Raw genomic sequence first — 60834 nt, forward strand, 5'->3', positions numbered from 1 at the left:
ATTCGGCCCCCCCGACTCCATCAAATTGATAACAGGCAGTCTTGGAAGCCTATCCTGCCTAGTCAAACCGCATGTCAAAACCTCGGCATGATATTTGACTCTGCATTAAAATTTGATAAGCAAGTCAACGCTGTGGTAAAAGCCAGCTTCTTCCAACTTCGAACCATAGCTAAAATCAAACCTTTCCTCAAATTCGACGACACAGAAAAAATCATTCACGCTTTCATTTCCTCCCGCCTAGACTACTGCAACTCCCTATACACTGGGATCAGCCAATCTTCCCTGTCCCGCCTGCAACTGGTCCAAAACGCCGCAGCGAGACTCCTGACGGGTACCCGTAAAAGGGACCACATCACCCCGATTCTGGCCTCTCTCCACTGGCTCCCTGTACGGTACAGAATCAACTTCAAGCTCCTCCTATTCACGTATAAAGCCCTAAATGGACACTCCCCCCCCTACATCAAAAATCTTCTAACCCCCCTCTCTAACTCCAGGTCCCTCAGATCGGCCGACTTGGGGCTATTCACTATCCCACGGTCTAGGCTTAAACTCAGGGGTGACCGCGCTTTTGCGGTTGCAGCTCCTAGACTGTGGAACAGCATCCCTCTCCCGATCAGAACTGCCCCCTCCATCGACACCTTTAAGTCCAGGCTCAAAACATATTTCTACTCCCTAGCGTTTGAGGCTCATTGAGGAGGCGCTGTGAACTGTTTGCGTACTACTGTATGTTTTCATTTTTTTTCTATTGGAACCTAATCAAATGTACAGCACTTTGGTCAACGTGGGTTGTTTTTAAATGTGCTATACAAATAAAATTGACTTGACTTGACTTGACTTGTACGTTCTCCCCGTGACTTGCGTCGGGTTTTTCCGGGATCCCCGGTTCCGTCCCGCACTCCAAAGACGTGCAGGTTTGTAGATTATTGACGTGATGTAATTTTCCCTCGTGTTCGTAGGATCGGGTACGTGTGCAGGGATCGCTGGCTCGGTGGGCCGAGGAGCCTGTTGCTGCTTTGTATCTCGTAACTAATGTAATCAAAACTACACTAAAACCCCAAGGTTTAATCAATTTATCTATCTATCTATCTACCTACCTACCTACCGACCGACAGACCGACCGACTGACCGACCGACCGACCGACCGACCGACCCACCCATCCGTCCATCCGTCCATCCGTCCATCCGTCCATCCGCCCATCCGTCTATCTATCTATCTATCTATCTATCTATCTATCTATCTATCTATCTATCTATCTATCTATCTATCTATCTATCTATCTATCTATCTATCTATCTATCTATCTATCTATCTATCTATCTATCTATCTATCTATCTATCTATCTATCTATCTATCTATCTATCTATCTATCTATCTATCTATCTATCTATCTATCTATCTATCTATCTATCTATCTATCTATCTATCTATCTATCTATCTATCTATCTATCTATCTATCTATCTATCTATCTATCTATCTATCTATCTATCTATCTATCTATCTATCTATCTATCTATCTATCTATCTATCTATCTATCTATCTATCTATCTATCTATCTATCTATCTATCTATCTATCTATCTATCTATCTATCTATCTATCTATCTATCTATCTATCTATCTATCTATCTATCTATCTATCTATCTATCTATCTATCGATCTATCTATCTATCGATCTATCGATCTATCGATCTATCGATCTATCGATCTATCGATCTATCGATCTATCGATCTATCGATCTATCTATCTATCTATCTATCTATCTATCTATCTATCTATCTATCTATCTATCTATCTATCTATCTATCTATCTATCTATCTATCTATCTATCTATCTATCTATCTATCTATCTATCTATCTATCTATCTATCTATCTATCTATCTATCTATCTATCTATCTATCTATCTATCTATCTATCTATCTATCTATCTATCTATCTATCTATCTATCTATCTATCTATCTATCTATCTATCTATCTACCAACCTGCCCGCCAACCTGCCCGCCTACCTGTCCGCCTACCTGCCCGTCTACCTTCCCGCCTACCTGCCCGCATACCTGCCCGCCTACCTGCCCGCCTACCTATCCGCCTACCTACCTGTCTCTGACCAATGCATGAGAGGTTTGGACCCAACGGGTCAAGTATATTACTAAAACTCTCGGTTTGTTTGTGTGTATGTGTGTATGTGTGCACCATGCGCTTGCGCTTCTACAGAGCCAAAACGGTACACGACAGCGCCACAATGTTTCGCCCACCAGGGGAATGAAGTAGGGTGGGAGGAGGGGTGAAGGAGATTGGGGAATGGGTAGGGAGGGGAAGGGAGAGAGGGGAGGGAGTGGGGTAAAGCGTATAGGGGGAGGGAATGGGGACGGACCTAGCCTACTCAACCTCTCCCTATAGCTAAGACCCTCTGGTCCTGGAAACATCCTCGTAAACTTACCCTTTTAAATGAAGGCAGTACTTCACAGGGGCTGCTTCTTCCAGTCTGTTGTCAGGCAACTTTTCTAATCACAAGCGAGGTCCAGGTGGACTGGAGATTGGCCGTTCGTGACCCTTTTTTCATTCAGGCAGTAGAGGTTATCCAGGGAATTTTCGGCCGGTGAATCTTACGTCAGTGGTACGGAAGCTATTGGAGCGGTTTCTTCGCGATCGAAGTTATTCCCGTTTGGTAGAAAATGGGTTAATTGGGAACAGCAGACATAGCTTTGTATGTTAGGTCATGTCTTATTGACTTGGCCGAGGGTTTTGGGGAAGTGACAAAGGTGATCGATGAGTGCGAAAATTGCCGATGTGGGCTTTAGTAAAGCATTTGAAGAAGTGTCCCATGGTGGGCTGACCCTGGAGATTAACATGCACGTGATTCGTGGAATCTAGGCGTCAGCTCTGCCGTACTACCAGAAAACAGAGGGTTAGGTCACAAGGAGTAAAGTGAGGAAATTCGGCCCATCAATTCTACTCCGTCATTCGATCATGGCTGATCTATCTCTCCCTCCTCACCCCACTCTCTTGCCTTCCTTCTCAGAACCTCTGACACCCGTACTAGTCAAGAATCTATCTATCTCAGCCTTAAAATTATCCACAGACTTTGGCCTCGGTTGTGGTGGAAGGGCGTATTTCCGGGAGTAGGTCTGTGACCAGTGAAATTTTGCGTACCAATCTGGTTTACGATGTGATGTGCTACATTCTACGTTAGAGTTCAACATCATTTATGTTTTATTAAACAGTACGCATTCCCCCTTCTCTCCCCTGTGCTCCACTTGGACTCACATCTCTTTCTCCGCCCCTCACTTTCCATCCCTACAATTCCTCTCAAGCATCACAATTCGCAACTTCGAACAAATAAATTACAAATCGGTACATTGATGTTTAACGTTGATTTTTTATTGCCTCGGATGCCAACGAATCCTTAGCTTTTTTCACGCCCTCATGGGCGGCTGCAATGTAAATACAAAACACTGAATAAACATGCACCAGATCGTGCTGTCACGTACAATAATAGTGTGTGCAGGAAAGAACTGCAGATGTTGGTTTAAATCGAAGATTGACTCAAAATGCTGGGGTAACTCAGCGGGACAGGCAGCATCTCTGGTTAGGGGAGCGGGCGGTAGACGAGATAAAATATAGACGGAGACAGCTTATATTTTGCTTCGGTAGATTATACCCCATCGGTATGAACACTGACTGCTCTAACTTCAAGTAGCCCTTACTTTCCCTCTTTCTCCGTCCTCATCCCAGTTCTTCGACCAGTCTTAGTGTCTCCGACTACATTTTATCTCTGTACTGCCCACTCGCCTGATATCAGTTTGAAGAAGGGTCTCGAACCGAAACCTCACCCATTCCTTCTCTCCAGACATGCTTCCTGTCCCGCTGAGTTATTCCAACATTTTGTGTCTATTACCAATAATAGTACTTGCACTCCGTAAACGGACGAAATGGCGACGATTTACGGTTCTTTATTTAATTAATCGCATTATCAGTGTCAGCGGATATTTCAGACCATTCTGCAGCTCCTCCCGAAATTTCTTCTGTGTGATCACGTAAATACACGTGTTCGTGCAATAACTTAACAGGAGAAGCATGTGTCCGGCTTCCTGAAGTATGAATATAGGGTCGTTGTAACCAGAGTACACGTAAGTGTTGGTAATTCGGTAGTAAAGATGGTGCACCGTGTATGTCACCCACAACAGAACGACGCTCCCGGATATGCTGAAGAGTAAAATTATGGATTTTCGCCTGTTTTCCAACTCCGGGTCGACGTTAATTTTCACCACTGTTAATGCCTCTCAACGCCCGCCGAATTCTGCTGGAGACTAATATGTGTCGAACCGTCAGTGCATTAAACAGTAAAATGAGACATATTGCCAGGCACGGTGTTAATATGTGATTAATCCAGGAATATGTTATCCATTTGGGCACGACATAAAAACTAGCTATCGTGATACAGTACATTGGAATGCCGTTAACCCAATACAAAGGTTCCAACGCTAAATACAATGGAACGTATTCCAAGCAGCTCAAACCCAGCACAGCGCAAACAACCACCGTTGCGTTTTTCTGCGTGCAATATTTAGTTTTCAGGTTCGGGCAACAAATGGCAACGAGCGGGTCAAAGGTGAAAGCCACGGTTAACCAGACGGAAAAGTCTCTACCAGCATAAACCAGCACCGTTTTGACTCGACATGCCGTTGTGTAAGATAGGGCGTTGACAGGAACGTAAATACCAACGACTCGGTTCAGTATGACGCCCGAGATAACAACCAGTAGGTTCCCTATAGCCATAGCCACCATGTAGAGAGTGATGCATTTGGAGAGCCCGCACCTCCTCCGGAGCAGGATCACAACGGCCATGATGTTTACTGAAATAAAACAAACATGAAGGCGGAGATAACACAACAATGCTGGAGTAATTTTACGGTACCGACAGCATCTCTGGAGAAAAGGAATTGCTGACGCTTCGGATCGGCACCCTTCCACATAAACACGGATTTGCCACTTTGCAACTTTCTCCGCGCCTTTGATGTGGCGACTATCTGCATATCTTGGATGCGCAATCAAAGAATTTCATGTAGTAAAATAACTGCAGATGCTGGTACAAATCGACGGTATCACAAAATGCTGGAGTAACTCAGCAGGTCAGGTGACTTGTTACAATTTAAAATAACGTATTCAATTCAATTCAGTTCAATTCTAGTCTCTGGCAAATTCTCCCGAAGGGGGAGGGTGGAACCTGTCTGTCTATTCTATACTGTATATGCTTCGCGTAATTGTATATATTTCTATCAGGTCTCACCTCAACCTCTGACATTCCAGAGTAAGCAACCCAAGTTCGGCTATCTGTTCCTGATATTTAGTGCAATCTAATGTCGACGGCATGTCTTTGGGATGTAGGAGGAAGCACGAACACGTGGAGGACACTCAGTCACAAGCAGAAATTGCAAGCTCCTCAGAGACCTCACCTAAGGTCACGTTCTAACCACAGACACTGGAACTACGAGACAGCGGCCCCATTAGCTCCACGGAATCTGTAGCTGGATGAGTGGGGGAACGAACTGATAGCAGATGCTGGTTTAAATCGAAGATATGCACAAAAATGCTGGAGTAACTCAGCGGGACAGGAAGCATCTCTGGATAGAAGGAATGTGTGACGACGTTAGTCTCGGGTTCACACCTTATCATTATCTCTGTATCTCCCCCTCCCCTGACTCCGTCTGAAGAAAGGGTCTCGACCCGAAACGTTACCCATTCCTTCTAACCAGAGATTCTACCTGTCCCGCTGAGTTACTCCAGCATTTTGTGTCTGTCTTCGAAATGTGTGGGAAGGAACTGCTGATGCTGGTGTAAACCGAAGATAGACACAAAAAGCTGGAGGTACTCACTGAGTCAGACTGTGGAGAAAATGAATAGGGGACGTTTCAGGTGGAGACCGTTCCTCAATCTGAAGGTTACTGCAGCCTTTTGTGTCTATTTACAGTTTCTGATGGGTCCTTTATACCAAAAAAATCCCCGAAGCTGGAACCGTACTAAATTATGTCAATAAAATACTTACTGGGCACTCCAACAACGGCAAGAGCAGTATAATAAATTGCATAGAGCTCTCCTTTTACGGGTTCGTGCATTTTCTGAGTAATGCTGCAGGCACAGCAGGTTGTAAAATGGGTCGGATGATTTCCTGATATATACTTGCGAGAGGTCCCTAGTGAGTCACGTGCATGCATTCTATTTTGAACTGTTTCATTGTTTTTTTTTTACTGTATCTCACATAATTAAATTTCGTTTAGTTCAGAGATACAGCGCGGAAACAGGCCCTTCGGCCCACTGAGTACGGGTATCAGGGGCTATGGGGAGAAGGCAGGGGAATGGGGTTCGGAGGGTGATATAGATCAGCCATGATTGAATGTCGGAGTAGACTTGATGGCCTAATTCTGTCCCTATCACTTATGACCTTATGACCTCAATGTATATGTGTATAAATATGATACTGGGACATAGAAGCGTGACATAGACACCCAAAAATTAATTGTTGTAAAAACCAATGCAAACACATTTATTTACAAGTTTGACAACCGTCTGACTCTATCAAACAGAAAGACAGATAGTTCCACAACCGCAAGTAGTTTTTTCAGGTAATTTAAAATTTACCATAAAAGTGTTAACCTACGGAACATGGTGTCTCAATGGCATTTTATTGCAATGGTAGAACTTCTTTTTTCTAATTCATTAAAGGGTAGTTATACATCCTATCCGTTGCGGTCCACAATGAAATTGGACAGTAAACCAATTTATTTACCGTCAGGCCATTTGACAGGTAGATTGGAGGCAACATTTTGACATCGTGGGAATTTTCGCGATGTTTTTGGCCTCCGCCATTACATTTAAAGTGGGCTCCAAACCCACATATTGAACCCAAAATCCAGATATACACGTACATATATCGGGATGTTGTCTGTGTGGATGTGTGCGCGCGCGCGCGCGCGTGTGTCTTTGTTTCTGTGTGTGTGTGTGTGTGTGTGTGTGTTTGTTTGTTTGTGTGTGTGTGTGTGTGTGTCTTTGTTTGTGTGTGTGTTTTGTGTGTGTGTGTGTGTGTGTGTATGTGTGTGTGTGTGTGTATGTATGTGTGTGTGTGTGTTTTGTGTGTGTGTGTTAGCGTGTGTGTGTGTGCGCGTGTGTGTGTGTATGTGTGTGTGTGCGCGTGTCTGTGTGTGTTTTGTGTGTGTGTGTTTGCGTGTGTGCGCGTATGTGTGTGTGTGTATGTGTGTGTGTGTGTGTGCGCGTATGCGTGTGTGTGTGTGTGTGTCTTTGTTTCTGTGTGTGTGTTTTGTGTGTGTGTGTGTGTGCGCGTGTGTGTGGATGTGTGTGTGCGTGTGTGTGTGTGCGCGTGTGTGTGTGTATGTGTGTGCGTGTGTGCGCGTGTGTGTGTGTGTGTGTCTGTGTGCGCGTGTGTGTGTGTGTGTGTTTGTGTGTGTGTGTTTGCGTGTGTGCGTGCGCGTGTGTGGGTGTGTGTGTGCGCCTGCGTGCGTGTGTGTGTCTTCACATCCACTTTATCCAAGCCTTTCACTATTAGTTTACAAAAATTAATTAGTTCATGTAAAGACGGCTGGAGTCTGAGGATTCTTTTGCTCATTTCGCAGATTGCGGAGGAGCGAAGAACTCAGTTTCCCTGCTCGAGGGCGTCAGGCGGGGCAGAATTAAACAACTGAAAGGCGAGCGGGCAGATAACGTGGCATATTCAGAGGGACCCTGATTAGGGTAAATTAAGCAAATTAGAGGAAGCTTGGACACGACAAAAGAAGACTGGATGAATCGATTCACTTGGGTTCTATTGGTACATTTTTACGTGTGGATCCTGGCTGAGAAATTGCCCCAATTTCCCCGCTACAATACACTCAGTAGACTCGTGCATGACGTTGTGTGTCGGGATTTAACCAGAGCTCACGGACTCTGCCGGAGCCAATTTCTTGCATCTTTTTGCGGGGTTAGGTCCGTACTCGGGGTGAAAAAGAACAAGCGGTTTTACAGGGCCCTAGTGAGACCGCGCCTGGAGTACTGTGTGCAGTTTTGGTCTCCAAATATGAGGAAGGATATTCTTGCTATTGAGGGCGTGCAGCGTAGGTTCACGAGGTTAATTTCCGGAATGGCGGGACTATCATATGTTGAAAGACTGGAGCGACTAGGCTTGGATACACTGGAATTTAGAAGGATATCGAAACGTATAAGATTCTTAAGGAGTTGGACACGTTAGAGGCAGGAAACGCGTTCCCAATGTTGGGGGAGTCCAGAACAAGGGGCCACAGTTTAAGAATAAGGGGTAGGCCATTTAGAACTGAGATGAGGAAAAACTTTTTCAGTCAGAGAGTTGTGAATCTGTGGAATTCTCTGCCTCAGAAGGCAGTGGAGGCCAATTCTCTGAATGCATTCAAGAGAGAGCTGGATAGAGCTCTTAAGGATAGCGGAGTCAGGGGGTATGGGGAGAAGGCAGGAACGGGGTACTGATTGAGAATGATCAGCCATGATCACATTGAATGGCGGTGCTGGCTCGAAGGGCCGAATGGCCTCCTCCTGCTCCTATTGTCTATTGTCTATTGACTAAGCGGTGTCCGTGTTCCGGGACCGCTCGGCATCGCGGGGGATTGACAGTACCCTGGTTTAGGATTGCAATATAGTAAAATGATGTTTAGTAGAAAAAATACCTGGGAATTTGTATTATGCCGGCGGATGTTTTGTTATTGTTTGTTGCGTAAATATTATTGTAAATGTCGAAACATAGAAACATAGAAAATAGGCGAAGGAATAGGCATTCGGCCCTTCGAGCCTTCAAAATGATCATGGCTGATCATCCAAAATCAGTCACCGTTCCTGCTTTCTCCACATATCTCTTGATTTCGTTAGCCGTAAGAGCTATATCTAACACTCTCTTGAATATATCCAGTGAATTGGCCTCCTCTCCCTTCTGTGGGTGAGAATTCCACAGATTCACAACTGACTGGATGGGAAAAAATCCTTATCTCAATCCTCAATGGCCTACCCCTTATTCCTAAACTGTGACCTCCTGGTTCTGGACTCCCCAACATCGGGAACATTTTTACTGCATCTAGCCTGTCCAATCCCTTAAGAATTTTATATGTGTCTATAAGATCCCCTCTCATCCCTCTAAATTCCAGTGAATACTGCAAATAATTGTATTTACAAATAATTGTAAATAATTGAATAAAGTTAATGTTGTTAACAAAAACAAATGTGACGTCTGTCAGGACTGGGTCTCGATCGGAAACGTCACCTATTCCTTCTCTCCTGAGAAGCTACCTTACCCGCTGAGTTAATCCAGCATTGTGTGTCTACCTGGGACTTAAACACACTATGTATATTGTGCGTCGGAATCGCATCATTCAGTCGTTTGCAAAATGCATTGATCCATGAGTAGAATGACTAGCAGAAATGGAGGAGCAGCATCTCATATTTCGCTTAGGCAGCTTATACCGGTGGTATGAATATTGACTTCTGTAACTACAAGGAACCCCGGCATTCCCTCTCACTCCATCCCTCCCCCACTGGCGTCGCACCAATTTCTCGGCAAACAGCTAACAACGACCTTTCTCATCGTTACTTTCTTGCACATCTCTCGTTCATTGTTCTTCATCTCTCTACGCCATTGTCTATATATTTCGTTTCCCTTTTGTCTGACTAGTCTGAAGAAGGGTCTCAACCCGAAACGTCACCCATTCCTTCTCTCCAGAGGTGCTGCCTGTCCCAGCTGTTTGTGCCCATTTTATGACCATGTCTTTGCTATTGCCAAATAATCTCGCCTTGGGAATTTGAAGGACACAAATAATTAGGCTATAGCTTAAGCTAAAATTATAACATTATGTTTTCCCGGGAATTAAATTAGTTCATGCAAAGGACGTCCTTGCTATTGAGGCAGTGCAGCGTAGGTTCACGAGGTTAATCCCTGGGATGGCGGGACTGTCTTATGAGGAATGATTGGAAAGACTGGGCTTGTATTCACTGGGTTTAGAAGGATGAGAAGGGATCTTATAGAGACATATAAAATTATAAAAGGCCTAGACAAGCTAGATGCAGGAAAAATGTTCCCAATGTTGGGGCAGTCCAGAACCAGGGGCCACAGTCTTAGAATAAAGTGGAGGCCCATTTAAAACTGAGTTGAGAAGGAAGTTTTTCACCCAGGCAGTTGTGAATTTGTGGAATTCTCTGCCACAGAGGGCAGTGGAGGCCAATTCACTGGATGAATTTAAAAGAGAGTTAGATAGAGCTCTCGGGGCTAGTGGAATCAAGGGGTATCGGGCGAAGGCAGGCACGGGTTACTGATTGTGGATGATCAGCCACAGAGTGGAATAGAATAGAACAGAATAGAATAGAATAGAATAGAATAGAATAGAATAGAATAGAATAGAATAGAATAGAATAGAATAGAATAGAATAGAGTAGAATAGAATAGCCTTTTTGGACGAAATTCCGTTACTCACAGTCAACAATGATCAGCCATGATCACAATGAATGGCGATGCTGGCTCGAAGGGCCAAATGGCCTCCTCCTGCACCTATTTTCTATGTTTCTATGTTTCTAATCTGAGGCTTCTCTTGTTCATTTTGTCGATGAGAAGATGCGTGGTGTTTAGTATCTGCTCCTCTCTGCTTCCCTGACTGTGGGCGCCAGGCGGGCAGAATGGCGAGCGGGAAGATAATGTGGTGTATTCCGATTGGGGCGGCGCTGCGCAACCTGCAGTCCGTTTGACTTTTTCTTTTATTTTTTTTCTTTCTTAATTGTAAGTAGATGTAATGTAGTCTTTTTTTGTGGTTGTGAACTATGTGTGTTGGGGGGGGGGACTATACAAATTGTGTCTTCCGAACGGAGACGCGCTTTTTTCTGGGTGGTGTCTCCATTCCCGCTGCGGCCCACCATCGGCCAAACATCTGGAGCTGGCGGCCTCCAGCTGGGACCACCTGGGGCTCTGGTTCGCAGAGCCCGCGGACCAGACAGTACTCGCCACCTTCGGAGGCTGTTGCGGCGCTGCGAGTGCGGCTGCGACTCGCCTTCGGAGGCTCCGGCCGCGGGCCGCGGACCGAGTGGACGTCGGAAGCTCGCAGGTCCCTGGGTGGGGGCCGACATCGGGAGCTCCGGCACCGGTAGAGTCTTCGCCCGCCCCGAATCGCGGGGCTTGGGTCGGCCCAATGTGGACCATTCACGGTCCGGCGCGGCCTGGAATAGGCCGCGGGAGCCCCGACCGCCCCGACATGGCAAGTTCGACTGCCTGACCGCGGGAGAAGACAGCAGGGAAGAGAATAACATTCTGGCCTTCAATCACAGTGAGGAGGTGACTGGAGGAGACTCACTGTGATGGATGTTTTTTTTGTTTTGTGTTGGTTTTGTGATTGTGTGTGTTATTGCTTTATTTTTATTGCCTCTCATTGTCGACTGTGGGTAACGGAATTTCGTCCAAAAAGGCTATTCTATTCTATTCTACTCTATTCTATTCTATTATAATCTATTCTATTCTATTCCATTCTATTCCACTTTATTCTACTCTATTCTATTCTACTCTATTCTATTCTATTCTATTCCACTCTATTCTACTCTATTCTATTCTACTTTATTCTATTCTATTCTATTCTATTCTACTCTACTCTATTCTATTCTATTCTACTCTATTCTACTCTACTCTATTGTACTCTATTCTACTCTACTCTATTCTATTCTACTCTACTCTATTCTATTCTATTCTACTCTACTCTATTCTATTCTATTCTACTCTACTCTATTCTATTCTATTCTACTCTATTCTATTCTACTCTACTCTATTCTATTCTATTCTATTCTATTCTACTCTACTCTACTCTATTCTATTCTATTCTATTCTACTCTACTCTATTCTATTCTATTCTACTCTACTCTATTCTATTCTATTCTACTCTATTCTATTCTATTATATTCTATTCTATTCTATTCTATTCCACTCTATTCTACTCTATTCTATTCTACTTTATTCTATTCTATTATATTCTATTCTACTGTACTCTATTCTAATCTATTCTACTCTACTCTATTCTACTCTATTTTATTCTATTCTATTGCGTAGGAAAGAACTGCAGATGCTGCTTTCAACGGAAGTTAGACATAAAATGCTGGAGTAATTCACCGGCCAGGCAGCATCTCTGGAGAGAAGGAATGGCTGACGTTTCGGGCCGAGACCCTTCTTCAGACGGTGATATATATACTATGAGACCGCATGATGCGGTACCCATATTAGCTTAGCAGTGCTTGTTTGTGACTGAATGAGCCTAGTTCACTTGTAACCAATATATATCTCTACCCTCCAAGGTTTGTTACAATCATGGGCAACCATGGAAAGGGTACAGAGAAAATTTACGAGGATATTGCCAGGACTAGAGGGTCTGAGCTATCGGGAGGGGTTGAGTACGCTGGTACTCTATTCCTTGGAGCGCAGGAGGATGAGGGGTGAACTTATAGAGGTGTATAAAATCGTGATGGGAATAGGTCGATGCGCTCTTGCCCAGGATAGCTGAATCGAGGACAGACACAAAATGTTGGAGTAACTCAGCGGGACAGGCAGCATCTCTGTAGAAAAGGAATGGGTGGCGTTTCGGGTCGAGACCCTTCTTCAGATTTACATCAGGGGGGAGGGAGGTAGATAGATATGGAAGGTTATGGTGTGAAAATAGGACAAATGGAATGGAGATCAGGGAAAATGTAGAATATATCATTGTTAGCTGGGAGAAGGTAAAACAACAAAAACAAACAAACAGATAAAATGTAAGAATGGTGGGAGAACTGGGAAGAGGAGGGGATGGAAAGAGAGAGAAAGCAAAGCTTTCTTGAGGTTACAGAGGTCAATGTTCATACCGCTGGGGTGTAACCTGCCCAAGCGAAATATGAGGTGCTGTTCCTCCAATTTTGCGCTGGGCCGCACTCTGACAGTATAGGAGGCCCAGGACAGAAAGGTCAGTGTGGGAATGAGTGAGGGAGTTTGGCAACCGGGAGGTCAGGTAGATCCAGGCGGACTGAGCGGAGGTGTTCAGCGAAACGATCGCCGAACCTGCGCCTGGTCTCGCCAATGTACAAGAGTCCACACCAGGAACAGCGGATACAGTAGATGAGGTTGGAGGAGGAGCAAATTAACCTCTTTCTTCAATTGCACCTCCTCCAAGCTCATCTACTGTATCCGCTGTTCTCACTTGAAACCAACTAATATCTCTGTCCCCGGAGGTTTGTTGTAGCCATTGGCAAGTCTCTTGATTTAAAATAAAATAAACGCGAATTAACTTGTCTTACCAAGACGTCGATAAAGAACTAATGCGGAGGCAAATATAATGTATCTGATTGATTATCATTTGACATTAATTATGCAATTAATATAAATAACCTTGCATAGTTACTTCTGTTAGAGTTACTGCCTTGCAGCGCTTAGAGCTCTTACAACACTGGAGACCCGGGTTCGAACCCGACCTTGGGTGCTTGACTGTACGGAGTTTGTACTTCTCCACGTGACCGTGTGGGTTTTCTCCGGCAGCTCTGGTTTCCTCCCACAGTTCAAAGACGCACAGGTTTGTGGGTTAATTGGCTTGCTATAATGTAAAATTGTCCCGAGTGTGTGTAGGATAGTGTTAATGTGTGGGATCGCTGGTCGGTGCGGACTCGGTGGGCCGAAGGGCATGTTTCCGCGCTGTATCTCTAAACTAAACTAAACTAAAATTATTAAGGGGTTGGACACGTTAGAGGCAGGAAACATGTTTCCAATGTTGGGGGATTCCAGAACCAGGGGCCACAGTTTAAGAATAAGGGGTAGACCATTTAGAACAGAGATGAGGAAAAACTTTTTTAGTCAGAGAGTTGTGAATCTGCGGAATTCTCTGCCTCAGAGGGCAGTGGAGGCCAATTCTCTGAGTACATTCAAGAGAGAGCTAGATAGAGCTCTTAAGGATAGCGGAGTCAGGGGGTATGGGGAGAAGGCAGGAACGGGGTACTGATTGAGAATGATCAGCCATGATCACATTGAATGGCGGTGCTGGATCGAAGGGCCGAATGGCCTCCTCCTGCACCTATTTCTATTGTCTATTGTCTATAACTAAATTAAGATGCAAGCGTCATTCGCGCTGTTTAAACATTCGAGCAATTAGGACCAGTGGGCATTTCATCAAGGTTTTCACCTCATTCCTGAATTTGGTCTGGATTATGGTATAAATAAATGTGTTTGTGCAGCAACTCAGGAGAACCAATATGTACCCAGCTTCTTGGACGATGTACACAGGGTCGCTGTTACCCGTCCGGTCGAAAGCGTTTGCCACTCGAGTGTAGAGGTAATGTGCTGCATAAGTCGCCCACAAGAGGACGAAACTACCGGATATGATAAGAAGTAAGACGATAGATTTCCTCAGGTTCTCTATCTCGGGGTAAGTCTCGGTTTCGCCGCCCTTCTTGGAGCGGAGGGCTTTGCGGATCCTGTTGGCGACCAAAATATGCTTCACTGTCAGCACGTTGAAGAGGGAAATTAAAATCAGTGGCACAAACAGAGTTAGGGTGTGGTTGAGAAACGAAAAGGCGCCCCACTGTTTTGAAGCGATATAATTCGAGATGAAAATGCAATACCACGGCGTGTTGTCTACAATGTACAGGAGCTTAAATGCAAAGTACCAAGGGATGTTTCGGACACAGCTCAGAACACATACAACCCCAACAACCACCCCCGCGGTGTCCTTCCTGCAGTACTTGTTTCTCATGTTCTGGCAGCAGATGGCTACAAAGCGGTCGAAGGTGAAGGCGACTGTTAACCAAACAGAACTATCCCGGGCGGCGTAAATTAAGACCGTTTTCAGTCGACACAGCGGGGTTATGGAGAGGAAGCTGGCGGGGAAATATACCCCGATTATCCGGCTCAGGACGACGCTGGTGAGGACGACCAGCAGATCCGCCGCTGACATGGACACCAGGTAGCGGCTGATGCAAGCGGAGAGACCGCACTTTCCCCGGGACAAGACCGCAATCGCCATCGCGTTCACTGGAGGGAGGGAGGGAGAGCAGCGGTTAACAGAGGAGCAGCGGTAGAGTTGCTGCCCCACAGCGCAAGAGACCCGGGTTCGATTCAGACCACGGGCGCTTGTATGTAGAAACATAGAAACATAGAAACATAGAAAATAGGTGCAGGAATAGGCCATTCGGCCCTTCGAGCCTGCGCCGCCATTCAATATGATCATGGCTGATCATCCAGCTCAGTAGCCTGTACCTGCCTTCTCTCCATACCCCCTGATCCCTTTAGCAAAAAGGGCCACATCTAACTCCCTCTTAAATATAGCCAATGAACTGGACTCAACTACCTTCTGTGGCAGAGAATTCCACAGACTCACCACTCTCTTTGTGAAGAAATGTTTTCTCATCTCGGTCCTAAAAGACTTCCCCCTTATCCTTAAGCCGTGACCCCTGGTTCTGGACTCCCCCAACATCGGGAACAATCTTCCCGCATCTAGCCTCTCCAACCCCTTAAGAATTTTATATGTTTCTATAACATCCCCCCTCAGTTTTCTAAATTCCAGCGAGTTCAAGCCCAGTCTATCCAGTCTTTCTTCATATGAAAGTCCCGCCATCCCAGGGATCAATCTGGTGAACCTTCTCTGTACTCCCTCTAAGGCAAGAACGTCTTTCCTCAGGTTAGGAGACCAAAACTGCACACAATACTCCAGGTGCGGTCTCACCAAGGCCCTGTACAACTGCAGCAGAACCTCCCTGCTCTTAAACTCAAATCCTGTTGCTATGAATGCCACGTTTCTGTGTTCTCCCTGTGAAATGCGTGGGTGTTCTCCGGGATCTTCGGTTTTGTCCCACACTCCACAGACGTACTGTTCGTCCGTTAATTGACTTGGTGTAAATGTAAATTGTCCCCTTTGTTTTTGGTGTAGAATTAGTGTGCGGGGATCGCTGGTCGGCGCGGACTCGGTGGGCCGAAGGGCCTGTTTCCGCGCTGTATTTCGCAAACTAAACTAAACTAAACTAACTTGTTTCGAAGTTATTCTTGCAGTTTAACCAGTGCATATCCAGTGGCCGTATATATCAGGTGCAAACCGAAAATTCACACAATAAGCTGGAGTAACTCAGCGGGTCAGACAGTATCTCTGGAGAAAAGGAATAGGTGACCTTTGGGGTCTAGACCCTTCTTAAGTTCGCTGACTTCAAGTACCCCCTCTCTCCGACCCCCCCCCCCCCCACACACACACACCATCCAAGTCGTTGTACTAACTTCAAAGTCGTCTTGTTGAGTCTCGCTGTCTGTAACTCGTTCTCACCTGGCCCACAGCTAACACTGGCCCGTTTCCTTTATCATCGTTATTCTTGTTACATATCATACATCTATTTGTTCTATTTCTCTATAAATCACAATTCCTCTCTATATCACCAGCTCGTTCTCTCGTTTTCCCTTTCCCCTGACACCCGAAACGTCGCCTATTCCTGTTCTACAGAGATGCTGTCTGGCCCGCTGAGTTATTCCAGCTTTGCGTGTAAGCTGCCCAAGTGAAATTGGAGGTGCTGTTGCTCCAATTTGCGCTGGGCCTCACTCTGACAGTGGAGGAGGCCCAGGGCAGAAAGGTCAGTGTGGGAGTGGGAGGGGGAGTTCGAGTGTTTAATAACCAGGAGATCAGGTCGGACAACGAAACGATGGACGGTTCTACAACACAATCATTGGACGTCACGGGTCCCTATCGCAGGCGGCTCGGTAATAACATCACACCGTTCGACAATGAGCTTCAACGATGAATAATCTAACAATATTATCTCTTACCTGGGATTCCGACCGCAGCCAGAACGGGATAGAAAATTAAATATACCGGATTCGTTACCGGTTCGTGCATTTTTTCCGGCGGAGTCACCTTGAAAACAATCGTCGTTCCAATGCAAAGTAGTCGAGATATTCTTAATATATACTTGAGAAAGATCCTTAGGGAATTGATTCGGTAAGACCAAAACAACTGTTAATTAATCCCCCAGGAAGTTAGTTTAGTTTTGATTCGTTTAGTTCAATTTAATTTAATTTAATTTAATTTAATTTAATTTAATTTAATTTAATTTAATTTAATTTAATTTAATTTAATTTAATTTAATTTAATTTAATTTAATTTAATTTAATTTAATTTAATTTAATTTAATTTAATTTAATTTAATTTAATTTAATTTAATTTAATTTAATTTAATTTAATTTAATTTAATTTAATTTAATTTAATTTAATTTAATTTAATTTAATTTAATTTAATTTAATTTAATTTAATTTAATTTAATTTAATTTAGTTTAGTTCAGTTTAGGTCATAAGTCATTAGCAAATTTGCAGATGATACAAAGCTGGGGGGTAGTGTGAATTGTGAGGAAGATGCAATAAGGCTGCAGGGTGACTTGGACAGGTTGTGTGAGTGGGCGGATACATGGCAGATGCAGTTTAATGTAGATAAGTGTGAGGTTATTCACTTTGGAAGTAAGAGTAGAAAGGCAGATTATTATCTGAATGGTGTCAAGTTAGGAAGAGGGGATGTTCAACGAGATCTGGGTGTCCTAGTGCATCAGTCACTGAAAGGAAGCTTGCAGGTACAGCAGGCAGTGAAGAAAGCCAATGGAATGTTGGCCGTCATAACAAGAGGAGTTGAGTATAGGAGCAAAGAGGTCCTTCTACAGTTGTACCGGGCCCTAGTGAGACCGCACCTGGAGTACTGTGTGCAGTTTTGGTCTCCAAATTTGAGGAAGGATATTCTTGCTATTGAGGGCGTGCAGCGTAGGTTCACTAGGTTAATTCCCGGAATGGCGGGACTGTTGTATGTTGAAAGGCTGGAGCAATTAGGCTTGTATACACTGGAATTTAGAAGGATGAGGGGGGATCTTATTGAAACATATAAGATAATTAGGGGATTGGACACATTAGAGGCAGGAAACATGTTCCCAATGTTGGGGGAGTCTAGAACAAGGGGAACAGTTTAAGAATAAGGGGTAGGCCATTTAGAACGGAGATGAAGAAGAAATTTTTCAGTCAGAGAGTGGTGAAGGTGTGGAATTCTCTGCCTCAGAAGGCAGTGGAGGCCAGTTCGTTGGATGCTTTCAAGAGAGAGCTGGATAGAGCTCTTAAGGATAGCGGAGTGAGGGGGTATGGGGAGAAGGCAGGAAAGGGGTACTGATTGAGAGTGATCAGCCATGATCGCATTGAATGGCGGTGCTGGCTCGAAGGGCTGAATGGCCCACTCCTGCACCTATTGTCTATTGTCTAAGTCACAGGGGCAGAATTAGGCCATTCGGCCCATCAAATCCACTCCGCCATTCAATCACGGCTGATCTATCTCTCCCTCCCAACCCCATTCTCCTGCCTTCTCCCCATAACCCCTGACACCCGCACTAATCAAGAATCTATCAATCTCTGCCTTAAAAATATCCACAAGTTTAATTTAGTTTAGTTAAGTTTAGCTTAGTTTAGTTTAATTACGTTTAATTTAATTTAATTTACCGTAATTTACACGAGCATGATCCTCGGGATGATTTACGATGTTTACCGGAGCCAATTAACCAACAAACCTGTACGTCTTTGGGGTGTGGGAGAAAGCCGGAGCGCCCAGAAGAAACCCACGACATCACAGGGTGAAGGTACAAACTCCAGACGGACAGCACCCGCGGTCAGGATCGAACCGGGGCCTCTGGCGCTGTGAGGCTGTAGTTCTACCGCTGTGCATCGTGCCGCCCGGATGGGTCGGGGTAAGAACAGGAGGATGAGGGAGAGGAGGGCGGAGGGAGACCGGGGAGGAGATGGGAGAGGCAGGGGACAAAGATCAGGCGGAGGGTATAGGGAGGAGTATCAGGAGGTCGGGTGGAACATCTGAGTAGGGGCGCAGTGGGTAGAACTACAGCCTCACAGCGCAAGAAACCCGGGTTCCATCCCGACCACGGGTACTGTCTGTACGGAGTTTGTACGTTCTCCCCGTGACCTGCGTGGGGTTTCTCCGAGATCTTCGGTTCCCTCCCTCACCCCAAAGACGTTTGTAGATTGTGTAGGAAAATAACTGCAGATGCTGGTTGAAATCGTAGACACAAAATGCTGGAGTAACTCAGCGGGACAGGCAGCATATCTGGAGAGACGGAATGGGTGACGTTTCGGGTCGAGGCCCTTCTTTTTGGCGGAGATAGATCGGTATTCAGTTTTTAGTTTTAGAGATACCGCGCGGAAACAGGCCCTTCGGCCCACCGAGACCGCAGCGACCAACGGTCCACGCACACCGACACTATCCTACACACACGAGGGACATTTAGTACATTTATACCAAAGCCAATTAACCTACAAACTTGCACATCTTTGGAGTGTGGGAGGAAACCGGAGCGCCCGGAGAAAACCCACGCAGGTCACGGGGAGAACGTACAAACTCTGTACGTTCAGCGCCCGTGGTCAGCGGGCTTCTTGAAGGCAAACTGGAAAATAGCATTGATGAAAATTAGTGCTGGGCGGGAACGTTGGAAGAAAAACTAAGGAGGACAATCAATCTTGTGATCTTTGGAATCCTGGCTGCAAAAACTGCAGAACAAATGCAACTGAATATGTAAGAAGGAACTACAGATGCTGGTTTAAATCGTAGACACAAAATGTTGGAGTAACTCAGCGGATCAGGCAGCATCTCTGGACAAAAGGAATATAAGTGACGTTTCGGGTCGCGGCCGAGGGTCTCGACCCGAAACGTCACCTATTCCCTTTCTCCAGAGATGCTGCCTGACCCGCTGAGTTACTCCAGCACTTTGTACCTGTCCACGTTCTCCAGAGATGCTGTCTGACCCGCTGAGTTACTCCAGCACTTTGTACCTGTCCACGTTCTCCAGAGATGCTGCCTGACCCGCTGAGTTACTCCAGCACTTTGTACCTGTCCACGTTCTCCACAGATGCTGCCTGACCCGCTGAGTTACTCCAGCACTTTGTACCTGTCCAATCAATAGTCAATCAATAGTCGTTTATTTGTTACATACACATAAATGTGTAGTAAAATGAAACATTACCCGCAGTTAAACAATAAGACCAATAAGATTAATCAATAAAAATGCAATAACACATACAATCACAACTAACACCAAACAAAAAGAAACATCCATCACAGTGAGTCTCCTCCAGTCCCTCCTCACTGTGATGGAAGGCCAAAATGTCTTTTTCTCTTCCCTGCCGTCTTGTCCCGCGGTCAGGCTGTTGGAGTTGCCACGTCGGGGCGGTCGGGGCTCCCGATATTGAAGCCCCCGCTGGGCGGTGAAAGGTCAACGGCCTATTTCAGGCCGCGCCGGACGGTGAAAGGTCCGCGGTGGGCTGACCCAAGCCCCGCGATTCGGGGCGGGCGAACACGTTGCCTCTGCCGTTGCCGGAGCTCCCGATGTCGGCCCCATCCAGGGGCCTGCGGGCTTCCGCCGTCCACGCGGCCCGCGCCGGAGCCTCCGGAGACGAATCGCAGCCGCGCCCGTAGCATCCGCAGGCAGCCAGCGCCGCAGGTGGTGAGTCCGGACCGCGGGCTCTGCGAACCAGAGCCCCAGGTGGTCCCAGGTGAATGGCCGGTGGTAGGCCGCAACGGGAACGGAGACACGACACAGAACAAAGGTCGCGTCTCCGTTCTGGAGAGAGAATTTTACAGTTCCCGTTCCCACCCACCCCCCCCCCCCCCAAAAACCCCCAAACATAACATACAAACACTACACCATATTAAAACCACAATTCATACAAAAACAACAAAAAACACAAAAGACAGACGGACTGCAGGCAAGCCGCAGCTGCGACGGCAGCGCTGGCTCCACGTTCTCCACAGATGCTGCCTGACCCGCTGAGTTACTCCAGCACTGTGTACCTGTCCACGTTCTCCACAGATGCTGCCTGACCCGCTGAGTTACACCAGCACTTTGTACCTGTCCACGTTCTCCAGAGAAGCTGCCTGACCCGCTGAGTTACTCCAGCACTTTGTACCTGTCCACGTTCTCCACAGATGCTGCCTGACCTGCTGAGTTACACCAGCACTTTGTACCTGTCCACGTTCTCCAGAGAAGCTGCCTGACCCGCTGAGTTACTCCAGCACTTTGTACCTGTCCACGTTCTCCAGAGATGCTGCCTGACCCGCTGAGTTACTCCAGCACTTTGTACCTGTCCACGTTCTCCAGAGATGCTGCCTGACCCGCTGAGTTACTGCAGCACTTTGTACCTGTCCACGTTCTCCAGAGATGCTGCCTGACCCGCTGTTACTCCAGCACGTTGTACCTGTCCACGTTCTCCAGAGATGCTGCCTGACCCCCTGAGTTACTCCGGAATTTTGGGTCTACCATGAATGATCATTGCGTCATAAGTTGAACATCAGCGACCGATAGCGATGATAAGGAGACAGAAGGGTATCAATGAGGAAAGAAGACCTGCAGAGAAACGTTACGCCGAAAGGTGGAATATTCTATTTTTTGGGTTTAGTTTATTTTCACGTGTACCGAGATACAATGAAAAGCTTTTTTTGGTGCCTGATATCCAGGAAGCGTCACCCATCTCTTTTCGCCAGAGGTGCTGTGTGGCCCGCTGTGTTACTCCAGCTTTTTGTGTCCGTCGTCTGCCTATAAACTATTTTATTTCATGTGAAAGAATGCTCAGAATCATTTGTCCAAATTTTATTTCATTCGAGACCACAGTATCACAAAGTGCCGGGCTTGCTGACAAGATAAATGATTAGTCAATTGCCCAGCGTATGGGGAGTCCATCGGTAGGGTGCACAGCTCTGCGGTGAGAGGGGTAAGATTTAATAGGAACCCGAGGGGCTCCTTGTTCATACAGAGGGTGGTGGGTGTATGGAACGAGCTGCCAGGTTCATAGAGTCATCGAAACATAGAAACATTGAAAAATAGGTGCAGGAGGAGTCCAGTTGGCACTTCGAGCCTGTACGCACCGCCATTCATTGTGATCATGGCTGATCATCCACAATCAGTAACCCGTGCCTGCCTTCTCCCCATATCTCTTGATTCCACTAGCCCCTAGAGCTTTATCTAACTCTCTCTCTTAAATTCACCCAGTGAATTGGCCTCCACTGCCTTCTGTGGCAGAAAATCCCACAAATTCACAACTCCCTGGGTGAAACAGTTTTTTCTCACCTAAGTTTTAAATGGCCTCCCCTTTATTCTTGGACTGTGTTGCCCCTGGTTCTGGACTCCCCCAACATGGGGAACATTTTTCCTGCATCCAGCTTGTCCAGTCCTTTCATTATTTTTTACATCTCTAAAAGATCCCCTCTCATCCTTCTAAACTCCAGTGAATACAAGCCCAGTCTTTCCTCATATGACAGTCCCGCCATCCGGGGATTAACCTGGTGAACCTACGCTGCACTGCCTCAATAGCAAGGACGTCCTTCCTCAAATTAGGAGACCAAAACTGCACACGGTACTCCAGATGTGGTCTCACCAGGGCCCTGTACAACTGCAGAAGGACCTCTTTACTCCTATACTCATACAGCATGGACGCAGGCCCTTCGGCCCATTCAGTCTTTTCCCACCAAGATGCCCCATCTAATCTCGTCCCATTCGCCCAATATCACACCCAACCTTTCCTATCTATGTACCTATCCAAATGTCTTTTAAATGTTTACTTTAGGCTTTAGAGATACAGCGCGTTAACCAGGCCCTTCGGCCCATCGAGTCCGTGCCGACCTGTGATACCCGCACACTAACACTATCCTACACACACTAGGCACAATTTTGCAATTTTACCAAAGCCAATTAACCTACAACCTGCACGTCTTTGGAGTGTGGGAGGAAACTGGAGCACTCGTGGAAAACCCACGCGGTCACAGGGAGAACGTACAAACTCAGTACAGACAGTGGTCAGGATCGAACCCGGGTCTCTGGTGCTGTGAGGCAGCAACTCTACTGTAGCGCCCCCATGCTGTTGTTATAGTTCCTGCCTCAACTCCCTCCTCTGGCAGCTCCATATATCCACCACCATTTATGTGAAAAAGTTGCCCCTCAGTTTCCTAAGTGTGCGGGGATCGCTGGTCGGCACGGACCCGGTGGGCCGAAGGGCCTGTTTCCGCGCTGTATCTCTAAACTAAACTGCAGTGAATTGGCTAGAATGGACGAGTTGGGCCGAAGGGCCTGTTTATGTACTGTATGACTGTCTAACTCGATGACTGGAGAGCCATGGGTCAGAAGGAGAGACGAAGGTAGGTTGGGGCTTTTTTTCTTTCCCTGGAGTATATCAGCTAGCAGGGGCGAGTTGGGCCGAAGGCCCTGTTTATGTACAGTATGACTGTCTAACTCGATGACTGGAGAGCCATGGGTTATAAGGAGAGAGGGATTGGGGGCTATTTTTCTTTCATAGAAACATAGATAATAGGAGCAGGAGGAGGCCATTCGGCCCTTCGAGCCAGCACCGCCATTCACTGAGATCATGGCTGATCATCCACAATCAGTAACCTGTGCCTGACTTCTCCCCATATCCCTTGATTCCACCAGCCCCTAGAGCTCTATCTAACTCTCTCTTAAATTAATCCAGTGAATTTGCCTCCACTGCCCTCTGTGGCAGAGAATTCCACAAATTCACAACTCTCTGGGTGAAAAAGTTTCTTCTCACCTCAGTTTTAAATGGCCTCCCCTTTATTCTTAGTTGGTGGCCCCTGGTTCTGGACTCCCCCAACATTTGGGAACATTTTTCCTGCATCCAGCTTGTCCAGTCCTTTTATAATTTTATACGTCTCTATAAGATCCCCTCTCATCCTTCTAAACTCCAGTGAATACAAGCCCAGTCTTTCCAATCTTTCCTCATATGACAGTCCCGCCATCCCAGGGATTAACCTGGTGAACCTACGCTGCACTGCCTCAATTACAAGGATGTCCTTCCTCAAATGAGGCCCTCGCTCTCTAGTGGCTGAAGCTTTTGCTGGTGACCCTGTAGATGTTGACCTCTTTGTTTCGGGTCTGGTGGACCAGCTCGCAGTGGAAGAGATGAGGGAGGAGGGTGCCGTAGAGGTCCAGGGCGCCCATCTTCTCGCTCATAATGGAGCTGAGATAGATCACGGTGCGCCCATGGCTCAGGTGCAGGAGGGTCTTCTGCAGCGGTTGGAAGGTGCGCGGTCGGTAGACGATGTCGGAGCCCAGGATCACGTCGAGGTCCTTGGGGAACCGGTCCTGGTCCTCGCCCCAAGACAGCGCGGCCACCCTGGGGCGGGGGGTGACGGAGGGCGTGACGTTTCTGGCCACGTTGTGCTCGATCTGACCCAGAACCTCGAGCTGGTCGGTCAGGGTCACCTCTCCTCCTGCCAAACATAGGGCGCGCACGTCCATTCACTGCGTGGTCGACCAGCCGCGCCAACATCTCCTCCCCCCCCCAACTCCCCACCCCCCCTCCACCCACCCCATCTCCCCCCCCCCCCTCCACATCCCCCCCACCCTCCGCGGGGAGCTACGTGAACTGGGGAACACGGGACAGCCAAGGCGTAAGGTGCCGGAGGAAGCAATGGGTCGGGCAGCATCCATGGAGGGAATGGGACGGCGACGTTTCGGGTCGGGACATCTGTGGTGAGGGGGAAAAAACTCCAGATGCTGGTTTAAATCGAAGGTAGACACAAAATGCCGGAGTAACTCGGCGGGTCAGGCAGCGTCACTGGAGAGAAGGAATGGGTGACGTTTTGGGTCGAGACCCTTCTTCAGTCTGAGGAAAAGTCTCGACCTGAAACGTCACCCATTCCTTCTCTCCAGAGATGCTGCCTGACACGCCGAGTTACTCCAGCCTTTTGTATCAACCTATCTGTGGTGGGGAATGGACAGGCAACATCTGGGGAGGGAATGGAGAGATGTTTTGAGTCAAGGCATCTGGCCATCTTTGGATGGGACGGACAGTTGTTTCAAGTTGAGACCCCTGTCCATCTTTGGAAGGAATGGGCAAATGTGTTGACTTGAAACACCTGTCCATCTGGGAAGGCTATGGACATGCAACATCTGGGGAGGGGAGGGGCAGATGTTTCCAGTTGACACGTCTGTTCCATCTTTGGAGTGAACAGACAGATGTTTCAAGTCAAGAGATCCGGCCACCTGGACAGATATTTCGAGTTAACACACCTGTCCATCTTTGATGGGGGGGACAGATGTTTTCAGTGGAGACACCTGTCCATCCGGAGAGGGAATGCAGATGTTCCAAGTCCGTCCAACACCTGTCCGTCTGGGGATATAATGGACAGATGCTTCAGGTCGAGACACATGTCCGTCCGGTGAGGTAATGGACAGATGTTTAGTCAAGACACGTGTCCGGCTGGGGAGGTAATGGACAGATGTTTCAAGTCAAGGCATCCGCCTACTCGGAGAGCGAATGGCCAGATATTTCAAGTCAAGACACCTGTCCTTCTGGGGAGGTAATGGACAGATGGTTAGTCAAGGGAGTCAATTATAAAAGACAAAATTGCGGAGCATTTGGATAGCAGTAGCAGGATCGTTCCGAGTCAGCATGGATTTACGAAGGGGAAATTGTGCTTGACTAATCTTCTGGAAACTTTTGAGGATGTAACTAGGAAAAATGATAGGGGAGAGCCGGTGGATGTGGTGTACCTCGACTCTCAGAAAGCCTTCGACAAGGTCCCACGTAGGAGATTAATAATAATAATAATAATATATTTATTTTATATAGCGCCTTATCACATGCTCAAAGCGCTTTACAAATACAATTAACATGGAAACAAACAGACAAACTATCCTGACGGAAAAGCGGCGAATAATCAACGCCAGCGTCCTCTCACGTCAGGGTCCGGCAGTAGACATTAAAGAGCACAAGACACACAGATACAATTTTTTACACAAAACAGCCACCACAGTGATTGCTCTAGGCATACCCTCACTGTGATGGAAGGCAAAGTCTTATCTCCTCCTCGTTCTTCTCCCGTGGCGCCACGAGGTGATCGAGGCTCCCAACCCCTTGAAGCCCCCACCGGGCGATGGAAAGTCCCAGGGCCGAGCCGAGCAGGCCGATGAAAGTCCTGGGCCCCCACCGGGCGATGGAAAATGCCGCTGCCGAGCCACGCAGGGCGATGAGAGTCCTGAGCCCCCATCGGGCGATGGAAAGTGCTGCGGCCGAGCCACGCAGGGCGATGAGGGGCCTGCGGGCGGGTTGATCGTACCTCGCGCTTCGGGGCGGTCGAAGCTGCTACGGCTGGAGCTCCCAAAAGCCGGTCGCCAGCCAGGGACCTGCGAGCTCCCGATGTTGCGGTCTGCAGGGCCCACGGCCGAAGCCTCCGAGATGGTAAGTCCAGGCCCTGCGACCGGAGTCTTCGAGGTCGATCCCAGCTGGAGGCCGCCGACTGCACGATGTTAGGCCGTTGCGCGAACGGAGATACGACACGGTAAAGGTCGCATCTCCGTTGAGGAGGAGATTTTAAAAAGGTTTCCCCCAACCCCCCCACCACCCCCCTACATACACAGAATTAAAAATAAAACAAAACGTACATTTAACATCGACAATGACAAAAAAACACAAAAAAAAAGATTAGTGGGCAAAATTAGAGCACATGGTATTGGAGGTAGGGTACTGACATGGATAGAATATTGGTTGGCAGAAAGAAAGCAAAGAGTGGGGATAAATGCCACCCAGTCCTTGTCTCCAGAGATGCTGCCTGTCCCGCTGGGCTTTTAGTTTAGTTTAGTTGAGAGGTACAGCGCGGAAACAGACCCTTCGGCCCATCGTATCCGCACCGACCAGTGATCCCCGCACACTAAGTCTATCCTACCCTTTCCGAGGGACAATTTTACATTTTTACACCAAGCCAATTGACCTACAAACATGCACGTCTTTGGATTGTGTGCGGAAACCGAAGATCTCGGAGAAAACCCACGCAGCTCTCACGGGGAGAAGGTACAAACTCCATACAGACAGCGCCCGGATAGAACCCGGGCCTCCGGCGCTGTGAGGGCGCGGCTCTACTCTACACTGTTACTCCAGCGTTGTGTGTGTGTCTTGTAGGGTCGCAGGGGTTGGGAAGGGGACGAAGGACATTGAGACACATCGGATGGGCCCACTCACCCAGGCGTATGGCAAGGATGCCCACGATGCCCGTCCCGGACCCCAGCTCCATCACCTTCTGCCCGGTGAAGGTGATGCGCTCTTCCTCAAAGTAGCGGCAGAGAACGAGGCCCTGAAACGGCAACAACAGCCAATAACGTTTCAAATCGGCATCTGCAACTGTAAGAGTCATGGAGTCATGGGCAGCATCTCTGGAGAACGTGGACAGGTACAAAGTGCTGGAGTAACTCAGCGGGTCAGGCAGCATCTGTGGAGAACGTGGACAGGTACAAAGTGCTGGAGTAACTCAGCGGGTCAGGCAGCATCTGTGGAGAACGTGGACAGGTACAAAGTGCTGGAGTAACTCAGCGGGTCAGGCAGCATCTCTGGAGAACGTGGACAGGTACAAAGTGCCGGAGTAACTCAGCGGGTCAGGCAGCATCTGTGGAGAACTTGGAGAGGTACAAAGTGCTGGAGTAACTCAGCGGGTCAGGCAGCATCTCTGGAGAACGTGGACAGGTACAAAGTGCTGGAGTAACTCATCGGGACAGGCAGCATGTCCGGCGAGAAGGAATGGGTGACCTTTCGAGTCGAGACCCTTGTTCAGACTGAGAAGCCAGCACCACCATTCAATATGACCGTGGCTGATCACCCAGAATCAGTACCCCGTTCTTGCATTTTCTCCATATCCCTTGATTCCGTTAGCCATCAGAGCTACAGTATATATAACTCACAGTGAAATGGCCTCCACTGCCTTCTGTGGCAGAGAATTCCACAGATTCACAACTCTCTGGCTGAAAAACGTTTTTCCTCATCTCAGTCCTAAATGGCCGACCCCTTAATCTTAAACTGTGACCCCTGGTTCTGGACGCCCCCCAAACATCAGGGAAAAATTTCCTGCAGCTAGCCTGTCCAATCCCTCATGAATTTTATATGTTTCTATAAGATCCCCTCCCATCCTTCTAAATTCCATTCTTTCATCAAAGAGCGATCCAGTGTGGTAACAGGCCCTTCGGCCCAACTTGCCCACACCTGCCCAGCTACATGTCCCGGCTACACTCGTCCCACCTGCCTGTGTTTAGTCCATATCCTGACGACTCTGCCATCGTTGGCCTCATCACGGGCGACGATGACAGGACTGATCAAGGAATTTTTGGACTGGTGCCAGCGGAACCGCTTCCGGATCAACGCGGGGAAAACCAGAGAGATGGTGGTAGATTTCCACAGACGCAGCCAGGTCCCCCCCGACAACGGTGAACATCCAGGGAATGGACATCGAGAGGGTGGATTCTTATAAGTGCCTGGGTGTCTACCTCAACAATAAACTGGACACCATTATAGATGAGGCTCTCACTAGGGTCTCTTCTACATCCCGCAGCTCCGCTCTTGCTCCCCCTCCCCCCACTGGCAACAAGGACAGAATCCCCCTCGTTCTCACCTTCCACCCCACCAGCCAGCGGATTCAACTAATCATCCGCCAACATTTCCTTCACCTACAACGGGACCCCACCACTGGCCGTATCTTCCCATCCCCTCCCCTCTCTGTGTTCCGCAGAGACCGTTCCCTCCGTAACTCCCTGGTCCACTCGTCCATTCCTACCCAAACCACCCCAACCCCGAGCACTTTCCCCTGCAACCGCACGAGATGCAACACCTGTCCCTTTACCTCCCCCCTCAACTCCATCCAAGGACCCAAACAGTCTTTCCAGGTGAGACAGAGGTTCACCTGCACCTCCTCCAACCTCATCTATTGCATCCGCTGCTCCAGATGTCAACTTATTTACATCGGCGAAACCAAGCGCAGGCTCGGCGATCGCTTCGCTCAACACCTGCGCTCGGTCCGCATTAACCAAACTGATCTCCCGGTGGCCGAGCACTTCAACTCCCCCTCCCATTCCCAGTCTGACCTTTCTATCATGGGCCTCCTCCAGTGCCATAGTGAGGCTCACCGGAAATTGGAGGAACAGCACCTCATATTTCGCCTGGGCAGTTTGCAGCCCAGTGGTATGAACATCGACTTCTCCAACTTTAGATAGTTCCTCTGTCCCTCCCTTCCCCTCCCCCTTCCCAGATCTCCCTCTATCTTCCTGTCTCCACCTATATCCTTCCTTTTTCCCGCCCCCCCTGACATCAGTCTGAAGAAGGGTCTCGACCCGAAACGTCACCCATTCCTTCTCTCTTGATGTGCTGCCTGACCCGCTAAGGTACTCCAGCATTTTGTGAATAAATACCTTCGATTTGTACCAGCATCTGCAGTTATTTTCTTATAATAAACTGGACTGGGCTGAAAACACCGATGTGCTATACAGAAAGGGCCAGAGCAGACTTTATCTGCTGAGGAGACTCGGGTACTTTGGAGTGCAGGGGGCACTGCTATGGATGTTCTACAACACGGTGGTTGTATCGGCCATCTTCTATGGAGTGGTCTGCTGGAGCAACAGCATCTCAGTGGCAGAGGGGAAGAGACTCGACAAGCTGGTCAAGAACGCCAGCTCTGTCCTGGGTTGCCCCCTCGACTCAGTGCAGGTGGTGGGAGACAGGAGGGTGATGGCAAAGTTAACATCGCTGCTGGACAACGACTCCCACTCCATGCAGGACACTGTCACTGCACTGAGTAGCTCCTTCAGTGACAGACTCCTTCACCCCAAGTGCGTGAAGGAGAGATGTAGGAGGTCCTTCCTTCCCGCTGCATTGAGACTGCACAACCAGCACTGTTCCCAGCAGACCAGTCAACAATAACAGCTAAGAACACACAGAAAACTGATGACAATTTATGTATCTTTTATTGATAACGAATGATCTCTTGCGATCCACTTTGCTGTTGTAACACTGTAAATTTCCCCGATGTGGGACGAATAAAGGAATATATTATTATTATTATTCTCCAGGTGGTGCCACCAGTATGAGCTGCCTCACCAACAGTCTGTCTGTCCCTTCCAGCGTTGATTGTTGTTTTAAGTCTGTGTTAAAGTATGTTTTAGTGTTTCTTGGTTTGTTTTATGTGGGGGGTGGGGGGACCTTAACACCATGACCTTAACACCGTGAAGCCCGCGGTCTCTGGTGAGAAGAGGCCGACTCGGGAGCTCCATGCCACGGAGAGTTTCAACCATCCCGACGCGGGGAGTTTCGATCGCCCCGACGCGAGGGCCTCAGACAGTCGGCAGATGGTTCAACAGCCCGGTCCGCGGGTGAACGAAGAGGAAAATGATGGAACTTTATTACCTTCCATCACAGTGAGGAATGTGGAATCCGCTGTGCTGGATGTTCATGTTACATTTTACTTTATGTGGCTGTGTGTCTTGTTGTTTTTCACTTAGCATGGCTGTATGGAAACTCAAATTTCACTGGACCTTAATTGGTACATGTGACAATGAAGTGAATCTTCATTCTTGAATCTTAAATATCCCTCTAAACCTGTCCCATCCATGTGGAAAGGTAACGTGTGAAAACGACAGGACAAAGCAGACGGCATGTGTCGGAAGGAACTGCAGATGCTGGTTTACACTGAAGATAGACACAAAGTGCTGGAGTAACTCAGCGGGGCAGGCAGCATCTCCAGAGAGAAGGAATGGGTGACGTTTCCCGGTCGAGACCCTTTTTCAGACCAGCAAGTTGCAAATCCATACGATCAAGTCATTGTTAATCCCGTGCACAGAAACATAGAAAATAGGTGCAGGAGGAGGCCATTTGGCCCTTCGAGCCTGTACGCACCGCCATTCATTGTGATCATTGCTGATCATCCACAATCAGTAACCCGTGCCTGCCTTCTCCCCATATCATATCATATCATATATCATATATATACAGCCGGAAACAGGCCTTTTCGGCCCTCCAAGTCCGTGCCGCCCAGTGATCCCCGTACATTAACACTATCCTATACCCACTAGGGACAATTTTTACATTTACCCAGCCAATTAACCTACATACCTGTACGTCTTTGGAGTGTGGGAGGAAACCGAAGATCTCGGAGTAAACCCACGCAGATCACGGGGAGAACGTACAAACTCCTTACAGTGCAGCACCCGTAGTCAGGATCGAACCTGCGTCTCCGGCGCTGCATTCGCTGTAAAGCAGCAACTCTACCGCTGCGCTACCGTGCCGCCCTTGATTCCACTAGCCCCTAGAGCTCTATCTAACTCTCTTTTAAATCCATCCAGTGAATTGACCTCCACTGCCCTCTGTGGCAGAGAATTCCACAAATTCACAACTCTCTGGGTGAAAAAGTTTTTTCTGACCTCAGTTTTAAATGGCGTCCCCTTCATTCTTAGACTGTGTCCCCTGGTTCTGGAATCCCCCAACATCGGGAACATTTTTCCTGCATCTAGCTTGTCCAGTCCTTTTATCATTTTATATGTCTCTATAAGATCCCCTCTCATCCTTCTAAACTCCAGCGAATACAAGTCTAGTCTTTCCAATCTTTCCTCATATGACAGTCCCGCCATCCCGGAGATTAACCTGGTGAACTTACGCTGCACTGCCTCAATTACATGGATTTCCTTCCTCTAATTCATGTGGAACACAGACTCTTCCAGCCTGCAAAAGTGGCACACTGGACTATACACTGGAAATTAGAAGGATGAGAGATACACTGGAATTTAAAATAATGAGAGTGGATCTTATTGAAACATATAAGATTATTAAGCGATTGGACAGGCTAGAGGCAGGAAACATGTTCCCAATGTTGGGGGAGTCCAGAACCAGGGGCCACAGTTTAAGAATAAGGGGTAGGCCATTTAGAACGGAGATGAGGAAAAACATTTTCACTCAGTGAGTTGTAAATCTGTGGAATTCTCTGCCTCAGAAGGCAGTGGAGGCCGATTTTCTGGATGCTTTCAAGAGAGAGTTAGATAGAGCTCTTAAAGATAGCAGAGTTAGGGGGTATGGATAGAGGGCAGGAACGGGTTACTGATTGTGGATGATCAGCCATGATCACATTGAATGGCGGTGCTGGCTCGAAGGGCTGAATGGCCTACTCCTGCACCTATTGTCTATTGAGTCTGTGAACCGCAAGAGAAACAGGTTGCAGGGGACTCCTCGGTGCAGTAGCCTCCACCCCAGCTCCCCCATGTAGAGGGGGTTGCAGGAAACCACGGCCAGGCCTGGACAGGCCAGGCCAACCTTGCGACGTCGCCATGACAACGGGCCTACATTGTCAGGCCTAGAACTCTGCCTCAAAACAACTGGGACTTCAAAATGGCACTCTGTGTGCCACCTCAGTTACACACTTTTGCTGCACCTGACACAATGAAGATTCTTTATCGCAAACTTGTACATAGCGAGGTGCAGTGAAATATTTTGCTTTTGCAGACAAAAATACATGAAAGGGTCACCACAAAGGCGCCGACAAAATTGCAAAAAGTACTCCTACCTTATTCATACCTTAGTCCCCCTTAGTTCTCGCCCCCCCCCCCACCCCCACGTTGCGTCCCCCTTAGTTTAGTTTAGTTTAATTTAGTTTAGAGATACAGTGCAGACACAAGCCCTTCGGCCCACCGAGTCCGCACCGATCAACAATCACCCTGTACACAAGCACTATCCTACACGCAATAGGGACCATTTACAGTTGTTCCGAAGCCCGTCAACCTACAAACCCACACGTCTTCGGGATTTAGTTCAGTTTAGTTTAGTTGAGAGATACTGCGCGGAAACAAGCCACTAGCAACTAGCTTATCCAGTCCGTTTATAATTTTATACATCTCTATAAGATCCCCTCTCATCCTTCTAAACTCCAGTGAATACAAACCCAGTCTTTCCAATCTTTCCTCATATGTCAGTCCCGCCATTCCGGGAATTAACCTAGTGAACCTACGCTGCACGCCCTCCATAGCAAGAATATCCTTCCTCAAATTAGGAGACCAAAACTGCATACAGTACTCCAGATGTGGTCTCACTAGGGCCCTATACAACTGCAGAAGGACTTCTTTGCTCCTATACTCAAATCTTCATGTTATGAATGACAACATGCCATTAGCTTTCTTCACAGCCTGCTGTACCTGCACAATAGACAATAGACAATAGGTGCAGGAGGAGGCCATTCGGCCCTTCGAGCACTCTTACTTTCAGTGACTGGTGTACGATACCAAGGTCTCGTTGCACTTCCTCTTTACCTAATCTGACACCATTGAGGTAATAATCTGCCTCCTTATTTTTGCCGCCAAAGTGGATAACCTCACATTTATCTACATTGCACTGCATCTGCCATGCATCTGCCCAATCACACAACCTGTCCAAGTCACCCTGCAACCTCCTAACATCCTCTTCACAGTTCACACTGCCACCCAGCTTTGTGTCATCTGCAAATTTGCTAGTGTTATTTCTAATTCCATCATCCAAATCATTAATATATATGGTAAACAGTTGCGGCCCCAACACCGAGCCTTGCGGCACTCCACTCGCCACTGCCTGCCATTCTGAAAAGGACCTGTTTACTGCTACTCTTTACTTCCTGTCTGCCAACCAATTCTCTATCCATGTCAACACCCTACCCCCAATACCATGTGCTGTAATTTTGCTCACCAATCTTCCGTGTGGGACCTTATCAAAGGCTTTCTGAAAGTCTAGATACACTACATCCACTGGCTCCCCTTCATCCATTTTACTTGTCACATCCTCAAAAAATTCCGGAAGATTAGTCAAGCATGATTTCTCATTCATAAATCCATGCTGACTTGGACCAATCCTGTGACTGCTATCCAAATGCACCGTTATTGACCTCTTTAATAATTGACCCCAGCATCTTCCCCACCACCGATGTCAGGCTAACTAGTCTGTAATTCCCCGTTTTCTCTCTCGCTCCTTTCTTGAAAAGTGGGATAACCTTCGTTCGGTTCGGACCAGACGGGATAGCCTTCGTTGCCCTCGAGCATCGATGAGCCTTGGGCGCCGGTTTGTGGTTTGTCCCTCCTCGGACCACTGTCGGTCGGTCGGTACTCACCACTGCTGACCGGGAGCTCCCCACAATCCTTGCCGTTTCACAGATGCTCTGACCCAGTCGTCTGGCCATAACAATTTTGCCCTTGTCAAAGTCGCTCAGGTCTTTACTCCTGCCCATTTCTCCTGCATCAACTTCAAGAACTAACTGTTCACTTGCTGCCTAATATATCCCACCCCTTAACAGGTGACATTGTTACAAGATAATCAATGTTATTCACTTGGCCTGTCAGTGGTCATAATGTTTGGGCTGATCGGTGTATGTCCACACACAGATGTAAAGAGATGATACTTTTGACATGTTACTGCAACATAAGGTTTTTTTGTGTACTGAAACACAATATCAACTTCATCTGCACCAATATGTCCAGGGTAAATAATATTGAATCCAGTAAGTATTTTACACAGATTTATTTTTGAATAATGTCTTTTTTTGTAAAAGGTTTTGTCAATCTGACAAAGCTGCTTCTCATGATAAGATGTTTATTTTTTCCACTCAGCAGATAGAAAATAGACAATAGATAATAGGTGCAGGAGGAGGCCATTCAGCCCATCATGCCAGCACTGTCATTCACTGTGATCATGGCTGATCATTCACAACCAGTACCCCGTTCCTGTCTTCTCCCCATATTCCCGCTATCTTTAAGAGCTCAATCTAACTCTCTCTTGAAATCATCCAGAGAATTGGCCTCCACTGCCTTCTAAGGCAGAGAGTTCCACAGATTCACAACTCTCTGGGTGAAAAGGTTCTTCCTCATCTCCATTCTAAATAGCACACCCCTTATTCTTAAACTGTGGCCCCTGGTTCCGGACTCCCCCAACATTGGGAACATGTTTCCTGCCCAATCCCTTAATAATTTTATGTTTCAATAAGATCCCCTCTCATCCGTCTAAATTCCAGCGTATACAAGCCTAGTCGCTCCTATCTTTCAACATACGACAGTCCCGCCATTCCGGGAATTAACCTAGTGAACCTACGCTGCACTGCCTCAATAGCAAGAATGTCCTTCCTCAAATTTTGAGACCAAAACTGCACACAGTTCTCCAGCTGTGGTCTCACTAGGGCCCTGTACAACTGCAGAAGGACCTCTTTACTCCTGTACTCAAATCCTCTCATTATGAAGGCCAACATGTCAAGTCAAGTCAAGTCAATTTATTTGTAGAGCACATTTAAAAACAACCCACGTTGACCAAAGTGCTGCACATCTGACTAGGAAAAAAAAAAAACATACAGTGGCAGGCAGCCAAACACAACGGCGCGGCATTTCATGTGGTTGGCTTTCTTCACTGCCTGCTGTACCTGCATGTTTACTTTCAGTGACTGGTGTACAAGGACACCCAGATCTCGCTGCACTTCCCCTTTACCTAACTTGACACCATTCAGATAATAGATATACCGTGTATATTTTGTACCTGGGCACATGTGATCTATTTGTTAACCTGTATGCTGGGAAATTGTTTGTACAGTTAATAAAACATTGAGAGAAAAAAAAGGGGAAAAACTGTATACAAAAATGAATTTCATTGTGCATTGGTACATGTAACATTAAAGTGCCATTGATCCATTGATATCCGTGACGGCACATTGACCTTCATCAGTCAGAGTATTGAGTGCAAAAGTTGGGAGCTCATGTTGCAGTTATACAAGACGTTGGTGAGACCGCATCCAGAGTATTGTGTTCAGTTCTGGGCACTGTGTTACAGGAAAGATGTCAAGCAGGAAAGGGCACAGAGATTTACCCGGACTTTCACATGTTATCGGAGTAGAACTAGGCCAGTCGGCCCATCGAGTCTACCCCGCAATTCGATCATGGCTGATCTCTGCTACCTCATCCCATTTTCCTGCCTTCTCCCCATAACCCTTGACACCCATTCTAATCAAGAATCTGTCTATCTCTGCCTTAAAATTTATTCACTGACAGCCTCCACAGCCCTCTTCAGCAAGGAGTTCCACTATCCTCTGACTAAAGAAATTCCTCCTCATCTTTCTAAAAGAGTGTCCTTTAATTCTGAGGCTGTGCCCTCTGATCCTGGACTCTCCCACTAGTGGAAACATCTTCTCCACATCCACTCTACCACTGTCTTTCATTAAGCAAGTTTCAGTGAGGTCCCCCCTCATCCTTCCAAACTCCAGCGAGTACAGGCCCAGTGCCGACAAATGCTCATCGTACGTTAACCCACTCATTCCTGGAATCATTCTCGTAAACCTCCTCTGGACCCTCTCCAGAGCAAGCACATCCTTCCTCTGATATGGGGTGCAAAATTGCTCACGGTATTCCAAATGCAGCCTGACCAGTGCCTTATAGAGCCTCAGCATTACATCTCTGTTTTTGTATTCCAGTCCTCTTGATATAAATGCTCTATCATATAGAATTGGCAATGAATTTGCCCTCATTACCAATTCCACTTGCAAATTAATTTTTTGGGAGTCCCGCACATCCGATTTCTAGATTTTCAAGTCCTGGATATTAAACATAGAATAATAGGTGTAAGAGTGGGCCATTCGGCCCCACGAACCAGCACCGCCATTCATTGTGATCATGGCTGATCATCCACAATCAGTAACCCGTGCCTGCCTTCTCCCCATAATCCCTTGATTCCGTTAGTCCTAAGAGCTAAATCTAACTCTCTCTTGAATACATCCAGTGAATTGGCCTCCACTGCCTTCTGTGGCAGAGAATTCCACAAAATCACAACTCTCTGGGTGAAAAGTTTTTTCTCATCTCAGTCTTAAATTAGTAAGAATGCAGATGATACTAAGATAGGTGGTGTAGTTAATAATGAAGTAGATTTTCAAAGTCTACAGAGAGACTTGGGCCTTTTGGAAGGGTGGGCTGAAAGATGGCAGATGGAGTTTAATGCTGATAAGTGTGAGGTGCTGCATTTTGGTAGGACAAATCAAAATAGGACATACAGGGTAAATGGTAGGGAATTGAGGAATGCAGTGGAACAGAGGGATCTGGGAATAACTGTGCATTGTTCCCTGAAGGTGGAATCTCATGTGGATAGGGTGGTGAAGAAGGCGTTTGGTATGCTTGCCTTTATAAATCAGAGCATCGAATATAGAAGTCGGGATGTAATGTTGAAATTGTACAGGGCATTGGTGAGGCCGAATCTGGAGTATGGTGACCAGTTCTGGTCGCCAAATTATAGGAAGGATGTCGACAAAATGGAGAGGGTACAGAGGAGATTTATTAGAATGCTGCCTGGGTTTCAGCACTTAAGCTACAGAGAGAGGTTGAACAGGTTGGGTCTTTATTCTTTGGAGCGTAGAAGGTTGAGGGGGGACTTGATAGAGGTTTTTAAAATTATAAGAGGGACGGACAGAGTTGACGTGGGTAGGCCTTTCCCTTTGAGAGTGGGGAAGATTCCAACAAGGGGACATAACTTCAGAATTAAGGGACAAAAGTTTAGGGGCAACATGAGGGGTAACTTCTTTACTCAGAGGGTGGTGGCTGTGTGGAATGAGCTTCCGGTGGAAGTGGTGGAGGCAGGCTCGATTTTATTATTTAAGAGTAAATTGGATAGGTATATGGATAAGAGGGGATTGGAGGGTTATGGTCTGAGAGCAGGTAGATGAGACTAGGTCAGAGAAAGTGGTCGGCGTGGACTGGTAGGGCCGGACGGGCCTGTTTCCGTGCTGTAATTGTTATATGGTTAAATGGCCGACCGCTTATTCTTAAACTGTGAACCCTGGTTCTGGACTCCTCCAACATCGGGAACATTTTTCCACCATCTAGCCTGTCCAATCCCTTAATAATTTTACATGTTTCTAAAAGATCCCCTCTTATCCTTCGAAATTCTAGTGAAAATATAAGCCCAGTCGATCCATTCTTTCATCATATGTCAGTCCCGCCATCCCGGGGATTATCCTGGTGAACCTACGCTGCACTGCCTCAATAGCAAGAATGTCCTTCCTCAAACTACGAGACCAAAACCTCACACAATACTCCAGGTGCGGTCTCACCAGAGCCCTGTACAACTGCAACAGGAACGCCTTGCTCCTAAACTCAAATCCTCTCTTTATGAAGGCCAACATGCCATTAGCTTTCTTCGCTGCCTGCTGTACCTGCATGCCTACTTTCAGTGACTGATGTACAAGGACACCCAAGTCTCGTTGCATCTCCTCTTCTCCTAATCAGACACCATTCCGATGATAATCTGTCTTCTTGTTTTTGCTACCAAGCTGGATAGCTTCACATTTACCACCGGGTGGCGCCACCAGCACGAGCTGCCTCGCCAACAGTCGGTCTGTCCCTTCTATCTTTCTTTGTTATGTTAAGTATGTGTTAAAGTATGTTTTAGTGTTCCTTGGTTGGTTTTATGTGGGGGAGGGGGGGGGGGGAAACTTTTTTCAATCTCTTACCTCGATGGAGATGTGATTTTTCTCCGTATCGTATCTCCGTCCCCACTGCGGCCTAACATCGAGGGGTTGGTGGCCTTTCCTGGAGACCAGCCCGGCGCTTCATGCCGCGGGCGCGGCACGGACTTTAACATCTCGGAGCTGCGATCCTTTGCTGGGGATCGACTGTGGGGAGCTCCAACCGCGGGGCCTGTGGTCCTTAACACCGTGATGCCTGCGGTCTCTGGTGAGAAGAGGCCGACTCGGGAGCTCCGTGCCGCGGAGAGTGTCAACTGTCCCGACGCGGGGAGTTTCGATCGCCCCGACGCGAGGGCCTCGGACAGTCGGCAGACGGTTCAACAGCCCCGACCGCGGGTGAGCGAAGAGGAAGGTGATTTAACTTTATTCCATTCCATCACAGTGAGGAATGTGGAATCCGCTGTGGTGGATGTTCATGTTACATTTTACTTGATGTGGCTGTGTGTCTTGTTGCTTTTCACATAATAGACAATAGACAACAGGTGCAGGAGTAGGCCATTCGGCCCTTCGAGCCTGTACGCACCGCCATTCAATGTGATCATGGCTGATCATTCTCAATCAGTACCCCGTTCCTGCCTTCTCCCCATACCCCCTGACTCCGCTATCCTTATGAGCTCTATCTAGCTCTCTCTTGGCTGTATGGCTGTATGGTAACTCAAATTTCACTGGACCTTAATTGGTACATGTGACAATAAATTGATCTTGATCTTGAAATCTTGAAATTCTTAACAGCCAACTATCCCAGAACCAATAGGGGCACGGTGGCACAGCGGTAGAGTTTCCGCCTTACAGCGAATGCAGCGCCGCAGACCCGGGTTCCATCCCGACTACGGGCGCCGTCTGTACGGATTTTGCACATTCTCCCCGTGACCTGCGTAGGTTTTCTCCGTGATCTTCGGTTTAGAAAATAGGTGCAGGAGAAGGCCATTTGGCCCTCCGAGCCAGAACCGCCACTCTCCAAAGAGGTGCAGGTATGTAGGGAAATTTGCTTGGTAAATGTAAAAATTGTCCCTGGTGTGTGTAGGATAGTGTTAATGTGCGGGGATCGCTGGGCGGCGCCGACCCGGCGGGCCGAAGGGCCTGTTTCCGCACTGTATCTCTGAACTAAAACTAAACAATGGATCATTTGTCATTGGGGATTGAGGTGAGGAGGAACGTCTTTAGTCAGAGGTTAAGTGGATGTGGTGAGGATGTTTCCACTAGTGGGAGAGTATAGGACCCCCAACCTTTTGCAGCTGTCTTTGGTGTAAACCGCATCTGCAGAACATCACATGCAATAAAGCTCCAGATCCCACACCCAAGGAATGCACAAGCCTCGAGGTGAGATGTCGTGTTTTTTATTAGTTTGTTCTTCACGCATCGAACGTTCACATCAACTAATTTACAACTGGGACCCTGGGCAACAGGGATCGGCCGGGACAAGAGACCACCGCAACTCCAGCGGGAACAATCCCGTCAGGAAGCCGAGCAAGAGGGTCCGGAGAGCCCAGGAACCGAGGGGGAGAGGGGGGAGGGGGAGAGGGGTGAGGGGGGAGAGGGGTGAGGGGGAGAGGGGTGAGGGGGGAGAGGGGAGAGGGGGAGAGGGGTTAGGGGAAGAGCGGTGAGAGGGGGTGAGGGGGGAGAGCAGTTAGAGGGGTGAGGGGGGAGAGGGGTGAGGGGGAGAGGGGTGAGGGGGTGAGAGGGAGAGGGGTGAAGGGGGAGAGGGGTGAAGGGAGAGAGGGGGTGAGGGGGGAGAGGGGGTGAGGGGGAGAGAGGTGAGGGGGAGAAGGGTGAGGGGGGGAGAGGGGTAGGGGCAGAGGGGTGAGAGGGGTAGGGGAGAGGAGTGAGAGGGGAGAGGGGTGAGGGGGGAGAGGAGTGAGGGGGGAGAGGGGGGAGAGGGATGGAGGGGGAGGGGGTGAGATACAGAGGCACATCCTCCTCGGGGTCTGTGTGGAACACACACCCCCACGTCAGGTCCCAACACCCACCCCCTCACAAACACCGTCCTGCCCTCATCTCCTTGCCCCGCGTCCCATCCCCTGCCTGCCCACCCATCACCCCTCCTGTCCCCCCTCCTCAACTCTCCCCTCCCCCTCTATTTCCTGCCCTCCCCTCACCCCTTCTGTCCCCCCTGCCCCCTCTCCTCACCCCTCCCCTTCTGTCCCCCCTCTCCTCAACTCTCCCCTCCCCTTCTATTTTCTCTCTCTCTCTCTCTTCTCTCTCTCTCTCTCTCTCTCTCTCTCTCTCTCTCTCTCTCTCTCTCTCTCTCTCTCTCTCTCCTCTCTCTCTCTCTCTCTCTCTCTCTCTCTCTCTCTCTCTCTCTCTCTCTCTCTCTCTCTCTCTCTCTCTCTCTCTCTCTCTCTCTCTCTCTCTCTCTCTCCTTGTGTTACAGTTCTAGGCCTTGAAAAAAATCTTTATCTGTGATGGGGATTCCTAAGGCCTAAGACCGACCTAAGGCCTAAGACCGACCTAAGGCTTAAGACCGACCTAAGGCCTAAGACCGACCTAAGGCCTACGACCGACCTAAGGCCTACGACCGACCTAAGGCCTAAGACCGACCTAAGGCCTATGACCGACCTAAGGCCTAAGACCGACCTAAGGCCTAAGACCGACCGTAAGGCCTAAGACCGACCTAAGGCCTAAGACCGACCTAAGGCCTAAGACCGACCTAAGGCCTAAGACCGACCTAAGGCCTAAGACCGACCAAAGGCCTAAGACCGACCTAAGGCCTAAGACCGACCTAAGGCCTAAGACCGACCTAAGGCCTAAGACCGACCTAAGACCTAAGATCGACCTAAGACGACCTAAGACCGACCTAAGACCGACCTCACCCGGGCAGAGGGGGTGGGGTTGCTCTGATGGTAAGGAATGATATTCATTCCCTTGCAAGAGGTGACATAGAATCAGGAGATGTTGAATCAGTATGGATAGAAATGAGAAATTGTAAGGGTAAAAAGACCCTAATGGGAGTTATCTACAGACCCCCAAACAGTAGCCTCGACATAGGGTGCAAGTTGAATCAGGAGATAAAATTGGCGTGTCAAAAATGTAATGCTACGGTGGTTATGGGAGATTTCAACATGCAGGTAGACTGGGAAAATCAGGTTGGAAATGGACCCCAGGAAAGAGAGTTTGTAGAGTGCCTTCGAGATGGATTCTTAGAACAGCTTGTACTGGAGCCTACCAGGGAGAAGGCAATTCTGGATTTAGTGTTTGTGTAATCATCCTGATCTGATAAGGGGACTAGAGGTAAAAGAGCCATTAGGAGGCAGTGATCACAACATGATAAGTTTTACTCTGCAAATGGAAAGGCAGAAGGGAAAATCGGAAGTGTCGGTATTACAGTATAGCAAAGGGGATTACAGAGGCATGAGGCGGGAGCTGGCCAAAATTGGACTGGAAGGAGGCCCTAGCAGGGAAGACGGTAGTAGAACAGCAATGGCAGGTATTCCTGGGAATAATGCAGAGGTTGCAGGATCAATTTATTCCAAAGAGGCGGAAAGACTCTAAGGGGAGTAAGAGACACCTGTGGCTGACAAGGGAAGTCAGGGACAGCATAAAAATTAAGGAGAGGAAGTATAACATAGCAAAGAAGAGTGGGAAGACAGAGGATTGGGACTCTTTTAAAGAGCAACAAAAGTTAACTAAAAAGGCAATACCGGGAGAAAAGATGAGGTACGAGGGTAAACTAGCCAATAATATAAAGGAGGATAGCAAAAGTTTTTTTAGGTACGTGAAGAGGAAAAAAATAGTCAAGGCAAATGTGGGTTCCTTGAAGACAGAAACAGGGGAATTTATTATGGGGAACAAAGAAATGGCAGACGAGTTAAACCGTTACTTTGGATCTGTCTTCACTGAGGAAGATACACACAATCTCCCAAATGTTCTAGGGACCGGAGAACCTAGGGTGATAGAGGAACTGAAGGAAATCCACATTAGGCAGGAAATGGTTTTGGGTAGACTGATGGGACTGAAGGCTGATAAATCCCCAGGGCCTGATGGTCTGCATCCCAGGGTACTTAAGGAGGTGGCTCTAGAAATAGTGGAAGCATTGGAGATCATTTTTCAATGTTCTATAGATTCAGGATCAGTTCCTGTGGATTGGAGGATAGCAAATGTTATCCCACTTTTTAAGAAAGGAGGGAGGGAGAGAGAAAACGGGTAATTATAGACCAGTTAGTCTGACATCAGTGGTGGGGAAGATGCTGGAGTCAATTATAAAAGACGAAATTGCTGAGCATTTGGATAGCAGTAACGGGATCATTCCGAGTCAGCATGGATTTACGAAGGGGAAATCATGCTTGACAAATCTACTGGAATTTTTTGAGGATGTAACTAGGAAAATTGACAGGGGAGAGTCAGTGGATGTGGTGTACCGCGACTTTCAGAAAGCCTTCGACAAGGTCCCACATAGGAGATTAGTGGGCAAAATTAGGGCACATGGTATCGGGGGTAGGGTACTGACATGGATAGAAAATTGGTTGACAGACAGAAAGCAAAGAGTGGGGATAAATGGGTCCCTTTCGGAATGGCAGGCAGTGACCAGTGGGGTACCGCAAGGTTCGGTGCTGGGACCCCAGCTATTTACGATATACATTAATGACTTAGACGAAGGGATTAAAAGTACCATTAGCAAATTTGCAGATGATACTAAGCTGGGGGGTAGTGTGAATTGTGAGGAAGATGCAATAAGGCTGCAGGGTGACTTGGACAGGTTGTGTGAGTGGGCGGATACATGGCAGATGCAGTTTAATGTAGATAAGTGTGAGGTTATTCACTTTGGAAGTAAGAATAGAAAGGCAGATTATTATCTGAATGGTGTCAAGTTAGGAGGAGGGGGAGTAAAACGAGATCTGGGTGTCCTAGTGCATCAGTCAATGAAAGGAAGCATGCAGGTACAGCAGGCAGTGAAGAAAGCCAATGGAATGTTGGCCTTCGTAACAAGAGGAGTTGAGTATAGGAGCAAAGAGGTCCTTCTACAGTTGTACCGGGCCCTGGTGAGACCGCACCTGGAGTACTGTGTGCAGTTTTGGTCTCCAAATTTGAGGAAGGATATTCTTGCTATTGAGGGCGTGCAGCGTAGGTTTACTAGGTTAATTCCCGGAATGGCGGGACAGTCATTGGATGCTTTCAAGAGAGAGCTGGATAGAGCACTTAAGGATAGCGGAGTGAGGGGGTATGGGGAGAAGGCAGGAACGGGGTACTGATTGAGAGTGATCAGCCATGATCGCATTGAATGGCGGTGCTGGCTCGAAGGGCTGAATGGCCTACTCCTGCACCTATTGTCTATTGTTCCTGCCTTCTCCCCATACCCCCTCACTCCGCTATCCTTAAGAGCTCTATCCAGCTGTCTCTTGAAAGCATCCAACGAACTGGCCTCCACTGACTTCTGAGGCAGAGAATTCCACACCTTCACCACTCTCTGACTGAAAAAGTTCTTCCTCATCTCCGTTCTAAATGGCCTACCCCTTATTCTTAAACTGTGGCCCCTTGTTCTGGACTCCCCCAACATTGGGAACATGTTTCCTGCCTCTAATGTGTCCAATCCCCTAATTATCTTATATGTTTCAATAAGATCCCCCCTCATCCTTCTATATTCCAGTGTATACAAGCCTAATTGCTCCAGCCTTTCAACATACGACAGTCCCGCCATTCCGGGAATTAACCTAGTGAACCTACGCTGCACGCCCTCAATAGCAAAAATGGGTTTATACCGGGCGAACGGAACTTAATGAAAAACAATGCGAGGTTAAGCACTTGTGTAAAGTATGAAAAGGCAGTAGAAATTAAAAGTGGGTGGAGTGCAGACAGATCGAGGTGTTCTTGTGCATGAGACACCTGACAGTCGACATGAAAGTGCGACAAACGTCAGGAAGGTAAGCAGCACATTGGGATTTATTGCAAGCGGTGTTGGAGATGAAAATACAGTTTAAGTTTAGCCATACCTGAAATACTATGTGCAATGTTGGTATCGTTATTTAACAGTATATTTGCATTGAAAATAGCCCAAAAGAGATTAACTCACCTAATTTCAGGGATAAAGCTTTTATACCACCACAAATGTCTAAAAGTGTTGGTTTCTGTTGTTTGGAGTTGACAAGGATGCGGGATGAAGGGTGAGCCACACACGGTCCTACAGCGGCAGAACAGTGTAGTTGTTGGGACAGAGTCAGAGATAAACAGCATGGAAACAGGACCTTTGAGTGCACACCAACCATCCTTTAAAAAAAATCCTACCCTCAACTATGTTATTCTCCCCCATTTTATCTTTGGGCTTTTTTTGTTTTTCACTAATATTGTTTTTATTAATGAACTGAAAATGTATTTGTTTTTATGTTATTGTTCAGACGTATTATGGTACTGCAAATAAGAATTTCATTGCGCCGTTTCGGTAAATATGTTACAATCTCTCCCTTCTCCTATTCCCCCATCCTCTCCCCCCACCCCCTTTCCCGCTACCTCTTCCCATTCTACCCACAAAAATTGCTCCATTTGCCACATAGAAACATAGAAAATAGGTGCAGGAGTAGGCCATTCGGCCCTTCGAGCCTGTACGCACCGCCATTCAATATGATCATGGCTGATCATCCAGCTCAGTAACCTGTACCTGCCTTCTCTCCATACCCCCTGATCCCTTTAGCCACAAGGGCCACATCTAACTCCCTCTTAAATATAGCCAATGAACTGGCCTCAACTACCTTCTGTGGCAGAGAATTCCACAGACTCACCACTCTCTGTGTGAAGAAATATTTTCTCATCTCGGTCCTAAAAGGCTTCCCCCTTATCCTTAAGCTGTGACCCCTGGTTCTGGACTTCCCCAACATCGGGAACAATCTTCCCGCATCTAGCCTCTCCAACCCCTTAAGAATTTTATATGTTTCAATAAGATCCCCCCTCAGTCTTCTAAATTCCAGCGAGTACAAGCCCAGTCTATTCAGTCTTTCTTCATATGAAAGTCCTGCCATCCCAGGGATCAATCTGGTGAACCTTCTCCGTACTCTCTCTAAGGCTAGAATGTCTTTCCTCAGATTAGGAGACCAAAACTGTACACAATACTCCAGGTATAATAAGCCACAACACAGAACAATGTAAATGATAGAATTAAAAGAAAGTACCATCATTGATGTTTTGGGAGCTGAGAGGTCACCCACAAGATCAAAGGGAGAATGTGTAAATTCCACACAGTCAGCACCCGAGGTCTTGTTCGTTGCCAGATGATGGGAGAGCCGAGGCAGCAGCTATATTAGTGTAAGAAAATAACTGCAGATGCTGGTACAAATCGAAGGTATTTATTCACAAAATGCTGGAGTAACTCAGCAGGTCAGGCAGCATCTCAGGAGAGAAGGAATGGTGATGTTTCGGGTCGAGACCCTTTTTCAGACTGATGTCAGGGGGGCGGGACAAAGGAAGGATATAGCAATATGAGAAGTTGGGAGGTCATATTGCAGTTGAAGAAGACCTTGGTGAGACCGCATTTAGAATATTGTGTTCAGTTCTGGGAACCATGTTACAGGAAAAATATTATCAGCTTGAAAGGGTTCAGAGGATGTTGCCAGGACTAGAGGGTGTGAGCTAAAGGGAGAGGTTGAGTAGGCTGGGTCTTTGTTACATGGAGCATAGGAGGATGAGGGGAGATTTCGCTTGGGCAGCCTGCAGCCCAGCGGTATGAACATTGACTTCTCCAACTTTAGATAGTTCCTCTGTCCCTCTCTTCCCCTCCCCTTCCCAGTTCTCCCTCTATCTTACTGTCTCCACCTATATCCTTCCTTTGTCCCGCCCCACTGACATCAGTCTGAAGAAGGGTCTCGACCCCAAACGTCACCCATTCCTTCTCTCCCGAGATGCTGCCTGACCTGTTCAGCAGCTATATTAGCTGCACCACTGTGAGATGTTTTGAACAAGGCTATTTAAGAAGGGAATTATTGAAAAGGGCAGCAAGAATAAATCAGGGAACTACAGAACAGTGGGCCCGACATCAGTGGCGCAGAGGTTATTTGAGAGAAGTTGGAGGGACTGGATCTACCAGCATTTGGACAGGCATGGACATTCTCAAGGGGAGGGTGATTGCTGTGCATGTTGGCACCAATAACATTAGGAAAATGGAAGAGGTCCCGCAAAATGAATATACGTAGTTAGGCAAATGGTTCAAAAGCAGGACCTCCAGTACCACATGCTAATGAGGGCAGGTACACGAAATTTGGACAGATAAATGTGTGGTTAGGGATTTAGATTTTTGAACCATTGGAATCTCTTCTGGGGCAGAGGTGATCCATACAAGAAGGACGGGTTACACCTGAACTGGAGACCAACCAATATCCTGGCAGGAAAGTTTGCTGCTGGTAGTCGGGTGGGTTTAAATTAAAATTGCTGGATGGAGGGGGGGGGGGGGGGGGGGGTGGGCTTCATTGTAGAACTGAGAGAACTGAGGCTGGAACTAGGTATGGAAGGTGATAAAGAAAGCCCACTCGGCGGGATAGCACAGCAGGAAGCAACGTAGGACTGTTGTGAATTTGTGGAATCACCCAGAGAGCAGAGAATTTGCGAATTTGTGGAATTCTCTGCCACAGAAGGCAGTGTAGGCAAATTCACTGGAAGAATTTAAAAGAGAGTTAGATAGAGCTCTTGGGGCTAGTGGAATCAAAGGCTAAGGGGAGAAGGCAGGCATGGGTTAGAGTCATAGAGTGATGCATTGTGGAAACAGGCTCTTCGGCCCAACTCGCCCACACCGACCAACAATGTCCCAGCTACCCTAGTCCCACTTACCTGCACTTGGTCCATAACCCTCCAAACCTGTCCTATCCATATACCTGTCCAACTGTTTCTTAAACGATGGGATAGGTCCAGCCTCAACTACCTCCTCTGGCAGCTTGTTCCACACACCCACCACTCTCTACGTGAAAAAAAAACTCCTCACATTCCTATTAAATCTTTTCCCCTTCACCTTGAACCTATGTCCCCTGGTCCTCGATTCCCCCACTCTGGGTAAAAGACTATGTGCATCGACCCGATCTATTCCTCTCATGATTTTGTGTGCCTCTATAAGATCTCCCCTCATCCTCCTCAGCTTCATGGAACAAAGACCCAGCCTACTCAACCTCTCCCTTTAGCTCACACCCTCTAGTCCTGGCAACATCCTCTGAACCCTTTCAAGCTTGACAATATCATTCCAATAACATGGTGCCCAGAACTGAATGCGGTCTAAATGCGGTCTTCTTCAACTGCAACATGACCTCCCAACTTCTATACTCAATACTCTGACTGATGAACGCCAAAGTGCCAAAAGCCTTTCTGACCACATTATCTACCTGCGACTCGACCTTCAAGGAACCATGCACTTGTACTCCTAGATCCTTCTGCTCTACAACACTACCCAGAGGCTTACCATTTACTGTGTAGGTCCTGCTCTTGTTCGACAACCCAAAATGCAACACCTCACACTTCTCTGTATTAAATTCAATCAACCATTCCTCCACCCACGTGGCCAAACATTCCAGATCCTGCTGCAATCGTTCACAACCATCTTCACTATCTGCAAAACCACTAACTTTTGTATCATCAGCAAACTTGCTGATCTTGTCCTGTATGTTCTCATCCAAATTATTGCCGTAGATGACAAACATTAACGGGCCCAGCACCGATCCCTGTGGCACACCACCAGTCACAGGCCTCCATTCTGAGAAGCAACCTTCCACCATCACCCTCTGCTTCCTGATTACTTCTGGGTTTTACTGATTGTGGATGATCAGCCATGATCCTAATGAATGGCGGTGCTGGCTCAAAGGGCCGAATGGCCTCCTCCTGCACCTATTTTCTATGTTTCTTTGTTTCTATTGAATTGCATCTATTTAATGGGAGAGGCCTGATGGGCAAGTCTTGGATAGGTACATGCGACTGGGACATTTTAAACATTACACAAACATCGCAAAGAGAGGTACAGAACTGGCAGCTTAATGATCTCGGGTACAGGTGCGAGAGGTACAAGATAGAGGTGGGGGTAAAAGAGGAGGGGATGGTGCTCGGTTGATTAAGAAGAATGTCACAGCAGTAATCAGATGACATTTCTGATGGGTCTTGCAGTGAGGTTATAGGGGTGGAGCTGAGAAATAAAAAACAGATGATTAGCTTGTTGGGAGTGTACTAGAGGCCCTTAAATAGTCAACAGGAATTATAAGAACAAATCTGCGAGGAGATTTCCGACAGCTGACTAATAGAGTTACCACCATCGGCAATTTTGACTTTCCCAATATAGACTGGGACTGACAGAGTGCAAAGGGTTGCGATAGGATGGAATTTGTCAAATTAATTCAGGAAAGTTTCTTCAGGTAATAGTGCATTCAGAAAGTATTCAGACCCCTTCAGTTCTTCTACATTGTGCTCTGTTACAGCCTTATTTTAAAATGGATTAAATTCACTTTTGTTTTCATCAATCTACACACAATACCCCAGAATAAAAAAGCGAAAACAGGTGTTTTGAAATTTTTGAAAAGAACTAAAAAAGAAATAACTGAAATATCATATTTACATAAGTATTCAGACCCTTTGCTATGACACTCAAAATTGAGCTTTTGTTCATTCTATTTCTATTGATTATCCTCGAGATGTTCCTACAACTTGACTAGAGTCCACCAGTGGTAAATTAAATTGATTGGACATGACTTGGAAAGGTATACAGCTATCTACATAAGGTCCCACAGTTGACAGTGCATGTCAGAGTAAAAACCAAGCCATGAAAATGATGGAATTGTCCATAGACGTCCGAGACAGGATTGTGTTGAGACGTATCTGGGGAAGGGTATAAAACAATTTCTGAAGAATTGCAGGTCCCGAAGAGCATAGTGGCCTCCATCATTCTTAAATGGAAGAACTTTGGAACCACCAGGACTCTTCATAGAGCTGGCCGCCCGGCCAAACTAAGCAATCGGGAGAGAAGGGCCTTGGTCAGGGAGGTGACCAAGAACCCAATAGTCACTCTAACAGAGCTCCAGAGTTCCTCTGTGAAGATGGGAGAATTTTCCAGACAACTATATCTGCAGCACTCCACCAATCAGACCTTTATGGTTGAATGGCCAGCAGAAGCCACTCCTCAGTAAAAGGCACATGATAGCCCGCTTGGAGTTTGCCAAAAGGCACCTAAAGGACTCTCAGACCATGAGAAACATGATTCTCTGGTCTGATGAAACCAAGATTGAAATCTTTCAAGCAGCACCGCTCATCACCTGACCAATACCATATCTACGGTGAAGCATGGTGGTGGCAGCATCATGCTGTGGGGATGTTTTTCAGTGGCAGGAACTGGGAGACTATTCATGATCGAGGGAAAGATGAATGGAGCAAAGTACAGAGAGATCCTTGATGAAAACCTGCTCCAGAGCGTTCTGGACCTCAGACTGGGGCGGGCGTTCACCTTCCAACAGGACAATGGCCCTCAGCACACAGTCAAGACAATGCAGCAGTGGCTTTGTGACAAGTCTGTGAATGTCCTTGAGTGGCCCAGCCAGAGCCCGGACTTGAACCTGATCGAACATCTCTGGATGGGCCTGAAAATAGCCGTGCATCGACTCTCCCCATCCAACCTGACAGCTTGAGAGAATCTGCAGAGAAGAATGGGAGAAATTACCCAAATATAGGTGTGCCAAGCTTGTAGCGCCATACCCAAGAGGACTTGAGGCTGTAATCGCTGCCAGAGGTGCCTCAGCAAAGTACTGAATAAAGGGTCTGAATACTTATGTAAATGTCCTATATCAGTTATTTCTTTTTCATTATTTTGCAAAAATTTCTAAACACCTGTTTTTGTTTTTTTATTATGGGGTATTTATGATTAAAAAATGAATTTCATCCATTTTAAAATAAGGCTGTAATGTAGCAAAATGTGGAAAAGTGAAGGAGTCTGAATACTTTCTGAATGCACTGTATGTAGAGGCCACTATCAGAGAGGGCAAAGCTTGATCTTCTCTTTGGAAATTGGGACAGGCAAGTGCCTGAAATGTCAGTGGATGAGCATTTTAGGGCCAGTGACCACAGTTCTATTAACTTTAAAATAGTTATGGATAAAGAGAGGGTGGGCCCACAGTTAAAATTCTAAATTGGGACTAGTGTAACTTTGATGGTATGAGACAGGAACTTGCTCAAGTTGATGGAGTAGGTTGTTTGCAGGCAAAGAAACATCTGGAAAGTGGGATGCTATTAAAAGTGTGATGGCATGAGCTCAGAGCATGCATGTTCCAATTCGAGCAAAGGGCAAGGCAGGTGGGAGTAAGGAAGCCTGCATGATCAGAGAAATTGAGCCTCTTGTCTGGAAAAAGGTGGCATGGAACTTGCATAGGCAGCTGGGATCAAGTGTAACCCTGGAGAAGTTTTGGGAAAATCAGGAGGGCAAAAAATAGGGTAATAATATTAAGGAAAATCCAGAGAGATTTTATGTACATTAAGATAAAGAGGGTAAATAGAGAGAGAATAGGGTCCTCCAGAAACCAAAATGGTTATCTCGATGTGCTGCAGGAGATGGGCAAGGTCCTCAATTAGGACAGTCTGTAATATGGTTGAAGAGGTGCTGGATGTCCTAAGGTAATTGAAAGTACATAAATCTCCTGCATCTGATCAGACATATCCGAGAATACCGTAGGTAGCTTGAGAAGAATTGCAGGATCCCTGGCTGAGATATATGAATCATCATTAGGCATGGGTAAGGTGCCGCACGAGTGGAGGGTGGCTAATGTTGTGCCCCTATTTAAGAAGGGCTGCAAGGAAAAACCTGGGAACTATAGACCAGTAAGCCTAACATCTGTAGTTGGTAAATTACAGGGGAGGATTATGAGATAAGATATACATGCATTTGGATAGACATGGGCCGATTAGAGTCATAGTCACACAGCGTGGAAACAGGCCTTTCGGTCCAACTTCCCCACGCCGACCCATATGCCCCATCAACACTAATCCTACCTGCCTGGATTTGGCCCATATCCTTCTAAACCTATCCTTACCCTGTTCAAATGTTTATTAAATGTTATGATAATACCTGCTCAAACTACCTCCTCTGGCAGCTTGTTCCATATATCCACTACCTTTTGATGTAAAACCTAAAAAAAAAATTAAGTGAGTGGGGAAGGTTTAACAGGAACCTAACTACTCTGATTCTTGTCCGATTAGGAATAGTCAGCATGGTTTTGCATATGGAAGATTCGAAATACAAATCTAATTTAGCTATTTGAAGAAGCATCTAAAAATGTAATTTACATTTTTCTATATAGTTTTCAGCAAGGAATTTGGTCAGGTTGGCTACTCTGGAAGGGAATGCTGGATAGAGAATTGGCTTCATGGAAGAAAGCTGAAGCAGATGGTGGAAAGTAGTTTTTCAGACTGGAGGCTTGTGACTAGTGGTGCGCCTCAGGGATCGGTGCTGAGTCCATATCTGTTAGTGGTTTACATCAATGATTTGGATGAGAATGTACAAGTCATGAATTGCAAGTTTGCAGATGACACTAAAGTGAGTGCTATTGCAGATAGCAAAATTCACAACAGGATCTTCATCAGCTATGTAATTGGGCTGAGGAATGGTTAATGGAGTTTAATGCAGATAGGAGCAAGGCATCATTGCATTTGGGAAAGTCAAACCAGGGGAGCATCTTCACAGAGAATGGCAGGGCCCTGGGGAGTGTTGTAGGGCAGAGGGATCTTGAAAGTGCAGGTGCTCAGTTCACTCAAAGTGGCCTCACAGGTCGATAATGTGGTCAAGAAGCCTTTAGGTACATTGGCCTTCATCAATGAGTATAAAAATTGAGATGTTATGTTACCAGTTGTACAAGTTGTTGGTAAGGCCCAATTTGAAGTATTGTGTTCAGTTTTGGTCACCCTGTTGGAGGAAGGATATTGTTAAGCTGGAAAGAATGCAAAGAAGATCGATGAAGATGTTGCCAGGACATGAGGGCCTGAGCTATAGGGTGACAAAGATAAATTGCAATACTTCAAGAAGACAGAATGGGACAGGGCTTAAAATGTTTAAAATCCACTTCATGCATTATAATAATTCTGTGCTTCAAAGAAGGTTGAAACTGAGCATGCGTAGCTGACACTGCAGTTTACTTTAGTCAGATTCTGTTCTCTGTTGTCAAAGGACAAATCGCAATCATAAAATAAAATAAGGTTGAAAGGGTAACAGGATATTTGCTTATCTGTAATGGTGTGGAATTTGGCTGTGTTTACTCTGCTGTGTTTTCGAAAGTGCGCGATGTATATTTGTTATAAGACCATTTGGAGGAAGGAAAACCTCTAAAGTGTTTGCTATAGTAAACCAAATATCAAAAGGAAAGTCTGTACACAAGAAGCAGATGAATCTTTGTTCGTTGAGCAATCTCTTAAGATTGCTCCCAGTGATCACTGTATTTGGCGCTTTTGAATTAATTCTTGATTGTATTGCCAGGTCTTTGTGTTGTGTTTTAAAGTTTGTGTTAAAGTTTTCTTTAACAAGGGGGAGCTGGGCAGGCTAGGGCTTTATTCCTTTGAGCACAGGAGGGTAAGAGGTGGTCATATGAAGGTGAATACATTATCGTCTATCTAGTCTGAGCATTTGACAGCACTGGGCCTCCACTCGCCAGAGTTTAGAAAGTTGAGGGGGGACCTCATTGAAAATTACAGAATAATGAAAGGCATAGAGTGGATGTGGAAAGCATGTTTTGGACCAGAGGTTATAGCCACAGAATGAAAGGGCACTCTTTTAGAAACGAGGTAAGGAGGAACTTCTTTAGTCAGAGGGTAGTTAATCTGTGGAACGCATTGCCACAGAGGGCAGTCAGTGGATATTTTTAAGACAGAGATAGACATTCTTGATTAGAACAAGTGTCAAGGGCTATGGGGAGAAGGCAGGAAAATGGGATTAGGAGGTAGAGATCAGTCATGATTGAATGGTGGAGTGGTCTCGATTGACTAAATGGCCCAATTCTACTCGTGTAACTTGCGAAATTTTATCCTGAGTAGGGAAATCAAGAACCAGAGGGACTTAAGTTTAATGTGAGAGGGAAAAGATTCAATAGAAATCTGAGGGCCGCATTTTCACACAGAACGAGCTGCCAGAGGAGGAGGTTAAGGCAGGTGCTGTAAAAACATTTAAAAGACATTTGGACAGGCACTTGGATAAGAAAGGTTTAGAGGGATATGGGCCACATTCTGGCAGGTGGGACTAGTGTAGATAGGAAATCTGGTCTGGATAGCCTAGTTGAACAGAAGAGCCTGCTTCTGTGCAGTATGACTCGAGGTCGGATTGGAGATAATCCGATAGGAGATTAGTGGGCAAAATTAGAGCACATGGTATTGGGAGTAGGGTACTGACATGGATAGAAAATTGGTTGACAGACAGAAAGCAAAGAGTGGGGATAAATGGGTCCCTTTCGGAATGGCAGGCAGTGACCAGTGGGGTACCGCAAGGTTCGGTGCTGGGACCCCAGCTATTTACGATATACATTAATGACTTAGATGAAGGGATTAAAAGTACCATTAGCAAATTTGCAGATGATACTAAGCTGGGAGGTAGTGTGAATTGTGAGGAAGATGCAATAAGGCTGCAGGGTGACTTGGACAGGTTGTGTGAGTGGGCGGATACATGGCAGATGCAGTTTAATGTAGATAAGTGTGAGGTTATTCACTTTGGAAGTAAGAATAGAAAGGCAGATTATTATCTGAATGGTGTTAAGTTAGGAGAGGGGGTGTTCAACGAGATCTGGGTGTCCTAGTGCATCAGTCACTGAAAGGAAGCATGCAGGTACAGCAGGCAGTGAAGAAAGCCAATGGCATGTTGGCCTTCATAACAAGAGGAGTTGAGTATAGGAGCAAAGAGGTCCTTCTACAGTTGTACCGGGCCCTGGTGAGACCGCACCTGGAGTACTGTGTGCAGTTTTGGTCTCCAAATTTGAGGAAGAATATTCTTGCTATTGAGGGCGTGCAGCGTAGGTTCACCAGGTTAATTCCCGGAATGGCGGGACTGTCGTATGTTGAAAGGCTGGATCAATTAGGCTTGTATACAGTGGAATTTAGAAGGATGAGGGGGGATCTTATTGAAACATATAAGATAATTAGGGGATTGGACACATTAGAGGCAGGAAACATGTTCCCAATGTTGGGGGAGTCCAGAACAAGGGGCCACAGTTTAAGAATAAGGGGTGGGCCATTTAGAACGGAGATGAGGAAGAACTTTTTCAGTCAGAGAGTGGTGAAGGTGTGGAATTCTCTGCCTCAGAAGGCAGTGGAGGCCAGTTCGTTGGATGCTTTCAAGAGAGAGCTGGATAGAGCTCTTAAGGATAGCGGAGTGAGGGGGTATGGGGAGAAGGCAGGAACGGGGTACTGATTGAGAGTGATCAGCCATGATCGCATTGAATGGGTGTGCTGGCTCGAAGGGCTGAATGGTATCCTCCTGCACCTATTGTCTATTGTCTACTCAGCATTGCTTTATCCATGGGAAATCCTATCTCACAAACCTGACAAGCATATTTCGAAGATGAGGGTAGGACAGTGACCAGGGCAGTTTATATGGACTCGAGAACACCTTTGACAAGTTGCCATATGGTAGGCTCGCGAGGAAGGTTAGATCACATGGAATCCAAGGCAAGCTAGACAATTGGATTCAAGATTGGCTTGGAGGAAGTAGTCAATGTGTAGTTTCGGAGCACTGTTTTTCTCATTGGAGGCCTGTGACCAGTGGAGTGATGCAGAAGCTGGTGCTGTTCCACTGTTGTTTGTTATCTACATTAACAAGTTGGATGACTGTGTAGCTAAATTTGTTACTGAATTTGCAAATTATGGTAATTACACCATAATTGTTCAGGCACGTTCAGGGAGAGCATGGTGATGCTGGAATTCTCCACCCTGGAGGTTAAATTGTTGATGATAAAGAGGTCACAGGTCTGTTTTTCAAAGATCAGGGAATGGAAAGCAATGTGCAGTTGGCACATGAGAGGGGTTGAGGCGTGGAGCAAATTGGCTCTGGTCACATTAAATAATGGGGCAGGTTTGAGGAGACAGGTGGCCTACTCTGACTTCTGCCCCTTTTGTGTTGTGGTGTAAAAGGGTAGAGTGCTTTGGGAGGTGATTCTAGGGAAGAGAGTCTAATCAGCCATGTCTGGATGATCTAAATTCAAATAGATAAAGGAAGAGGTGAGATCTTAATGAGGAGTAAGCAAGACAAAACACACACCCATCTTCCAGTCCCAGCTCCCTCTTACCTCTCAGCCTTCCGTGTGTCTGTTGCTCTAATGTTCCCTGTGGCCCTTCACCAGACCTTGCCTCTGTCTCTGACATGTAGAGCCCATTGTTCTCGCTCTATCCGCTTCCAGAAACAAACACGACATCAGTCAGGGAAGCAACAAATCTGGCTGCTGGAACTTTAATCAATGTTGGAATACAAAGAGGCATGCAGCACCACAAGTCCCCTTTAATTTTCCCCCTCTCACATTAAACCTACAGACCCTAGTTTCAGAACTTCACCCGATCTGTGCTCACGTGATTTTATAAACAAAAGGTCATCCCCTTAGTTTCTTCGCTCCATGGAAATCAATCCCAGCCTGTCCAGCCTCTCCTTCTCACTCAAACCCTCCAATCCAGGTAATCCATCAATCTATGTTGCATCTTTTGCGGTTTACTAACACCCTTCCTGTAGCAGGGTGATCAGAACTGTACATATCACAGCAGGTGTGGTCTCCCCATGTCTTGTACATTGAGACAGGATGCTGCAGAGCGGACTAGAGACAGATGACCTCTGGTGCTGTCTGCACCCCCTTTACCTCCCTGGCTAGGCTCAGTCTCCCAGCTACAACCCCCTCCATGTCTCCCTCCTAATCTCCCCCTCCCCAGTTCCAATCCCAATGCCCCTCTGTGTCTGCCTCACGTGTCCTAAACCCTCACCATCCCCTCTGCCCCCCCCCTCGATCCTGTGCCCATCCCCCTGCCCCCTCCCCACCCGCTCCACTCCCATAACCCTTGCTATCTCCTCTCCATCCTCCTTGTTACCCCTGCGCAACCATCCTCCCCTCCAGCCCCATGCCCTCCCTCCCTCCCACCCTGCCTACACCCCTCACTGCCCGTCCTTCTCCCACCCCACTCTCCCCCCACCGCTACGCCCTTCTCTCCTTCTCAGACCCCACCCTGCGCCACTCGGCCCCACCTGTCGTCTCTCCCCGCTCCATCCTCCGTCCCCTCGGGCGCTCCCTCGCTCTCCGACCGTTAAACCGCCATCCTCGCGGAGTTCGCGGTCGCCATGACGGCGTGACGTGGGGCGGGGCTTGCGATCCACCTGACGGCGTGACGTGGGGCGGAGCTCGCGATCCACCCGACGGCGTGACGTACAGCGGGGCGGGGCTCGCGATCCACCTGACGGCGTGACGTCGTTTAGACACACGGTCTCCCTAACGACGTGACGTAAACAGGGGTCGCGGTCCAGCTGACGGCGTGACGTCGGGCGGGGCTCACGGTCTCCCTGGCGACGTGACGTAAACAGGGGTCGCGGTCCAGCTGACGGCGTGACGTGGGGCTGGACTCACGGTCTCCCTGACGACGTGACGTAGACAGGGGTCGCGGTCCACCTGACGGCGTGACGTGGGGCGGGGCTCAGAACCACCTGAGGGCGAGACGTCTTGGGAATCTTATAGAAACGTACAAAGTTCTTAAGGGGCTGGACAGGTTAGATGGAGGAAGATTGTTCCCCATGTTGGGGAAGTCCAGAACAAGGGGTCACAGTTTAAGGACCTCACAGGCGAGGTTGTGGAATCCTGTAGCATCTACAAAGCTCCTGTGTTCATAGATCTGGACACAGGGTCGGACTTGCACCCAGCAGCCACCCGCCCAACGGTCTTCAGTTCACCGTTGTAAAGAGTAGGTGAACATGAGGACCCTGTGGACACACAGGTGATGGGACTTTGGCACTGCATATCCATGACTGGGGACACTGGGATCCAGTGGACACACAGCTGGCGGATACACACTGGTGCACATGAGGACCATGTGGACACTCGGCTGGTGGAGCGAGATGAGAACGTTTTTTTTCACACAGAGAGTGGTGAATCTGTGGAATTCTCAGCCACAGAGGTAGTTGAGGCCAGTTCATTGGCTATATTTAAGAGGGAGTTAGATGTGGCCCTTGTGGCTAAAGCGATCAGGGGGTATGAAGAGAAGGCAGGTACGGGATACTGAGTTGGATGATCAGCCATGATCATATTGAATGGCGGTGCAGGCTCGAAGGGCCGAATGGCCTGCTCCTGCACCTATGTTCTATGTTTCTATGAATCCCGCGGGCTACCTGACGCGTGACATAGAGGGGAAATCCAATGGCTACCTGACACGTGACGTAGAGGGAATCCCGCCAGGAGCCTGGCCTCCGCCCCTTAGAGAGATCGGGGGAGTGAGGAGCGGTGGGGGGGGGGGGGGCAGCTCCACCAGCCGAGTGTCCACATGGTCCTCATGTGCACCAGTGTGTAACCGCCAGCTGTGTGTCCACTGGATCCCAGTGTCCCCAGTCATGGATATGTACTGCCAAAGTCCCATCACCTATGTGTCCACAGGGTCCTCATGTTCACCTACTCTTTACAACGGTGAACTGAAGACCGTTGGGCGGGTGGCTGCTGGGTGCAAGTCCGACCCTGTGTCTGGATCTATGAACACAGGAGCTTTGTAGATGCTACAGGATTCCACAACCTCGCCTGTGAGTGGACGGTGGTCTTACTGTGTCAGTGGGTGCCCGGACATAGAAGTTGAGTTTTGCTCGCCCGCCCGTCTCCCTGAAATCTCAGCCACTCACCAGCCGCACGTTCCTGCGGAAGTCTGAAGAAGGGTCTCGATCCGAAACGTCACCTATTCCTTCTCTCCGGAGATGCGGCCTGTCCCGTTGAGTTACTCCAACAGTAGTGGTTCCGAAAGGGGACAACATAGTGAGATTGTGTGGAGACTACAATGTGGCCATCAACCAGGCAGTAGATGATGAACAGTATCCAATACCAACCTCACAAGATTTATACGCTGAACTTGCTGTTTCCAAGGTATTCTCTAAGCTAGATCTGTCACATGCATATGCTCAGCTAAATGTTGATCGTAAGAGCCAGCTGTACCTCAAGATAAACACACACGTGGGGCTGTATTCCCACACAAAACCACCCTTTGGTGTGAAGTCAGCACCAAAAATCTTCCAAGCTACAATGGACAAAATTCCGCAAGGGACATGACATTGTTTGAGCAATCAAGATGACTTGCTGATTGCAACTGTTACTGAGGAGGAGAATCTGGAGATACTCAGTGAAGTGTTGAAAAAGCTTGGTGATCACAATATAAAGTTGAAAAGAAGCAAATGTGCATTCTTACAGACCGAAGTAGTGTATCTTGGTTTGAAAGCGGATCAACATGGACTACAACCAGTGAAGAAAAAGATTGAAGCTGCAGCAAATGCACCAACACCACAGAATATATCTCAACTCCGCTCCTTCCTGGGTATAGTACAGTATTACTCATGCTTCTTACCCGAGTGAGCAACAAAGCTAGCTCCTCTTCACAAGTTGTTGAACAAGGATAAAAAATGGCAATGGTCCAAAGAGCAACAAAATGCTTATGATGCATGTAAGAAGAACTTGACCAGTGATGCATTACCTCTTTACTCCGAAACAAATCGTGAGTTAAAGTTAGCTTGTGATGCACCTAGTTGTGGGGTAGGAGCTGTAATTTCCCATGAAATAGAACAGGGACAAGAAAATCCAAGAGCATTTGCAGCACGCACACTTATTCTTGGTCCTCGGTCAGCAATACCTGCAATGGCAGCCTCGAGGATGCAGCGATGGGCAGTTCTCCTGTCACAGTATGACTACAGCTCAAAAGAAAATGCTATCGCTGATGCATTGTCGCGTTTGCCTCATGAGGAATCAGATGTGGGCACTGAAGGTGCTATCCACATCACAGAAGCTGTGGACTATGACTTTCCAGTCACAGCAGCTGAAATTGCTGCTGAAACTCAAAAGGACACAGTGCTAAAACAAGTCTATGAACAAACTTTATGTTAACTTATGTTTATGTTAACTTTTATGTAGATGTGTGTCTTGTTGCTTTTAGTTTAATACAGCTGTATGGTAATTCGAATTTCACTGTACCTTGACTGGTACATGTGACAATAAACTGACCTTGAACCTTGAACTTTGTGTGGGTGGTCAGAAATAAATCCATGTACTAATGAACTAAAACCTGATCACAATAGACGACATGAACTGTCATGTGAGCAAGGGTGTATTAAATCAGGTCACAGAGTAGTAGTACCTAACTCTTTAAGACAAAGATTACTTATAGAACTCCATAGTGAACACACACGTATTGTGGGAATGAAGTCCTCAGCCAGAGGTTGCATGTATTGGCCAGGATTGGACAATGACATAGAAGCAATGGCAAGCAAATGTAGTACCCATCAGTTGTGTAGAAGTAGGCCTGCCCAAATCCATTTGTAAATATGATCTTGGCCTACTAGACTCTTTCAGAGGGTTCATGTGGATTTCTGTGAACACGGGAATAATAATTTTCTTGTTTTGGTAGATTGCCACTCAAAGTGGATTGAGGTGGTACATATGGGTACAAACGCAACAACAGAAAGAACAATGGATGCATTGCAGTCTATCTTTGTGTGTCATGGATTACCTGAAGAGCTTGTCTCTGACCATGGCCCCCAATTTCATGCTGCACTGTTCCAAACTTTCATGGAGCTAAATGTTATCAACTTATCATCCGGCATCTAACGGCGCAGCCGTCAGGATAGAAACGTCAAAGGAGCTCTCAAGAAACATGTTCTTGAAGTGGATTCAAAATTCAGTATGTCACAGCGGCTAGCTAGTTTCTTACTGAAATATCGTAGCACGCCACAATCTACCACAGGGTATATGCCAGCTGAACTTATGAAAAGAAGGCTCAGAACTAGACTGTTCAGTTCTACCTAACCTATCTCCTAAGGTTGAACTCAAATAATCTGATCAGAAACGTCATTATGGTGGAAGTAAAAAAAATGTAGGCTCAATACCCTTGATCAGGTTTGTGTTCTCAGCCCCCCTTACAAAGCAAACAAATGGGAGGTGGGAACAGTAGTTGAAGTGTGTGGTACTCGGAGGGACTTGATAAAATTTGGAGGACGTGTTAGAAGTGTGCACATAAACCACACGATCCCAACAAGGGATGAACCGGTACAAGAGCAAAGCATCGACGAAGTAGATCTGTCAGACTTTGATATTATTCCGTTCAGAAGTAAAATCAGCATCTCCAAAGAAAATAGAGACAAAGATAAACGATCCTGAACTTGACTCTCCTTTAGAACCACAACCTTACACTCCCCCTAAACTACTCAGGTGATCAGAAAGAGTGTGTCAAGTCGTCAGATCAAATTTCTAAAATTATTCTTCTTTGTCTAATTTACAAGTTAGTTTACTTTCTAAAGGGAGAGCAGTGCAGTGCATATAATGGTAACTGTAACTTTAAGAACTGAATACTAGAATGGTATGGTTGAGCAGATAAGGAAGCATGTTTTTCTTTCAG

General features: G+C 47.2%; 1 protein-coding gene across 5 annotated transcripts; it reads right to left on the reverse strand.

Annotated features, from left to right (window-relative positions):
- Positions 1 to 23190: 23190 nt before the first annotated feature.
- LOC144612100 (EEF1A lysine methyltransferase 3-like) lies at positions 23191 to 55623 on the reverse strand. 5 transcript variants are annotated; one of them, XM_078431655.1, is made up of 5 exons: positions 55515 to 55623; positions 52098 to 52156; positions 45423 to 45545; positions 27039 to 27150; positions 23191 to 24288 (listed from the first exon to the last, which is right to left on the reverse strand). In XM_078431655.1, the coding sequence occupies exons 3-5, from the start codon at positions 45426 to 45428 to the stop codon at positions 23894 to 23896; spliced, it is 513 nt and encodes a 170-aa protein (XP_078287781.1). In that variant the 5' UTR covers positions 45429 to 45545; positions 52098 to 52156; positions 55515 to 55623; the 3' UTR covers positions 23191 to 23893. The 5 variants fall into 5 exon arrangements, with proteins under 5 accessions (XP_078287781.1, XP_078287780.1, XP_078287784.1 ...); XM_078431654.1 differs by lacking the exon at positions 52098 to 52156; XM_078431658.1 differs by lacking the exon at positions 45423 to 45545.
- Between the last annotated feature and the right edge of the window lie 5211 nt (positions 55624 to 60834).

Source organism: Rhinoraja longicauda, chromosome 43, assembly GCF_053455715.1.
Source record: "Rhinoraja longicauda isolate Sanriku21f chromosome 43, sRhiLon1.1, whole genome shotgun sequence".
In the NCBI taxonomy this organism is placed as follows: domain Eukaryota; kingdom Metazoa; phylum Chordata; class Chondrichthyes; order Rajiformes; family Arhynchobatidae; genus Rhinoraja; species Rhinoraja longicauda.

Excerpts from the sequence above, each read along its gene's own strand:
- LOC144612100 (XM_078431654.1), bottom strand. Across the intron at positions 24,289-27,038 it reads CATCCTTGCCATACGCCTGG|GAGGAGAGGTGACCCTGACC; the intron begins GTGAGTGGGCCC and ends TATGTTTGGCAG.